At 40.9% G+C, this 51012-nt stretch overlaps 2 protein-coding genes across 3 annotated transcripts in view; one reads left to right on the top strand and one right to left on the bottom strand.

Moving 5' to 3' along the window:
* Nucleotides 1-3333: 3333 nt before the first annotated feature.
* On the top strand, nucleotides 3334-36739 carry CCDC81 (coiled-coil domain containing 81). The gene is made up of 15 exons (XM_006755874.2): nucleotides 3334-3580; nucleotides 6578-6639; nucleotides 7912-8065; nucleotides 13066-13322; nucleotides 15827-15906; nucleotides 17523-17644; nucleotides 19097-19220; nucleotides 22488-22581; nucleotides 22961-23107; nucleotides 23950-24054; nucleotides 27297-27469; nucleotides 28088-28166; nucleotides 28396-28616; nucleotides 34397-34522; nucleotides 36272-36739. Exons 1-15 carry the CDS (start codon nucleotides 3502-3504, stop codon nucleotides 36408-36410), a joined length of 1962 nt encoding a protein of 653 aa, XP_006755937.1. The 5' UTR covers nucleotides 3334-3501; the 3' UTR covers nucleotides 36411-36739.
* A 7050-nt stretch (nucleotides 36740-43789) lies between these two features.
* The window catches only part of ME3 (malic enzyme 3, NADP(+)-dependent, mitochondrial), a 181708-nt gene continuing 174485 nt past the window's right edge, over nucleotides 43790-51012 (bottom strand). For both annotated transcript variants that reach the window (XM_006755871.2, XM_006755872.2), the window contains exons 10-14: nucleotides 49344-49449; nucleotides 48598-48740; nucleotides 47900-48073; nucleotides 46544-46642; nucleotides 43790-44034 (exon numbers count right to left, since the gene is read on the bottom strand). In XM_006755871.2, the coding sequence (XP_006755934.1) occupies nucleotides 43873-44034; nucleotides 46544-46642; nucleotides 47900-48073; nucleotides 48598-48740; nucleotides 49344-49449 (684 nt within the window). In that variant the 3' untranslated portion in view covers nucleotides 43790-43872. The remainder of the gene's footprint in view (nucleotides 44035-46543; nucleotides 46643-47899; nucleotides 48074-48597; nucleotides 48741-49343; nucleotides 49450-51012) is intronic.

Raw genomic sequence — 51012 nt, 5'->3', positions numbered from 1 at the left:
CCATTCTGACAGGTGTAAGATGTTACCTCATTGTTGTTTTAATTTGCATTTCTCAAATAATCAGTGACTTTGAGCATGTTTTCATGTTTCTCTTGGCCTTCTGTATGGCCCTTTGTATGTCCTCTTTTAAAAGTTTTATATTTATATTTAGGTCCTTTGCCCATTTTTTAAATTGGATTGTTTGTCTTCTTTTTGTTAAGTTGTATGAGTTCATTATATACTTTGGATATTAATGCTTTATCAGATGTATCATTGCCAAATATGTTCTCCCATACAGTGGGCTCCCTTTTCATTTTATTGATGGTTTCTTTTGCTGTGTAGAAGCTTTTTGTTTTGATGTAGTCCCATTTGTTTATTTTCTCCTTAAAAGAGGAGAAAATGTCTGTTTAGTTTCCTTTGCCCTAGGAGATGTATCTGTAAACATATTGCTACAAGACATGTCTGAGATTTTGCTGCCCATGCTTTCTTTTAGGATTTTTATGGTTTCCAGACTTACATTTAGATTACTTTTATCTATTTTGAGTTTATTCTTGTGTATGATGTACCTTGGTGGTCTAGTTTTTTTTTGTATGTATCTGTCCAATTTTCCTACACCATTTATTGAAGAAACTGTCTTGATTCCATTGTATGTTTTTGCCTCCTTTGTCAAATATTACTTGAGTGTAATGGCTTGGATCAATTTCTGGGGTCTGTGTTCTGTTTCATTGTTCTTTATGCCTGCTCTTGTCTCAGTGCCAGGCTGTTCTGATTATGGTGGCTTTGTAGTATAACTTGATATCTGGTATCATGATTCCTCCAACTTTGTTCTTTTCTCTCAAGATTGCTGCAACTCTTGGGGGGTCTTTTTTAAGTCCATATAACATTTTGGAGTATTTGTTCTAGGTCTGTGAAATATGCTGTTGGTATTTTAATAGGGATTGCATTGAATCTGTAGATTGCCTTGGGCAGTATGGACATTTTAATGATGTTAATTCTATCAATCCAGGAACACAGTATATTCTTCCACTTGTTTATTTCTTACTCTATCTCTTCTTCCACTTGTTTATTTCTTCCTCTATCTCTTTTGTCCTTAGTTTTCTGAGTACAAGTCTTTTACCTCCTTGGTTAAATTTATTCCTAAGTATCTTAAATTTTTTGTTACATTGGTAAATGGGATTGTTTAGTTTCTCTTTTTGAGAATTAATTATTCGTATATTAAAAAGCCATTGATTTTTTTTGGTGTTTATTTTGTATCCTGCTATGTTGCAAAAGTCATTTTTTAAATGTAGTAGTTTTTTGGTGGAGTCTTTAGAGTTTTCTATGTACAATATCATGTCATCTGCAAATAATGAGTTTTACTTCCTCCTTTCCAATTTGTATGCCTTTTATTTCTTCTTTTTTTTCACTTTAATATATTTTTTATTGATTAAGATTTTTCATATGTGTCCTTGTCCCCACGTCCTGTCTTGTGATTTGTGAATATTGTACCAGCCTTACATCCCTTGAATAAATCCCACTTGATCATGATATTTTATCTTTTTCATATATTGCTGGATGTGATTTGCTAATATTTTGTTGAGGATTTTAGCATTTATGTTCATCAGGGATATTGGCCTATAATTCTCTTTCTTTGTAGTGTCTTTATCTGGTTTTGGAATTCGGATAATGCTGGCCTCATACAAAGACCTTGGAGGTGTTCCTTCCTCTTGGATTTTTGGGAATAGTTTGAAGAGTACAGGTGTTAGTTCTTTGAATGTTTGGTAAAACTTGCCTGTGAAGCCGTCTGGACCAGGGCTTTTGCTTGCTGGGAATTTTGTGATTACTGCTTCTATTTCCTCAGTTTTTATTGGCCTATTTAGATTTTCTGATTCTTTCTGATTCAGTTTTGGGAGGTTGTATTTTTTTTAGGAATTTGTCCATTTTGTCCACATTGTCCAGCTTGTTGCCATATAGTTGTTCATAGTATTTTCTTACAATCCTTTGTATTTCTGTGGTGTCAGTTATTACTTCACCACTTTTGTTTTTGATTTTATTTATTTGGGTCCTCTTTGTTTCTTGATGAGTTTGGCTAAAAGTTCATCAATCTTGTTTATTTTTTCAAAGAACCATCTCCTGGTTTCATTGATTTTTTTTTATATTGACTTTTTAGTCTCTCATTTATTTCTGCTCTAATCTTTATTTCCTTCCTTCTACTTATTCTGGGCTTTTCTTGATGTTCTCATTCTATTTTTTAAAAAATATATTTTTATTGATTTCAGAGAGGAAGGGAGAGGGAAAAAGAGAAACATCAGTGATGAGAGAGAATCAATGATTGGCTGCCTCCCCCTACGGGGGATTGGGCTGCAACGTAGGCATGTACACTTGAGCAGAATCAAGCCCAGGACCCTTCAGTCCTCAGGCCAACGCTCTATCCACTGAGCCAAGCTAGCTAGGGCTCGTTCTAATTCTTTAATTTGGTGACTACACAGCTAGGAATCCATGGAGGAGGGACGGTCTGCAGACATGCAGCCCACTGACCTTTCCACTGCATTAGGCTTTGGGAACATGGTTTTTGTTCATATTGCTTGGTAAGAATTTATTCTGTTTGTATGCCAGTATTTTGATTGGAGATGATCTTTTACAAAGTCAGGGAACTTATATTTAATTGTTGATATTAAGATCCATTTAAAGCATATATGTTATTCTATAATTTACACAGTGGGCACTTATCCCCTTTTATTATGACTATATATGAGCTACAGTATTCCTGCTACTTGGTATTATATTTAAAATACGGTTTTGAGTGCACAAACTGTTTTGAATTTGAAGTCAAATGACTAAAAAAAAGTCAACTCCCTCCTCAATCCTCCAGCACTCCTTTTCCTCGGAGGGGGGGCCCAGGAAAAACCCAAACTGGGAAACAAATTCCAGCTCAAATTGAAACCCTCAAACAGATCCGGAGATTCAAATGTCCATCACTACTAGGGCAAAAGGTAGTCCCTGATTTGTATAAGGTGATTACAAAAAGGACCAAGTTTCTTTGCTGCCCAGGGTAAGAGGGGAAGGAAACAACGTTAAAATACATTCCCAACCTCGCTATCTGGAGCTGCTGAAATCACTGGGACAACCTGGGGGCTCATTTTAGGGGGCGGGGCCAAGACCCGAGCAATGGAGCGACCCTTTGTTGCATCCTAGCAACGCGCCCCTCCCTCCCCTAGGTTGGCCCCGTCCCTCGCGGCTGAGGCTCTTGCCTCTCTGTGGTGCGGAGTGCTAGCAAGGCTTTGCGCGCGCTCATTCCGGTGCTTTTCAGCTCTGGTTTTCCCGCGGTGGAAGCCGCTCAAGGGAGAGCCAGGGCAGGGGGAGGGACAGCGAGGAGACATTTAAGAGAGAAAATTTTCAATATTTGGTAATTTGTATGTTTAAGGATTATCCAAAGGTCTGGGAAGAGAGGACTGGCGGGTGGGAAAACCACTTTTGTATAAGTTCCAGAAGGAAGACAAAAGACCAGTTGAGGACCCAGCAAGAGCCGGCTGAGGAGTGGAGATGCTGGACACCATCTTCCCTTGCCTGCAGGGCGCGGGCAAGAATGTGTTGCCCACACTGCCCTTGCTGAGCCAGGAGGGTAAGCGACTTGAAGTGGGGGCCCTGGGGCTAAACCTTTATCTGCTGGTTGGGGACCAAGTGGAAGACCTTCTCTATCCCCTAAAGTGGCCATGTCACCTTGGCCATGTCACCGGCTCAGGCCGGATGCCCAAAAACAATTGTAGTGACTGCCGTAATAAGGGACAGGGGCCAGTTAAGGCTTTTGATTGAATAAGACACTGTCTAGACAGCACTTAGCTCCAGGACTAGGGCAAAGTAAATGCTCAATAAATGTTAGCTTATAACATTACCACCCCACACCCGCTCCTCAAAGTTCATGCAAAAATACAGCTACTTTTGTTGTTGCCCTTGATATCTTGGGATTGTATTAAGGAAGTGAGCTGATCATAAGAAGAGCTGGGTGTTAGCATGAGGACCTAGCAGCTTTTCATAGAAAACGTACTAGGCTTGGTTGAAAGCATAGTTTCTCAGAAGAGTCACCCCAAAGCGACACTGAGATCATTCTGTAAGAGATAGGAGCCCTTGGGAAGAAAGGTGCTCCAGCAATGGAATTTGGGGTTACTATCAGTTCATTGTAACTTAGTGATGTTGGCTAGGCTTGAACCAAATCATTTGAGGAGACAAATAGATGAGTAGATACGTCTTCTTACTCTTTCCTCTGCTTCACTCCTATTTTTCCCTGTTAAAATAATTCTAAAAGAAGCATTAAATACTATGGTTTCAAAAATATTTGCCATATTTATAAATTTATAGATAATTTATTCACTCAATTGTTTATTTTTAAAATATATATATATATATTTGTATTGATTTCAGAGAGGAAGGGAAAGGGAGAGTAGAAATATCAATGATGAGAACCACATGGGCTGCCTCCTACCCGCCCCCTACTGGGGATCGAGCCCTTCAGTTCACAGACTGATGTTCTAGCCACTGAGCCAAACCAGCTAGGGCAGTGGTTCTCAACCTGTGGGTTGCGACCCCTTTGGGGGTCGAACGACCCTTTCACAGGGGTCACCTAAGACCATCGGAAAACACAGAGAGGAAGGGAGAGAGATAGTTAGAAACATCGATGAGAGAGAAACATCGATTAGCTGCCTCCTGCACATCTCCTACTGGGGATGTGCCCGCAACCCAGGTACATGCCCTTGACTGGAATCGAACCTGGGACCTTTCAGTCCGCAGGCCAACGCTCTATCCACTGAGCCAAACCGGTTTCGGCTCAAGTAATTTTTATAACATACTATGTGCTGGGTACTAGAGAACTGCTGATGAACAGAAACCTTGGAATTCATAATCTACTGGAGAAAGATGCATGTTAATCAAATATTCACAGAAATAAAAATATAAATTTATACTCAGCAAGTGGTAACCAGTGTCAGAGATGACAGGAGTCAGAGAGGTCATAATTAAACATGCCCATTGAGTTTGTTGACAAGGAGGCCATTTGTGACTTCAGCAAGAGCTTTATTGGTTGAATGACAGAAGCAAAAGTCAAATGACTACTTATTAACTTTCACGAATGCCCCGCCCAAATTTCGGCAAAACACATAAATTAACTTTTCATCATTGTATGTATGAAGTCCTGCTGCTTCTGTATGTTTCACCCGTTTATTGTTATGCAATTATAGTACTTAGGAGGACAGAGGTGAACTGGTGAAACTATTGGTGACTACACAGCTAGGAATCCATGCAGCCCACTGACCTTTCCACTGCATTAGGCTCTGGGAACATGGTTTTTGTTCAAATTGCTCAGTAATAATTTATTCTGTTTGCATGCCAGTATTTTAATTGAAGATGATCCTTTATAAAGTCAAGGAACTTTTAATTGTTGATATTAATGTCCATTTAAAGCATACTAGTATATGTTATTCTGTAATTTACACAGTGGCATTAGGAAAGTTGAGAACCACTGTTATAGAGTAAAGCAACAAGGGTGGACTGAAATATCAGTCAAGTCTTTTCACTAGGGTTTGGTTGCAGGCGATAGTGTTTCTCCTGAGCCTAATCAAATCATTTCCCTTTGGTGTAGATTGTTTTCCTGAAATTTGAGCTGCATATCAGGAGTCTAGGTGAAAGACTTAACAGTTTTGACCTAATAACATTAAAAAAAAATTTTTATTGATTTCAGAGAGGAAGGGAGAGGGAGAGAGAGAGATAGAAACATCAATGATGAGAGAGAATCATCCATCAGCTGTCTCTTGCATGCCCCGCCCCGGGGATCAAGCTGGCAACTGGGCTTGTGCCCTGACTGGGAATCAAAAGGTGACCTCCTGATTCATAGGTTGATGCCCAACCACTGATTCGTGCTGGCCGGCTTGACCTAATAACTTTGAAAGGCCTCTATGAGACTGGATATGAAGATTCTGTATTATTAATGAATTGATGTTTTTGGTCATGATATTTTTAATTTAGTGTACAGTTGGGACTGGGTGAAAGACCTTACTTCTTAGAAGCTGGCAGTAGACTTCTTTTGTCTATGGGTGGGGGGAGGAGTGGGGAAAACAATAGTATGGGAAGAATAAAGGAAATACCTAATTATAGTATACTGTGTATCCATGATGCAGATCGAAGGCGGCATCTTGACATATTGGGACGGCACCTTTGGCTTTATTCCTGTGTTACAGAATGGTATAAGAATGAATGTTCACATGAATCAGATGGCACAGAGTCGACACTCAATTGTTTGTTGAATGGGTCAATAAGAAAAGGGTAGATTGTACTGGGTTAATTTTATCACGTCAATAGAAATATGTGACAGAGTTCCCTTCATTCTGGAAAGATTTTCTTTAAAATTTCATTATACTTATTATATTTCTAATTACATTTTTGGAACTTTAAAGGGTTAGTTACCTGGAAAATTAATTTTGGGAAATAACCTTGTTTTCTGTCAATTTGAAATTAATTGGGAATCATGGTTATTTGATCTGCATTTAATATTTACATTTTTTTTATTAGCACTAAGGTACTACCACATGGGTACTTAAATAAATTATTTTTGGTTTCTTTTGAATTACAGATGTCTCTACTATTTGGGAGCATGTATCAGAATTTGTGGAATGGCAGCTATCCCTACACAAGGTAGGAGTCCAAAGAATCTTTCCACCTTAGTCCCATGTAATTTTGCTGGGAGCAGGATAGCAGACTTTAGAGCCACTTAGTTTAACTTTTGGTCTTGTGATTTTATGATGCTCACACTTGGGACTTGTGAATATTTGAAAGTTCTGCTCTTCTAGGATACACAGTATATCACTAATCAGCCTGTGTGTGTGGAGAGCAACTAAATGAATTCTGCTTATCTGTGATCTGATAGTTCCTGGCTTAGATCTAGAAGGATATAATAATGCTTCGTGTCTTTCCTCCTCATAGGGATTGGATTTTAATTGCAATATAAGAAGACAGGGACTGAACTCAACTTGCTAAAAATGAGAAACTTTTCTCAGGGCTGGACTAATTCTTCCTGACAGATATTTGGGGAGTTTGGAGGGAGCTTCGAGATTGTGGAACTTTTATACCCTATGTGACAGCCCTTGGGCTGAATTCATCCTTCAACCTAATTTTGTTTGGTCTAATAATTTGAATTAGTCATTGCCACTTACAATTGGGAGAGTGTATATAAAATTTTGGATTTTTTTTTTCTCAAAAAATCAGATTTAACAATACCAGTTTTTCATTTGTGTGTGTGACAGTTGGCTGGAGCTGGCTATGGGCTTTCCCCTTTCGATGGGGCATGCTCTGTCTGTCCACCACATTCTCTGACTGCATAACTTCACTCACTCACTTGCATCTTGTCTTGGCTCCTGAGTTTGTAAACCTCGAAGTATGATATTTCCAGAGAGACAGAGACCTAGTTTAAGAACCAGAGGTTGCCACACTGCACCATATGCCTTGGGCACTGGGTTGTCTGATTTTAAGGATGGGATATAACATTTCAAAGAAGGGACGGGAAAGCAGAAATTCTCAGGATCCCTTAAATTCTCTCCTTCCAATGACAAATGATTAAAATTTAAAATGTCCCACAGTTTAGGACAAGAATAATCTTAGATATACTAGTAGATTAAGAGCAGTTGTAGCACATGCAAGTTTTCTTAGTCCTCACAGCCTCTGAATGATAAGGAGATGAGGGATCTGATGTCAGAAAGGCATCATGGGTTGATGTATTACATTTTATACTAAACTTATTTAAAGACATAGAGTCATAAAATGCTGTAGCTGTAAAGGATTGTAGGATCATTGAATTTTTAAGGGCTAAGGTTAATTCTATTCATTTTTTAAAGTAACAATACTATAGATTATATTTCTTCACTCCTTCAGTAAATTGTTGCTATGTTTTTTCCTTTTTTTTTTTTTCAGGGTGTTCAGATTCCAGGACTTGGAACTTTCACTTTCATGAGACAAAAATTTGATGTGGGAAACAAGTTTATTCTGTTTGAGAGGCCCGTATTTATCATGGCGAAGAAGTTAGTAGAGCTCCATGGACTAAAACAAAACAAAGAATATACTCCTGGTAAATATATTTAATATTTAAGATTTTTCCAGAGGGTGACTAACCTGGGGATGAAAATGAAAGGGCAAAAATGTGGTCAGGTGGGGTTCACTTTTCACATGGTCCTTTTGGCAGAGGGGAGGGGCTAAGGTAGAAACATAATTTCTAGTCTTCCTGCAGGCCCTTATATTTTTTTATTTTTTATTTTTTTTATTAATCCTCACCGAGGATATTTTTCCATTGATTTTTATGGGGAGTGGAAGGCAGGGGAAGAGACAGAGAGGAACATCAATGTGAGGAAGACACATCAATTGGTTGCCTCCTACACGTGCCCCAGACCAAGGCTGGATGGAGCCTGCAACTGAGGTACATGCCCTTGACTGGAATTGAACCCGGGACCTTTCAGTCCGTGGGCCAACACTCTAGCCACTGAGCCAAACTGGCTGGGGCCCGCAGGCCCTTTTAAGTAGCTTAAGAGGCAGGCTTGAGAAGACCTGATGTGACATCAAAGCAAATCTTTACAAAAGCCACATTTGTGCTGTACAGACTTTATTCATATTTCAGACCCTAAGAAATTCTAGGTGCTTTTAAAGTAGAGAAAGTTAGGTAGGGTCTCTGTTCGGGAGAATTACAGTCAGTATAGGTTGTGAAAAAGATCAGTAATTGTGTCTATCATATACATAATCAAAATTATTAAAATTCAAAAGTTAGAAGGATATTAATTCCATAAAGAGTTAATATAGTGGGCTCTCTCTGGAGTATGCCGGTTCTTCTCTTCTCTCTCAGATGTGCATCTTTACTTTTCTCTCCTAAACTCTAAGGGTCCCTGCAAGACTTGCACCTGGGGGAGCAATGGGCAGCGGCACCTTGTCCCAAGCTAGCCCCCTGGACCTGTCTTTAAGGCTCCCTTTTCTCTGACTTCTCAGTGAGCCAACAGTAGTCGATCCTGGGCTCACTTCTCTCACTGTGACCTTCACTTCCCAGTGAGCCAACCAACAGTAGCCCTGCCTTGGCTCACTTCTTTAACTTGTCTAGAGAGTCAGAGCCGAGCACCACCTAGGCCCTCTCCTGTTGCTTCTTCTACCCTAAGCCCTTTGTTTCACTGTCCCCAGCTTTATTAAACATATTCTCAACATCACCTGGGAAAAAAAAGAGTTAATGAATACCTTGTATACTTCTCACATCCTAAAGTCTCCTTCCCTTCCTCCTTCCCTCCCTTCCTCCTTCCCTCCCTCCTTCCCTCCCTCCTTTTTTCCCTCCTTCCTCCCTCTCTTCCTCCTTTCCTTCCTTCCTTCCTTCCTTTCTCTCTTTCTTCCATTCTTTCTTCCTTCTGCTAATATTTACTGAGGGCCAACTATGTGTCAGGCCTGGTTCCAGGTGCTTGAGATTAGTGGTAAACAAGACAGACATGATGCCTGTCCCAGAATGCTTGCTTACATGCCAGCTTCAGGGGGTGGGCTTTGTGACACTGGCCCTGGTCACTTAGAGACCTTTGGGGGTCTCTCCCTGATTTCTGGATCTATTTCTTTTGACCTTTCTTATGATCCCCTCTGCATCAGATTCATATACAGATGAAGAGAGACAGTCTACCTGCAGCGTCAGCAGGTGAAACACTGAAACTTAACTTTATGTTAAGTTTCCTGAAAAATTTCAGAGTAACTTTCCACCAAAAAATTATATATTGAAAAAATACAAACTATACTTAGAATTCATTATGCACATATTCAGTATGATGTTTGACAGACTTTTCAGCCATTTTTACCTACAGTTTTATGACAGAAGAAATATCCTAATTCATCAGAAGCCTACAAAATGAAAATAAAAATAAAGTCTCCTCCCCACCCCCCAAAAACCTGTGTCTTAGAATTGGAGTTTATTTTCTGTCTTATCTTGTAATGCAGTCCACAAAAGTAGTTTAGGTCTATAATTATTTTCACAAGGTTGAGGAAATTTCAGAATTAAATATATATGACTGAATTAGTTCATAAGAACAATTCTGTCCGCAGTTTATCTTTTGGGTTATGATTCTTCATCATTAATTAGCTGGGTTTCTAATAAAACATTATTGATTCTTAAGGATGATTAATACATGGTCAATGCTTTGAGTAACTCAGAATCTAGCATTGGAGATGGATATATAAGCAAATAATGCAAAATAGTTACTAGTAAGTGCTACAAAAGCAGTGTTGATCAGAACTGGATCTGATGCTAGGATTGGCTAACTCTGCTTGGGAAGGTTTAGGAAGATGACATGTGAGGGAGGTCTTAAAGGATGACAGGACTTTACTGATAGAGAAGCTGTGGAAGATATTTCAGGAACAATATGGACAATTCAAGAATAAAAGGAAAAGTGAATCCTGTTAAGGGTGCCTGTGTGACCAGGGCAAATGATTGTGGAAGCAAGTGGAGGGAGGTAAAACAAAAGTGGTCGCTAGGGTTCAAATTGTGAGGGGCCCTAAATGGTGTGATAAGGACTTTGGAATTCATCCTGTAGGCACCGAGTAGCCATTGAAAGTGTTTGAGCAGGGGATTTTCTGTACTGGTCCAGTTGTTAGTTTAAGAAGATGGATCTTTTAATTAATAGTTCAGTAAAATATGGTAAAAGCCTGAGTGAAGGCAGTGGCAGTCAAGGGGAAGATGAGGGAATCTATTCACGAGACATTTCAGGTATGGAACTGATGGGATTTGGTTACAGATTGGAGTATTGGGTAGTAAGAGAAAGGAAGGTATTTAAGATGACTCAGATTTCTTGGAGAATAGATTAATATTCATGCCATTAACTGCCATAGGGAGTGAAGGAGAAAAGGCAGATAGTGGTGGCAAGTATAATACTGAGTTTGCTTTTGGACATGTTGAAATTGAGATTTTTGTAGGGATATTTAGGTAGAAATGATTCCCGAGTTCAGGAGAGGGGTGGAGACTAGAGATCAACATTTGGATAAGTTTACCCAGGAGAGAATATAAAGAAGAGGAGATAGCAAAGGACAAAATCCTGTAAAGTAGACAAACCCCCATCTTATAAGAAATAGAAGAGGAAAAAAGCCAGCAAAGGAGACCCAGAAAGAGGAAACTGGAGAATCAAGAATGGCACCATGGATACTAGAAAAGAGAGGGCTTGGTTAACAGATGTTAAAGAGAGGTCATGACAATAAGATCTGCAGTCTATCCATTGGCTTGTTCATCATGAGGTGATAGTGCCCTTACTGAGACAAGTCCACCGGAGGACTGATTGCAGAGAGGCACTGGGTAAATGGGAGGGGGCAATCTAGAGGCAGGCAATATAGCTTTCTCTTTTAAGATATTTATTTTTTAAAATGAAATGGCGGGAGATGGTATAGAATTACCATTACATTGTGCAGGAGTCAGTGGGCTAATATAGGGAAACTTTTAAAAAATAATATATTTTTATTGATTTCAGAGAGGAAGGGAAAGGGAGAGAAAGATAGAAACATCAATGATGAGCGTGAAACATCAATGGGCTGCCTTCTGCATGCTCCCTACTGGGAACTGAGCCCACAACCTGGGCATGTGCCCTGACTGGGAATCGAATCATGACCTTCTGGTTCATAGGTTGACACTCAACCACTGAGCCACGCAGGCTGGGCTAGGGAAGCTTGTTAATCATTATCTAGCAGTATGGGGATAATGCTTGCTGAATGATTGTTTAGAATGTTGTCATCTTTTTAAAATATGTTTTTCTAATTGATTTTAGAGAGAGGGGAAGGGAGAGGAGAGAGAAAAACATTGATGTGAGAGAGAAACATTGATCGGCTGCCTCCTATGCATGCACTCCAACCAAGTATTGAGCCCCAAACCTGGACATGTGCCCTGATCAAGAATTGAACTGGTCAGTGACCTTTCGGTACACAGGACAACACTCAACCAACTGAGCCACACTGGCCAGAGCTAATGTCATCTCCTCTTTACCCCGTTCCTTTATCAGTGGACCTTTTCTGTTTATCATGTTGATCATTGCTATTTACCCCTTCCTGACTTGTGGACCTTGCATAACTCTATATCTGTTCTAGTTGAAAGGACCCTGCTCTTCCTTCCAGCTAGGTATAGTCATATTCCTTTGCAATGTCATTTGTGGGACTCTATTAGAGAGGAAAAGCTTTCTTCAAGTTATCCTCTGATAAGACCCAATTTCATTTGAAAGGTAACTTCTAGTGAAGATGACTATCTTTCAAAATGCTTCATGTTTATAGATATTTACAGTCATTAAAAAATTATATGATAGCCAAAACTGGTTTGGCTCAGTGGATAGAGCGTCGGCCTGCGGACTGAAAGGTCCCGGGTTCAATTCCGGTCAAGGGCATGGACCTGGGTTGCGGGCACATCCCTGGTGGGAGATGTGCAGGAGGCAGCTGATCGATGTTCCTCTCTCATCGATGTTTCTGACTCTCTATCTCTCTCCCTTCCTCTCTGTAAAAAATCAATAAAATATATTTTAAAAAATTATATGATAACTGGAGGAGAGAGAAATATTGCTGCAGCATGTTCTAAAAGATAAGGGGGCTGAAAAATTCAGAAACTGTCTGATGAAGAGAAGCATTTATTACTATGTCAAGCCGTCTCACCAGCTGAGCCCTTTCGCCAATTCGGGGTGGGTGCTATTAGTTTCAGCTGCTCACTCCATTTGCTCTGGGACACGACCTGGGACGCGTCTGCCTATATCGCCGCCATCTTCCAGGAAGCCTATTACTATGTCTCTAAGAAAAAATCTAAATTGTGTCTAGAATATTATTTAGAAAGCTAATTGTTTTTATTTTGAGCAACCCCCCCACACACACACACTACATTTTTAGGGAAATTGTATTGATTTGTACTGATTAATATCTATTAATAACCAGTTGTTAGTTGTAGGAATAGTGTTACATTGGGTACAACTAAAGGCTTCATAGTGACAATTTTATTTTCAAGTATTGAGAATCAGATGATTATATGTAAGTGTATATAGTATGCCCTTGTTGTAATTTCCACTTCCTTTCCCCCACCCCAACTGTCTTTTTCTCTTCTAGGTGACATCCCAGTTATTCCACTAAATTTTATCATGATATCCCTGGCGGGTTCATTTAACAGGGATACAGTGGAAGGATGTGTGAAGGAGACGTTGCTTTTTCTATCACGATCCATTTCAATCAAACAAAATGTGGAGTTTACATTCAAAGGAATCGGAGTCCTCATGATCAAAAACGGCAGAGTGAAGATGAGATTTTTGAAGGAATTCCTTTGTAAAATGGATGGAAGTGGGACTTTGGCAAAAGCCCTAGCAAATGTAAATTAATATTTTCCTTCTCCTAATCCCTTCCCCTCTTCCTACCCCCTCATAGGTCATTAAGGAAAATTCAGGCTGACTGTACTTTAAAAAGCAGTTACCTCACGTGCAAAACAGTGCTTATTTATAGATGATAACGTTGACAAAAAGGGTAGAAGGGTAAAGGAACTTTAAACCAAGTTTTGAGTACATACCATTGGAAAAATATAGGTAGTAATAGAAACTCTTATAATTCTGAACGCTTTATAGTACCTTGTAGCTTATAAAGTTCTTTCCCATGTATTATTTCATTTGCATCTCGAAATGTTATAAAACCAGCATTATCATCATCTGATTTTACAAATGAGAAAAATGGGAGCTCAAAGAGGTTGCTTGGGAAGCCTGACGGCAGGGTGCTGGTAAGTGGTAGAACTGAAATTCAAGTCCAGACTTTCTAATCACTTTTTTTTCCTTTCTTTCTGGTTATACTATTCTACAACAAAAAAATCTACATAAAATCTATAACAAAATCTAATCAAGTCATGGAGGTGGATCTTTAGTTTTTAATTTTCCATGTTGTAGAAGAAATTTTTTAGTTGATCACTGTTCACTATGGTGACCATTGTTCACCATGAGGCAGCTGGTGTGGCCTTCATGGAAAGTTGTACATAGAGTTTAAGGAGGCAATGAAAGAGTCATTCTGCAGGACTCATTGAATACTTAGTGTGCTTTAGGGGCCCCTCTGTGAACTAACATAGTTGGTGTGAATGAATTGGATGATCACAAATGTTATAAAATCCTGTGTCCCTCTAGAGAGCAAAAGCCTGACTTTTAAATGAAAAATCTATAAAATGAAAGGCTATCAATATGGTCTAAATTTGCCCTCTACTTTCTCCTCTCCTGGAGCTCTGGGGTGTGGATTTAGGTGATGGCATTGTGCATTATTTTTTTAAAAAATATATTTTATTGATTTTTTACAGAGAGGAAGGGAGAGAGATAGAGAGTTAGAAACATCGATGGGAGAGAAACATCGATCAGCTGCCTCCTGCACATCTCCTACTGGGGATGTGTCCGCAACCCAGGTACATGCCCTTGACCGGAATCGAACCTGGGACCCTTCAGTCCGCAGGCCGACGCTCTATCCACTGAGCCAAACCGGTTTCGGCGGCATTGTGCATTATGTGTCTTTAGTGTCTTTCCCACAATCTGGCTTCCATACAGGATTGTTAAGAGGGATGCTGGGCCTGTGGGTGGGAGTGGAAACATATACAGCTGTAACCCTCTCTTTTCCATAAAAATGCGAGGCAAGGTCTGCAAAATCAGAAGCAAGGCCAAAGCACTGGCCCATCTTGAACCTTCAGGGATTCTGCAGAACTTTGTGGTTTCGATAGACGTTTTCAAAGGGAGGGATAATGTTGTAATTGGCCTGCTGCACGCGAAGACACGATTTTTAAGGGACATTTTCTAAAGAACTAGAAATTAGAGATGTCTGAGAAAAGGGTTTGGAGGCCACCGCAGATGGGGAACTGCTGCCTGTATCATCCTCAAGGACAGAGCACGGTGAAGGATCTGAGAAGTCTGGACAGAAAGAAGCTACTTTACCTGTCTGAACATACTTAATCATGGAACTTTAGGTTAATCCAATACTTGTTAACATCTCTAAAACACACTTTGGGAAATTGCTGTAAAGTGGCAAGATCCTTTCTCCCCCTCCCCCAAACGTTCCTTGCTTATCCTGAGTGCTCTCCTGCCCGTAATTCCCCTGGAAGCAGCTGTCTGCTTGCTTTCGGTCAGGGATGCTGCTTTTGCTCAAAACATTTTTAAAACCTTTTCCTGGGAATTCCCTTTGGAGCCTTTTGTGAGTTATATCATTAATCCAAAGAGAATAATTGCATATATTACTCTATATTAGTATATGTGATAATGTGATGCTTTTATAATGTACTGATAATTATAATAGCTGCTGTTTCTTGTGTGCATACTATGTGCTGGCCACTTTCATAAAGTGCCCATAAAAATCCTATAAATTAGACCCTATTATTATCCACAGATACCTGGGGTCTAAAAGGCTACATAGTGGTTAGCAGTGTAGGGATTTGAATATGAGTCCACCTGAATCCAAACCCTTCATTTAAAATCCAGAGCCCGATTTTAGAATGACCTGGATCAAGAGTGAATTCATCAGTTTGCTCATTTCCCTGACAGTTTTAATAAGTCAGCTATCCTCTTAAAGATGGGTCAAAGAAGCTGTCAATTCCAAAGGCAATTTCCAAAGAGGAAGTGGTTTGAGAAAAGGCAGCACCATTGGGACTGTTGTGTGACATTGTTTTGTGATTACCCAGGAAGATAATTTTGATAACTGAGATCCTTCCTCATTGGATTTTAAGCTCCAGACTTTGAGTACTAAATAAAAATAATAATAGAGATGATCATAGTAGCCTTGCCTCTGAGATGCCCTGTAGCTTTGCTTTGTCTGTGTCCTGGACCATAACTCAGGTGTAAGCCCTCTCTGCCCTTTCTTGCAGAGGCCTGGCACTGTGGACTCAGTGTTGTCTAGCAGAGAGTCCTTCAGGAAGCTGCCTAACAATGTGCTTGCATTTCCAAGGTGAGTGTTTTGGTCCACAAACTCCTCCAGGCACCAGCAATCCTTGCTGCTCTGTTGACCTAACTGGGTAGTGTTTCTCAACCTTTTGTAGCTCATGCTCCTTTTAGTAATAACCTTACCCCAGTGTTACTGGTGGCTGCTGCTGACAATGATTAAAATCATGATGATGATAATGAATAAGACATCATCTATGAAGCCCTTACTGGATTCCAGGTAGTATTAAGCACTTTCTAAATATTAATGTACTTAATCTTCACTACAACCCTTTCATATATATTATTATAATTTTATCCATTTTATGAGTGCAAAATTTTAATTTTTAAATTAATCTTTATTATTGAAAGTATTACAGATGTCCCCCCTTTTCCTATTGACCCCCTCCATCCTAGTTTTAATTTTTTAAACAAGTGTAGCAACATGGTGCAATGCTGAGAACACTGAAGTAAGTAAGAGACTTGGGTTTTATTTCCATTTTGGTTACACTCACTTGTATGCTCTTAATCATGTTCTTAATTTCTGTGCCATAAACTACTATGCATTTCAGGTGGAGGAAGTTTGGGGAACAACAACCAGCTCCCAAGAATATTATTTTCTTATGACTTGTTGAGTCTGGGGCATCTTCTGTGTGTTGGTTTGGAACAGCTTTCTCTTGGAAGGACTGTATGACACATATCTCAGCAAAATCAGTGTGAAGGTGCAGAACAGGCCATAGAGAATAGTTGGTCCAACCCCATCATCTTCCAGATGAGATGGCCACACAACTAATTAGGGGCCATGCCAGGAATAAAACTATGGCTCCTGACTGTTCCAGTGGTCTTCCCATTGCACCATGTTGCCTTAATCATTAAAAATCAATCAATGGGTTCAAAATAATTTTATGATTATATTTTGGAAGGCAAATTTGGGTGTCCCCTTGGACATATTTTCCAGGAGGGAAATAATTTCAGCGAGGCAAGGAAAATTAGAACTTCTAGAAATGGACACAAGGACTCAAATACTCAAAACAATTGCAGGTGTTTTACTGACTTGATGTTTGGCCCCTGATTTTACTGGAAGTTCCCTATCCCCCACACCCAAACTTTAATCCAACACTGTACCTGAGACCAAAGAAAATCTTTAACTACACACATGAACTGAACAGACCCCTTCTCCCATTGTGCCATTGCAAGTCCCTCTGTTTTGCCTGAGGAAAGGGTGGAGAAGTGGGGAGGAGAAAGAATAAGGGATATAATGGTTATTTCTGGGCATACTCTGCCTACCAGGCTCTGAACACTTGCCTTCAGGCTTTTACTATAGCATCCCTATGGCATCTTGTTACAGAACTGGAAAAGACAGAAAATTCAAACTAAAACCAAAATAAAAACTTAAATTTAGGCCTTCAAAGCATTTTCTATAAGAGCAGCTTTGAGTCCTCAGTATAGAATTGGAAGGTTTTGGTCAGCTCCCAGACTTAGCCTCAAAGAGTCAGTTTATACTCAGCAAAGCAAATCACTCACCCCCTTGAGACATGGACTTATGACAGAATCAGCAAGCTAGTTGGGTTGCTTCTCAGAATTGAGAGTTCACACAGTCATTTATTCGGGTCCAGAAGGACAAACATCTTGGCTTGTTCCTAGGATTGAGCTCAAGGAGATGGAGAACAAAACACCTATGGAGACCATTGTGGAAGAAGGTGAGAAGTATAAACCAAGGAAGTACAAGTTAAACAACTGGACAGACAAAGTAGAAGATGTCAGAGGTACGCCAATGGTATAATCTGTCACTCTTCACTGCTTAATGAGCCCACCCATATTGCTTAGAACTCCTTTACCCAAAGCAAATAAAGTTAGATTCACGAATAATCACTGTATTCTTCTCTCAAACACCAATTCCCTGAATCTGTATCTTAGTTTACTACTTTTATGACTCTTAGGTACTTAGATTGTGATCTCTTTGCTGGCTCCCCATTGCTTAAAGAGGTCAAAACTCAGATGACTTGTATGAATGCTTATAAGCCTAACCAATGGACACAAACACCAGGGGTGGTGAGGGCATGAGTGGGGGGGCGGGAAGGGGGAGGCAATGGGGTAATAAGGACCCATATGTAATACCTTAATCAATACAGAAAAAAATGTGAAAAAAAACAACTCAGATGCCTACAGGGTCTGGGCAGGTAACACACATGGATAAAGTGGGATGGTTATAACATGATAGGGAGACATGTTAGCATAAATAATAATTTTTATGAAAAATGGTATGTGTATATCTTTGATACCTGGCTTATAGAAGATAGTGGATTCTCATATCTGGGTCTTCATTTAATCTGTTGTGATAACATTGTTTTGGTTGAAGCATATGAAAGAAAACTAGAAAACTTCAAAGACTTTTCAAAAGGGTCTTAGGGATCCCCAGGGGTTGCCAGACTATAGAGGACTGTTCCTCTATCAGATTGTTGATTTGTGTAAATGTGAGCCAAGTGGTATCACATTTTCTGATATTTTAAGAGAAGCAGAGATCCTGAAATCGATTGACTTTAAATATTAACAGCTAATTTACATTGATACAAAAAAGGATGATTGGACCAAACAAAACATATCAATGAGTAAACATTGGCTTGGACATGTTGGTTTTGTAATGTGGCCTATGGGATTACATATAGACTTTTAGTCTAAAATTCACATGTTTCATATTCTTAGACTCATACGTCACTGCTCCCTACAGATTCCTTCTTTGAGCAAAATTGTCTATTCATGTTCTTCTAACATGTCTTGCCCTCCCTTCCCTGACCTCATGCATTTGTTCACTTTTTTTCCTCCTGCCTTGAATGTCCTTCCTTTTCTTTCTTTAAAAAAATATATATTCTTATTGATTTCAGAGAGGAAAGGAGAATGAGAGTGAGATAGTAACATCAATGATGATGAAAGCAAAAATATATACAGGGTGGGGAAAAATAGGTTTATAGTTGTTCATATGGAAAATAAGACAATAGTTAATAATACAAAAATAAACTCTGTTTCACAACTACAAACATACTTTTGCCTTACCCTGTATTTTTAAACCACACTAGGGCAAGGGACAATAATTTAAAGGGGTAAGAAAATATATCTCATGTGAAAATTTTCCCTGGTAAAATTTTGAGTTTAAAAATTTGTGTTAAGTACAAATCACCTATTTAAAGTTGAAAGGACACTTACTTTCATTTATTCTACAGATATCTTATCACCCAAGAAATGTCCAGACAGAAAAGCTTTCTCCTCTGGCAAAGCAAAAGGCCTCAACTTGCCAAAAAAGTTTGAGCAGAGTGGGGATAGGGAGAAGAGTATGAGCTCTGAAAGGTAATGCATTGGTATTTTTTCTCTTACACTTTACTAAATTTAGTTGTGTGTTTTTATTGTTTTTGTTTTGTTCATTGATTTCAGAAAGGAAGGGAGAGGGTGAGAGAGAAATATAGATGAGAGAGAATCATTGATTAGCTGCCTCCTGCACTGGGGATCCAGGCCACAACCCAGGCATGGGCCCTGACCAGGATGCGAACCGTGACCTCCTGGTTCATGGGTCTATGCTCAGTCACTGAGCCACATTGACCAGGCTAAATATAGTTTTGAGTAATTTCTTGATGTAGGGAGTTTAAGTAAGTGTTCATTCATTCCTTCATCCAGTATTCTTGAGTACAGCTTATGTACTAGGTGACAGGGATAGTAGGGACAATCAGAGCTCATGATCTAGTGGGGAAGACAGATATACATAGAACAACAAATTCAGTAGGTAAAATGCTATGACACAGGTGGAAACAAAATAGCACAGAAGGGGAACATCTAACTTTTCTTGTGGATTTGGGAAAACTTCCCTTTTTGTTTTCTGAGTGCTTGGATATTATGACGTGACACAGTTTTATAAGTGAGACCAAATTGGAAAGCAGTTTTGCCATACATGCTGACACTCAATAATTATGTTCTTTGAGTGAATGTATTGCAAGTTATGATGGCTGTGTCTTTTTCTTGTTATGTTATGTCAAAAAATTTCTACTTTCTTCTCCCTTTGAGTAGGATACATTTCAAGACCACAAATCAGTCAACCATACGCAAGTATTTATTGAGTACTTTTATGTGCCTTGTACTGTGCTGTCAACTTTCAATTTATTACTGTATCAGCTGTTACGAGTGCAGTGTATACTTTTTGGGTTACTAAAGTCCTGTTCAAAACTCTAAGCATGCCTGTTTTGGATAACTTCACTGTTATTAAATATAATTGAGAGTTGAATGTCTAGTACTTGGTAATTTAGTTCAATCCAACACACATTGAGCACCATCTTGTGCCAGGAAGTTTTTAGACACTGAATATACAAAGCTATACGACATATAAAAGACATAAACCTGCTTTAATAAAATATGTAGTCTTGTAGGAGGACTGACACTAAAGAAATAATGCATGTGATGAAAGTAACAAAAAAAAATACAAAGGCTACAAAGAGGGGAAAGTAATGGTTAGTAAAGGTTTCCTATAGAAATTGACCAACAAATGTTTTTTGTGCTGATTAGTAAAATAATACATTTTTATCACAAAAATTTTGAAAGAATGAGAAAAGAAAGAGATATAAAAATTACCAATAATCCCAGTGTATTCTTCATTTTAACTCATGTATAATATATACATATATTTATATTTGCAACATATATACATATTTTAAATAAAACTGAGATTGTCTGAACCTTTGTTATACTTAACAATAAGTGGTGAGGATCCCTATGGCTTTAAATATTACAAAACATGAACAAATGATTGCACATCATCTCATTGATTAAACCTTTTGTTTAACCAGTCTCTTATTGAATAATTTAGATGAGTTTCAATTTTTTAAATGATGTTGTGATAAATATAATTACACATAATTCCTTGCACACACCTGAGGATAAAAACTTTAAAGTGAAATTTCAGAGAGAAGGAAAGAGACCATTTTTTTTATGCCTTTGTTGCACTTACTAATTATCCTCAAAAAGATTGTACCCAATTGCCTTCCTAGTAGCAATAACATGAGGGACTGCTGTCTTCTCTACAGCTTTGCTAATACTGGACATTATACCCTTAGTGGCTTCCCATTCTCACCCAGGGCAAAAGCCCAAGGCATTACTATGGCCTGTGAGGTCCTGCCTGATCTCTGACCTCTCTATAGCTGCACTGAACACAGGCATGCTCCCACTATAAGGACTTTGCACACATTTGCTCTGCCTAGAATGCCCTCTTCATCAGACATCTGCATTACTTTTTTAAAAAATATATTTTATTGATTCTTTACAAAGAGGAAGGGAGTGGGATAGAGGGTTAGAAACATCGATGAGAGAGAAACATCGATCATCTGCCTCCTGCACACTCCCCACTGGGGATGTGCCCACAACCAAGGTACATGCCCTTGACCGGAATCGAACCTGGGACCCCTGAGTCCCCAGGCCGACGCTCTATCCACTGAGCCAAACCAGTTAGGGCATCTGCATTACTTTTTAAAAATATATTTTTAGTGCTCGCTTCAACAGCACATATACTAAAATTGGAATGATCCAAATAAGATTAACATGGCTCCTGCACAAGGATGACAAATATATATATGTGTGTGTGTGTGTGTGTGTGTGTATGTATGTATACATGCATACACATATATTGATTTCAGAGAGGAAGGGAGAGGGAGAGAGATAGAAACATCAGTGATGAGAGAGCTTGCCAATCGGCTGCCTTCCCCCACCCTCACATGCCCCTATGGGCGGTTGAGCCCACAACCCAAGCGTGTACCCCGACTGGGAATTGAACTGTGACCTCCCAGTTCATAGGCTGATGCTCAACCACTGAGACACACATTATTTTTCCCTCATTTCCTTCAGGTATTTACTCAATTTTATCCTTGGTGAGAACTTTCCAGGCCATTCTAGTTATGGTTTAATACTCCATTCTTCCAGCACAATGTGGCACTTATCACCATAAAAAATACTATATAGTTGCCCTGGCCAGGTAGTTCAATTGATTTGAGCGTTGTCCCAATATGCCAAGGTTACAGGTGCGATCCTCAGTCTGGGCACATATAAGAATCAACCAATGAATGCATAAGTAAGTGGTACAACAAATTGATGTTTCGCTCTCTCCCTCCCTTCCTCTCTCTCTCTCTAAATAAACATTAAAATACTATATAGTTCACTTATTTTTCTTGTTTATTTGCTATCTGCCTGTCCCCATTAGAATGTTAATTCCACAGGGATCTTGTGTGTGTGTTTTCTTCACTGCATCTTCCATGCCAAGAACAATGTACACAGAAAGCACTCAATACATTTTTTTGTAGAATGAATAACTTTTATCCTCATTTTGCAGAATTGGTAACTGAGATTTTATAAGACTACCAGCTTGGCTAATGCCAGTCAGCTTGTAAGCAAAGAATTTGGTCAAGTCCACGTTTATTTGACACAAAACATAGGCTCTTAACCTCTATAGATACAGATGCTTTAAAGAAAACCACTGAGATATTTACTCTGTCTTTTATATTTACACTTGCCTCTAAAATTATCATTGCTCTCGATGTCGCACTGTGTTAAACATGGATTAATGTTGTGTTGTTTTTATAGCTTATCATCTTCAAGGTGTTGGAAAAATGACAATGAAATGAAACCTAAAACTCCTCCCGCCAGTGCTTGCCACGATCATAATAAGGCAGGACAGGTACAGAGTTTCAAACAAAACCTCCTTCTGACTTCTGTTTCTCAGTGAGAGCTCCGGGAATCACCCTTTAACATGTGGATATGGCTCCTGTAGTTAGGACTCCAAATTGGACTGTCTGTCATCAATCTATCTACTAGTCAATCAACTAGTTAGAAATAGGGCTGGGAAACCTCTTACTAATTCTCAGTTGCTATTAAATGAGAGTTGAGTAAATCCTCTTGAATATTTGTGGGGCCCACTCTGCAAATCTCATTTTGCTAATTACCATTAACATATCCTTTTATAACGTCTGCTTTTTGGTACACCTAACCTTTGGAGAGCTTGTGAGGGCAAAAAAGTAAAAGGTAAACTTAATTTGTCCTAAAACTTGGTATTGCAGGAGTTGTGTTACGTATGTTTGCAACGAGCACAACAAAACTCCCCATTGTACTACAGTGAGGAGAGGAGGAGGAGAGAGATAGAAGAGGAGCAACTCATACAGCAGTATCAAATGTTGAAAGATCAAGATACTTTCTTCAAGCACCAGGTAATTCAATGCCTTGATGAAAGTGTGTTTAACATGGGACAGTAGACCATGATTATAAAAAGGAATTTAAAATGTCCTATCACATGCCTGTAATGGAACACATTTAATCACTTACGTACTGCAGGACTGCAACTTAGGTTTGTGTCCAAGTTTTCACTAATAATAAAGAACACTGGGATGAATATTCAAGCAGCTCATTTCTACCCCTTCCCCCATAAAGCCTGAGTTTTAAAGGTGGAATTCCTGGACTTATATGGCTTTATTGTTCATTTCTGGTAAAGTATAATCCTGGTCAATGCTTCCTTCAAATTCATGGCCTATGTCAAGAAGCAAAGACAGAATGCTACCTGTGCAGGTGCACTGTCAATAACTGGTCTGTGGTCACCAATAATTGACCCTTTCCTGCATTTGTGATATAAGGTAAGGAACCTTCCATTCCTTCTTATGTACCCTATAGAGGTGTTGCCTGAAGCCCAAGAACAGGGAATAAAAACTTTCCCCAACCATTGTCTCCAAAAGGCAGGTTTCTACCTTGGTTGGATTATTATTATTATTTATATATATTTTTATTGATTTCAGAGAAGATGGGAGAGGGAGAGAGAGAGAGAAATATCAATGATGAGAAAGAATCATTGATTGCTGCCTCCTATACACCCCACATTGGGTATCGAACCTGCAACCTGGGCATGTGCCCCTGACTAGGAATCAAATGGTGACCTTCTGGTTCATAGGTTGATGTTCAACCAATGAGCCACATGGGCCGGGCTTGGGTGGATTATTTTAATGTAGTTGAATTAATTTTTAAAGGCTATATTTTAATGTGTTTTTTCCCTCCTCTAAAGATGAGAAGTCTGGCTAATAGAGAACAGAATCAAAAAAATGCTGCCTATAATCTTGGAGTTGCTGAAGCTGTGCGAATCCACAAGAACGAGAAACCGGGATTTCATGTAAGGGTCTTTTTAGAATTTCTATTGTGAATACCTGCCCCCACTGTGAATTTTGGGTTCTGTTGTTAACAAAGAATGTCCGGCCTATAGAAAAGTTTCATAAGAGTTTATTTGAGTCTGCCGAACCGGTTTGGCTCAGTGGATAGAGCGTCCGCCTGCGGACTCAGGGGTCCCAGGTTCGATTCTGGTCAAGGGCATGTACCTTGGTTGCGGGCACATCCCCACTGGGGGGTGTGCAGGAGGCAGCTGATCGATCTCTCTCATGGATGTTTCTGGCTCTCTATCCCTCTCCCTTCTTCTCTGTAAAAAATCAATAAAATATATATATAAAAAAAAGAGTTTATTTGAGTCAAAAATTTGAGGATATACCCAGGAGCAAAATCTGAAAGGATTGAGAAAATGCTCTGGAGAATTGCAATTTTGTAGCTTATTTTACACTTTAGAATAAAAGGAGAGAGAACCTAAAGAAAGTTACATGAAATCCATTGGTAGTAAATTAAGGGGACATGGAAAAAAGCAAAGTGGGGATATTTCTGGGATTAAATAAAAAAGCAAAAGAGAAAAACACATACTTCTTAGATTTGAGGGTAAAGGAGAGTTAATAATTAGCACAGCACGTAGAGATGACGTGTGGGGAACACGATAACAATGTGGGGTTTGATGGTCTTGTGCTGTTGGTTGTGCCTTTGAAGAATAGGAAAAGAAAATTACTCTGACATTTCCTAGATGCATAAGAACAATAGAGTTCACAAGGTAAAGGGTGACCTTTGCTAAGGAAGCTATAGGCCTGGGATATGACCACCTGCTACATGACCTGCCCAGGTGGAAATGTATAGTCAGAGCATCTTGTGTGGTTACTTTTGGTCACCGAGTCTGTAAGACCTGCCAGGTGGCTCCCCTGAGCATGTCAGGTTTAGTTTATGGCCACCTTTTCTTTCACACCGTATTGCAGGCTGTGCTGGTTTTTAACTGGCAGACAGGAAAAGTGGGCTGTGCCTCCACAGTGTTCACATTCAGCATACAGTCCTTATTTGTCACGACAGTGCTTATTAATGATAGAAATTGTCAACCAGGAGCTGGGGTGGGTCGTAGGGGACAGTCTACTAAAGTCCTGCCCCAGGAACAGCTGATTGAAAAGGAGAACCAGCATTACCTGAGGGCTTGCTAGAAATGCAGAATCTAGGGTCCCACCCTAGACCTCCAGAATGGGAATCTGCATTTGAATAAGATCCTTAGGTCATCTGTGGGTGCATTAAAGTTTGAGAAGCCCTGTTTCAAATGGAGGTGAGCCACCTGCTTTGTCACTGATTTTAATATTTTCAATCATTATATGTCTACCTTTATTTCTGCCTGAATCTTTCTTCTTTCACTCACTATCTAAGTGGTAGACTGACTCTCTAGACATCAATCTAATAAAATACATATTTTTTGTTCATTGTCAAACATTTATTAATGCATTTCTATGTGCTTGCCACTTTGCTGGTGGCTAAGAATACAAAGATGAATAAGACAAGGTTCCCTTTGAAAGAGGTCTGAAGAAGATAGTGGGAGAGACAGATTTAAAGAGTCAAGAGTGTGGTATGCCAAATGCTATGATAATCGTAGAATATGACACTATGTGGGCAAAGAGGAGAGTCACTTAACCTAGACCAGAGATCTGGGAAGATCTCCTAGCCTATCAGAGTTAGGAAAAGACCTGAATAGAAGAAGAAACTTCCAGGCAGGGATGGCGGGGAGGGAAGGAGGTAGAGCACTGTGCTTTTGAGACTTAGGCATGATCTTTCTATCCTCTTAGATATAAGTTGCGCATTATATGTATTACTGCCCACTTGGTATCTCCTATTTGATATATTTGTAGACATCTTATACTTAAAAAGACCAAAACAAAATTTTTGATTCCCTTTCTCATCCTGTTCTCTCAGCTTTCCCATTTTAGTAAGTGGCATCACCAGGCAGACAGTTGCACACCCAGATTCCAGATTCCGCCTTCTCTGTCTCCCACACCCAACCATCTGCAAGTCCAGTTGCCTTTGCCCCCAACATGGATCTAGCACAGTGATGGCGAACCTATGACACGTGTGTCAGAGGTGACACACGAACTCATTTTTTTGGTTGATTTTTCTTTGTTAAATGGCATTTAAATATATAAAATAAATATCAAAAATATAAGTCTTTGTTTTACTGTGGTTGCAAGTGTCAAAAAATTTCTATATATCACACAGCACCATAGTTAAGTTAGGGTTTTTCAAAATGCTGACACGCCGAGCTCAAAAGGTTCGCCATCACTGATCTAGCATCTCTCCATCTTCAATGTTACCACCCTAGTCCAAGCCACATTATAAGGCCGAACTTCTGCAACACCCTCCCTAATTAGGCTTGCCTTTCTACAATCTATTGTCCACACAGCAGCCTCTCCGAATGATGAATCAAAACATATCTAATGGCTTCCCATTGAATTAAAATAAAATTTAAACTTACCTTGACCTGTCAGGTCCTATCCTGTTCTTTGAGCTCATCTAGTTCTATTTTCCCTTGCTCACTATGCCTCTGCCACATGGACTTTTTCTGCTTATTAAACATGCCTAGCTTGTTTTCATAGTGTCTTTGCATTCGCTGCTCCTACTGTATGGGACACGGGTCTCCTCATCTCCACCAAAAAGTGTTCCCTAATAACCAACCAATTTAATCCTATTCCCACTCAGCCACTTGCCATGATAAGGGCTTCATAGCACTTACCACAACCGGGTAAGTATTGTCTACTGATTCACTGTCTGTCTCCTGCTCCAGGGTGCCAGCTCAATGATAGCAGGGTGGTTTGTGCGTCTCAGTTCTTGGTCACTGTTGAACCATTAGTGTTTAGAACAGCCAGACCCAGAGCAAGGATGCAGTTCTCCTGATTCCTGCAGTTCACCTCTTCACTGTCCTTGCTCATGCTTCTGCATTCTCATAATTCCTTCTTATTTCCTTCTCTGTGTTGTATGCACTCGCTCTGGACCTACTCCATGAAGTCCTGTTTTATCTCAGACACTGGGCTTTGGTCTGTGCTGCTAGATTTATCCTTGAGTATATTCGTATTATTCTGTGCGTTACCTCAACACTAGCTGGTCAATGTGTTGAGGATTTATAAATATTATAAATTAATAACTACTTCCTGATTTATTTTAGCTTTCTGAATTATTACCTTTATTCTTTGTTGCTCTTTGGTATTCTAGAATAAATAAATTGCTTCTCTTTCATTCTAGAGATCCTGCCTATTTGATAAACGGCCATTCAGTCCTGAGATAAAGGCTTTAAAGGAAAAGGAACATATCCAAGGCCTCCTGAAACAAATTAATACTAGACGGGAAAAGGAAATAAAGCAAAGAGAAAACAAAGAGTTGATGGAACGCCTAGAACAAGTGCAACTCACAGAGGAGTGAGTCTAGCTAGATGAGCTCAGGAAAACAGAGCCGGAATTTTTAAAAAATATATTTTTATTGTTTTCAGAGAGGAAGGGAGAGGGAGAGAAAGATAGAAACATCGATGGTGAAAATCATTGGTCGGTTGCCTCCTGCACACCCCCTACTGGGGGTTGAGCCTGAAACCCAGGCATGTGCCCTGACTGGGAATCAAACTGTAACCTCCTGGTTCAACCACTGAGCCATGTAGGCCAGGCAAGATCACTTTTCTTAGAAAGGAATCTTACGATGAATCATTTTATAGATGATAGAGACACTTTTTGCTTTCCTATCTAGATTTTTTTAATGTACGGGGTGAGGAGCACTGCCTGCCCCCGTAGTAGTGCATTTGTATAATATGATCAGCACCTGCTTATTATCCCTGTCCTGTCTGTCCAAGACATTTTCCACTAGGCTATGGATTCTAATGACTGTTTTTTTCCTTAAAATGAACGCTCCTTACAGGAACGCTCACTTTTTACTCACCAGGCTCTTGTTCCTAATAGTTATTAGACATGTTTTGATGATGCTAATCTGTATTACTAAATACTCAGTAACAAACTTTGCCCCCACCTTCCCTTATTCTAAACTGCCAGACTTGCTGCCCTACGAGCCAAATATATACAAGACAAGAAGGAAGAAAAGGAGTCTTACAAGAGGGCTTTGGATGCACAGGTAGGGGAACAGTTATTAATTTAAGGATTGTACAGTGCTTCCGTAGCATTCTAAAATATGTCTAAATACTGTGATGTTATGAGTCCCCTTATGTGTTATCCATTTGGTGGTTTTGGGGCCCCCATTCCTTCCTGAAGGAATTGGTGTGTTACTCCTGTGCTGAAGCCTCGTGCATGAAGTTTCTTCCCTGGTATAACTGTAATCTGCATTATGTGTGTCCCTGTTTCAGATAAAGAACAGACTCCCCCGGCTGCCTATATCTGAGCCCGACTCTTTTGAGCCCATCTTTGGCAGGGATGAGTCTGAGCTGATGGTAGAAACGCGAAAGCGAGAACAGAATTTCATGAGACAGCAGCAGGAGGCAGCTGCTAGCCACAAGAGGAAAGCCATCCTGAACCATCTGGTGGACCAAAAGCAGGATTTGCTGATGCTGCAGAAGATACAACAACAGTAAGAGACCCCAGATCATTCTTCGTCTTCCTCCTCTCTACTTCCTCTCCCCTATCTTCCTTTCTCTCTCTTTCTCTTTCTCATACAACAGCAGAAAAGCAGTAAGAATAGTGATCACACTGAGGAGATACTATGTGCAAAATATTGTCCTAAGTTTATTGCATGCTTCATCCTCACAATTCACCCTATAAAGAAAAGTTATCAAATTTTAAAAAAACACTCTAAACTCTCTTGATCCTATTTCTCTCTCCAGTTACCTCTTGATATTTTTCTTTCTCTTTCCTGTACAACTTCTTGAAAGACTTGTCCACATCAGCACTGCCATTGGAAATACAATGGGAGCCACAAATGTGCTGTTGTGCTCAAATAGACTCAGGCATGAAACTCGGGCCCCTTCTCAACCTCTGATAAACCCCTTCCTTCAAAGACTGTGCGTGTAGTAGCTGTACTGATGATTGCGGGGGAGGGGGTGGGGAGGGTGACAGGGTAGTCAGAAAAGGACTTCATGCCATAGCAATGCAAGTACCTTTAATTCAAACACCAGACACCTAGTTCTTTAAAAGCCCTGATTTAGGCAACCTGCCAGTGGGGAGTTTTATAAAATCATCAAAGAGCTCAGGAGTTCCAAAAGGACTTTTCTTCAAAGGAATCTCCTCTTTTTAGAAGGTGGTTGTACTTAAAAAATAAAAAAGTTACTTTATTAACATTTTATAAATGGTCAGTGGGATGGTGTGAAGAAGTGTTAATGTTCTACACCAGGGAGGTGCACACATGAAAATATGAGGAAGAAGGAGTATATTAGAAGGAGTATATTGTGATAAGGGTGGGGTTGCGTTATTAGGAGAGAGGGAGGTAGGAGTAGTTAAATGCTTGGCTTTTAGAGTCAAGTCACATGTGGGATAGTCTTGCATCTTCCCAGGGCAATATATATTTGTATGTCTCTATTTGCTAAAATATTGAACTAGTCTTATATTTCTTGAAAACTAGCTGTTGCCTCAAACCCCACAAGTGCACCCCTGCTGCTCAGGCTGTCCAGCCCCTCCCTGGGATTCCCCTCCTCCACCCCCCATGAAAGACCACTTCCAGTCCATTCTGATTGATCGATGTGGCTCTGCCATTTTCCTGGTGGCATATTGGGCATGTTACACACATCTGAGGCACTGGGTTCCTTATCGGTTGTTAGGGATAATACCTGTATCTTCCTCCAAGGTGGTTGAGGGTTAAATGAAATGCTTCTTGTAAAGAGGTTCTGTTTTGTAGCAAACAGCCTCCTGCTGTCCCATGGTGGCTCCGCCTTCCCATGCTGCTGTCCCAGCCAGCTCTGGCCCTTTGCATCTGTTGTCGAGGTTATTGGAGCTTCCTCCTCTGCTGCTAGCCCTCAGCTGCTCTGGTTGGTCTCCTAAACTTGGATTTAGGAGGAAAAGCTGTATGACCTGAGCCAAACGACAAATGAGGTCTTTGAGCTCCTTTCCTCCTGCAAAAGGACAACCCCACTTGCCCTCCTGTCCTGTCTATGAGATTATGTATGTGGAGGATGTTGGAAACTGCAAGGCTCTGAACAAATATGAGCTGTGGTCTGTATTTGATTATCTCTATGACCACAAAGTCATAGACCCATTTTCTGTGTGGGCCGGACCCTTGTTTTCCGGTTCTATATCCTTTAGTGGTTATTCCAGATTCTCCTACTCCTCTCATCTTTCCTAACTCCTCGCCCTCTGGGCCGCCTTTTGTGTGGCAAATAGAAGGTCATTTTCTTTCAGAGGGAATAGCTTTAACCTGTGCAATCCAAACAGGTTTGCTAAAGTATTGTTTTACTTAAAAAAAACTTTTCTGTTTTTGTTTTTAAAGAAATGTAATAATTTATGCTGATTAAAATGTTTATTGGTGGAGAGATTAAAATAAAAATGAATAATCTCCCCTGACCAAGTAGTCAGTGTTAAGGTTAATATGTAAACTTTTATATTTTCTCCTATTCTTTACAAATATATTAAAACAATGCACATATATTTTCCCCTTCATTGTTGTAAATGAAAATAAGACCTATGAGCTCTTATACATTACTGCCCAACCTATCTTGAACTTTCTAATGTGTCATTAATTTACATTTATGTCAGTACATATATATGAAATTCATTCTTCTAATTTAATAATAATAATATCTATAATATAGATTACTATAATTTAACTTTTGCACCATTAATGAACATTCACTTTGCTTCCAGATATTTTGCTGTAACAAATTTGCATTAAAATTTTTTTAAAATATATTTTATTGATTTTTTTTTTTACAGAGAGGAAGGGAGAGAGATAGTTAGAAACATCTATGAGAGAGAAACATCGATCAGCTGCCTCCTGCACATCTCCTACTGGAGATGTGCCCGCAACCCAGGTACATGCCCTTGACCGGAATCGAACCTGGGACCTTTCAGTCCGCAGGCCGACGCCCTATCCACTGAGCCAAACAGGTTTTGGCTAAAAAATTTTTTTAAAATCCTCACATGAGGATATTTTTTCCATTGATTTTTAGAGAGAGTGGAAAAGAGGGAGGAGGGGGAAAAAGAGAGAAACATCAATGTGAGAGAGACACATCAATTGGTTGCCTCCCACATGGTTCCCAACCGGGCTGGTGATTGAACCTGCAACTGAGGTACGTGCCCTTGACTGGGAATTGAACCTGAGACCCTTTAGTCCACAGGCTGATGCTCTAACCACTGAGCATCGGCCAGGGCTGCATTAAACATTTTAAATATATACTGGTTTTACATATAATTTATACTTTTAAAAAATTTCTATTGGATAAATTCCTAAAACTGAAGTTGCTAGATCAAGCATATGGAACATTTTAAATATTACCAGGTGCTGACAGTTTGTTTTCTATAAAGTTACCCTAGTTCGTTTCTACCAGCAGTCTTGTTGCCTCCCCTCTAACCCTACTTCATTCTCTTACTTTCTAGGCATTTAAATTAAACTGACTTTTTAATCTATATTTTCAAGGATAATATAAAAATGGCCATAAAGCATATGAAAAGATGCTCATCATCATTAGTTATAAGGGAAATGCAAATGAAAACCACAATGAGATAGGTGCTCATTAACAAATGGTTTCTATATTCTGTGAAATGTGTGTGGTAAGCTTTATTCAACCACCAGCTGTCATCATTTGCTCTGTTTGAAATAGAGGTCACTTAGTATTTAATTATATTTTGCCTTTCCAAGATAAGAGATAGTTCATGATTTATTGAATATTTACTTATGTGAACCTGAGATACAGTGATTCTCCACTCCAGTGAGTAAAGATGACAAGGTAGGAAGGTGAGATTTAAAATGTGTTTTATTTTATTTTTTTAAGACACATTTTTTGTTGACTTCATAGAGGAAGAGAGAAATAGAAACATTAATGATGAGAGAGAATCATTGATCGGCTGCCTCCTGCACGCTCCCTATGGGGGACTGAGCCTGTAACCTGGGCATGTGCCCTGACTGGGAATTGAACCAGTAACCTCTTGCTTCATGGGTTGACACTCCATCCACTGAGCCACACCAGCCAGGGCTGAACACAGGATCTTGAAGAGATATTTACACACTCATGCTGATGTCAGCATTATTCACAATAGCTGAGCAATGGGAGCAACCCACATGTTCACCCACAGATGAGTAGATAAACAAAATGTGGTATATACATACAATGGAATATTATTCAGCTTTACAAAGGAAGGAAATTCTGACACATGCTATAATATGGTAAACCTTGAGGACATTATGCGAAGTGAAATAAGTCAGTCACAAAAAGACAAATACTATATGACTTCAGTGTATGGTATTCAGAGAAGTCAGATTCACCAAACACAGTAGAAGGTGGTTGCCAGGGGTCAGAGGGAGGGAGAAATGGGGAGTAGTTTAATGAGTTTAGAGTTTATCTTTACAAGGTGAAAAGAGATCTGGATATTGATTATACAATGATGTTAATATACTTAACATCATATATCTGTACACTTAGAAGTGGCCAAGAGGCTCAATTTTATGTTATGTGTTTTTGACTACAATGAAAAAAACTATAAAAAGAAAAAAAGGTTAATAAATTATGTATAATAGGTACCATTCAGTCATTGAGCTCTCAGTATGTGATAGGCATTGATACTTTCTGTGTATTATTTCATTTAATCTTTATAATGACTGCTATGCTTGTTAGAGGAAAATGCTCTTAGAAATGAATGAGCACAGCACATTATTGCTTTTTATTGGTGGGTCCTGACACCTAGTGGTGGTTGCTACCTATAACAAAGCCCTTCAGAGATGGCTAAATCAATTGTCACATACCAGAGTGAAGTCTATTGAGAGCTGATGGTAAGAGTTTGAGCTGGGCAAGAAATAGGCACATATAAAGAATTTGGTCTAAGGTGATTCATGACAAGCAATGACTATGCATTTGGAGACCAGTCATAGAAGCACTTAACATTAGGAATATTGGAACATTGTTCTTGAAGGAGACATTATACAGCAGTCACTTTGAAAATATGACCTTCATCAAACACTCCTTTTTTGTGTGTTTTACCTTCTTTACAATATTAGATATTGTCTCGATCTCATTTTCTTTTGCCTAGTCACTTCTGTCTCTTTTCTCCTTTGCACACCTGGCTACTTTGTCTTGTAAAATGCCTGCAGCAACTGGGAAGCTGATTACTGACATCTGAGAGGCTGGAATAAAGGGAAAGAAGCACACAGTATTGGAAATCCATTTGAGATGATTCTTCAGAGCAGTTAAATTAGCCTCAAATTGGGGGGGAACAAGAAGAGATAAACCAAAGAATTTATATACTTAATAGTGACCCGGTGCACAGATTTGTGTACATTGAAAGGAAATTAATTAGAAGGTGGCCAGCGGGGCAGGGCTGGGCAAGATGGACCAGACACACTCTGGAGCCAACCTCTCGTGGTCCCTCCCTAGCATCTACAGAGTGAGCGGGGTCGCTCTGGCAGGTGGGGTCCCTCGGCCTGGCCTGCGGTAATCGGGCCGAAACCGGCTCTCCGACATTCCCCGAGGGGTCCTGGAGTGCGAGAGGGCACTCTGCAAAGTTGCTGTGGTACAGGGTGTAGAACACAAACACAAGTGTGCAGTAAACCAGATTCGGGGCCAATAGTGCCCCAGCAACAACATAACCCACAGCAAAGGTGGAATTGCCCAGTGAGGAATCAGGCTCCTTCCTCTCTGGTTCCGGGGTGCATCACCTGAAAAACACTGTAGCTCGGCAGCTTCTACATTGAGCATCTGCCCTCTGGTGGTCAGTGTGCATCATAGTGACTGGTTGGACAGTTGGACACCTAGCATATTAGCCTCTTATATATATAGATATGCATAGCCCATGGACTTGGGCAATAGGATAGTAAAGACCTGGAGGAGTGGGTAGGGGCTGGGAGGCAGGGGAGTAAAGGAGGGGGAGTGGGAGATATCTGTAATACTACCAATACTAAAAATATATTTTAAAAATTAGCCTCAAAGGAAATTAATAGCTTTCAAGGCTGAATTTGCTAATTGGAAAAAGGTTTCAATCCTGCTAACTTAAATAGGATTGAAGATGAAGGGTCCTAAACCCATACATTATTTGAGAGGTAGGAGTTTCACTGTGGTATTTTTGTACAGTGTTCATATCTTTTGGTACATTTCAAAGAAACAAAACAGAAGGTTTTTGTTTAATTTACCATAAAAGGAATGGGGCTCATGAGGTTGGTGTATATGCTCTCCCTGATATTGTGAACAGAATCAGACTATTCGCTCTCCCCAGGCACTTGGCGGATAGAAATGCTGAGCTAGAGAGAGTAAACAAGATGAACCAAAGCTTACTGGAGGACTGGAAGCAGAATGCTGAGATGAAGAGGCAACGGGACTGGGAGGAGAAGGCTTTTGAGCGGTAATATCTGACTGGAACCAGAAGTTGTGGGTTTGCAAAGAAAATCCCTTCTACTCCTCGTTTACTTTCCTCTAATTGTGGGATGGCCAATAGATTTCAAGAGCCAACTCCAGTTGATCAGTAGTGACTGCCTAGTGAACTTTATGGGGAAAAGAATTCTGGGTTCAGTGAGAAAAATGGCTTCAATGAATTAGAAACATCTGCTATGAATATGGGATTGGAGAATATTGTGCTGTGTGTTATGTAGTTGCCATCTCTGCCCTAACCTTTGCCTCTGTACAGGGTGGCTCTATTTTCTTTTTTTGTGGAGGGTAGGGAGGCATGGGGGGAGGAGGATGGGAATTGTCTTTGGAAATAACTAGTTGGAAATAGGGAGACTGAGTTTCCATCAGGACACATCCAAGGCTTACAGAATGGTCATCAAAGAGCAGAGTCAAGGGGTTGTGGGCAAGATTAACAACTGGAAAAAATGAGAAACCCGGTATGGAACCAACCAAAAACATCTTCTTGGAATGTATCATTGTATTCCTGTACCTCTCTGCAGCTACCTTTTTACATTCTAGAGTTAGGGAATCAAGCTTGGTTTTGAAAATTTAGCACTCACTTTGCAGAGGCAGCTAATATGTTCTTATTTGCGAGATGGGAAAGTAAACACCTCCCTGACGTTGCTAACCCAAGAGTTTTGGGGTTCAAATAAGGAGGTGGAGAAGTACTACTCTTAAAAATTAAAACACTTTACAAATGTAAGGTGTGACTTCATAGAATGCTAAAAACTTGAAAAAAACAGGCCAAGCCTATACAATCAAATGCTATAAAAATTTGAACATACCCAAATAATATTTTAAATTGCCAATTATCAACTAATTGTTATCATGGGCAAAATCTGTCATAATGGATCTTGATCTGTAACTCTCCTTTTCATTTTTTTAAAAAAATATATTTTATTGATTTTTCACAGAGAGGAAGGGAGAGAGATAGAAAGTTAGAAACATCGATGAGAGAGAAACATCGATAAGCTGACTCCTGCACATTTCCCACTGGGGATGTGCCCGCAACCCAGGTACATGCCCTTGACCGGAATCGAACCCGGGGCCCTTGAGTCCGCAGGCCGACGCTCTATCCACTGAGCCAAACCAGTTTCGGCTAGATTTTCTTTTAAGGCACTTTTTTGGGCCTGTCTTTGTAATGTGCAAAACCCATATTTTGTGACAATGAAAGTCTGAGGGATGGACATGGAAAATAGGTTCCCAGGGGGAAGTGGAGTTGTTTGATTGGTTGGAAGAGGAAGGAAAAGGGGAGTTGGAGATTTCAAGCCATTTTCTCAGTGTTGGGGGCAAGCAGATAAAGGCAGTGAGATTAAGCACAGGGGTATTTGAGTTGGATTTTGGAAGCATGCTTGGCCAAACATGGTGACCAAGGATAGAGGAGACACAGAAATGACCTTGAGTAGCAGGATAACACAGCTGCTCCAAGGGCATGGCAGAGCAGACCTGTGTCCCGAAGACCTAGGCCAGGTGTGGGCAGGGCCTCCAGCAGGCAGCAGGCAGGAAGAAGGAGCTGGTTGGTTTGAAAGAGAAAACAAAGCCAAAGCAGGTGGGAGGTGACAGGTGCGTGGTACGCTCCTGGAGGGCAGGGGCCAGGGGTGACTTTCCTTTTGTATCCCTTCCACTGCCCTGGCTTCCTAGCGAGGCCCCCAGCAAGGACTCTGGGGATGCCTGCTCATGGCTGCCTTTCCTCACCTCTCCTCAGGGCCTCGGACAAGCTCTTCCTCCTGGACCAGTGTGACAAGTACCGGCGCTGCAAACAGTGCCAGCGCAGCACCTCCAACGAGGGCCACAGCCACCAGTGGCCGCTGAAGCACCTGCAGGGCTCCAGGCTGTTTGTGTGAAACTCAAGAGTTTGGACCTGCACTTCCTGGTCAAAGTTCTTTTTTTTTTTTTAATGTCTGAAAAATTGTACGGTTTCAGTGCTTTCGGGTAGCTTGCATTTTAACCGCTTACCGAATTCACAAAGACAGGGTCCCCCCTCCTGTCTTCCTCCCAGCCCCATAGAACCCTGCTGCCATTGGAGGGGGGATGGCACCCAGCTTTATTCTGGCTGTGGGGGTTCCGCTGACTCAGCCCCGCCACTCCCTCTGTGACTTTGTGTAAAACATGGTATCTTTCCTTCATATGTAATGAATAATTTAGTCATAATAAATATTTTCTACATGCCTGACTGTGTCTAGCAATTCATATTGGTAAACTTAAAAATAATTGTCTTTATTGATTTTTAGAAAGAGAGGGAGGCAGAGAAAGAAAAGAGAGGGAGAGAGAGAGACAGAGAGGGAGAGAGAGAGAGAGAGAGAGAGAGAGAGAGAGAGAGAGTGGGAGAGAAGCACCAATCAGCCCGATGGGGAACTGAACTGGCAAGCTTTTGGTGTACAGGACAATGGTTAACCAACTGAGCCACACTGGCCAAGGCTTAATAAACATTTTTAAAAGGTAGAGATGCTTTGTAGCTAAAACAATTTTAATTATAAAATTTCTGAAAATCTTATAGTTTTTTGCCATATCTGTTAGAAGCTGCTTATTAACTATTATTTTTATTTGAAGTGTGATATTTTTCCTTGTCTTTCTAACCAAAAAAGTGGGTTTCTACCAATGAATTGATTAGACATTTTACATGCTTTTTGAACTGTGTTAAGATAATATTTGGGTACTTGATACTTTATTTTATTATATAACTAGATGCCTGGTGCACAAATTCATACACCATTGGGGTCCCTCAGCCTGCCCTGCGGGATCGGGCCGAAACCGGCTCTCCAACATCTCCTGAGGGGTCCTGGATTGAGAGAGGGCGCAGGCCAGGCTGAGGGACCCCACCTGTGCACTATTGGGGCTGGGGAGAGACAAGGGAAATTGGCCAGCCAGGGAGGGGTTGTAGGAGGGAGGGCTCCAGGGCATGTCTGTCCTGTTTCACTCAGTCCTGATTGGCTGGACTCAAGCAGCAAGCTAACCTACCGGTCGGAGTGTGTGCCCTGGTGGTCAGTGCACGTCATAGTGAGTGGTTGAGCAGCCTTAGCATATCATTAGCATATTATGCTTTGATTGGTTGAATGGCCGATTGAACACTTAGCTTATTAAGCTTTTATTATATAGGATTGCTAAAATGGTGATATGTTTAATGTTAGTTTAAATATATTCATTCTGTCTGAAAATACAGTTCTGCAGGAGAAATAATTTGTCATTGTTCACCATTCACCAGCTGGTATAAGAGCTTAAGCATCGAAATAAATAATGAAATTCAGGAGAGAGACTTAATTTAAGTAAGATGGTATAGTTGTGTCAATTAGTAAAAGTAGAAGCAAAGGCATTACTAAAGACAAGGAAAATCATTATTTAAAGTTTCAATTCACCAGGAAGTTATAACAGTTCCAAACTTCATGCATCAAACAACATTGGTCCAAAATATATAAAGCAAATATGGACAGAACTACAAGGAAAATTGATAAGTTTACCACAGTTGTGGGAAATTTTACTGTCCTTTCAGAAATCTGTAAGAATAAAGATTTGAACAAAACAATTAACAAGCTTGATCCCATGAACACATAAGGGGCATTGCATCCAACAGCGAAGATCCATATATTTTTCAAAGTACATGAAATATTTTATTGAATTTGACTATAATAGACAAACATAAAAATTTCAGTAAGTTTAAAAATATCTGAATAATACAAACACTTTTCTGACTACAGTTAAGCTGGGAAAAAAGTTAATATCCATGCATTTGGAATTTTAAAAAATCTATGTTTAGAGATTTCTATTTCTAGATAGGATGAAGTAGGTCATGGAAGCCCAGCACCCACCCTGTAACAACCAGAAAAATATGGAGAAAAATCTTAAATCATATGTTTAAAGATGTGGGAACTGTGAAAGCAACGAAGACTAGGTGAATAGGAATTCCAGAGGAAGGAGCTGAAGTAAGTGGCCATTTTGGTCGCTGGCAGCATTTACTATTCTGGTCTGGGATTAAAAAACAGGCTTCATCTTTGTAGAGGGTCTCTACTGAGGAAAAGAGAAACCCAGCAAGGCTTTTGGTGGTCGTGTGTGTGTGGGTGCAACAGACTGGAACATTGAGAAGCCTGGCCCGTTTCCTCCATATGTTGCTGGTTGAGTTCTTCAGAAAACAAGATACTGAACCTGAGATTTGCATTTGGGGGTTTACTGGGGAGTCCTCTCAGCAATGCCTGTGAGAGAGCTAGAGTACCAGCATGCGGTAGAAGAAGTTGAGTGGAGATACATGTAGTTTTGCAGCAATGGCTTCAGCCAGTCTTGCAGGGAGCTCTGAAACTGGGATGGCCATTTAGAGATGTCCCCAATTGAGGTAAGGGGGCTGAGCCTCTGGACTTGAATCAAGTGGTCATTGGATGCAGGCTGTCTCCTGGGGATGAGGACGGAACCTTGGGTGAAGCATTTTCCTTTAGTCAAGTGTAATTCTCGGGGAGGGAGGATGCACCTGTGAACCTTCAGCTGCTGATACTCCTGACAGCTGGTGTAAGGAGTGTTTCAGAGCAGAAGAGCGACCCGGGAGGTGCAACCACAGCACCCACCATTCTAAACGACACTTGCTGAATTCTGAGGCTGAGAGAGGCTGGGGAGTTAGAATGCAGACTTAAAAGACAGACGAAATCTCCCTTAATCTCATTGTGCTTAAGAGACAAAGTCCTGCCAGAAATAGAGGTTACAATCTTCAACAACACTTACTTTGTCTTTAAAAAAAAATTATAGCCTTTCTGGTGAATGTGAAGTGGTATTCCATTGTGGTTTTAATTTTCATAAGACTAACCATGTCTCCTAGTCTATTGCTTGTCCTCCCTCCACCCCTGTTTATTTTTCCCCATTACCATTTTTATCCCTCCTATACCCTCCTTTACCTTCACCCATCCCCTACCTCCCATAATCACCACAGTGTTGTCCATATCCATGAGTTCTCTCCCCCCACCCCCCCTGCTCAATCCCTCCACTCTCCCAGCATCCTCCCCCTCAGCTGTCAGCCTATTCTCTATCTTAAGTCTGTGCCTATTTTGGATGTTAGTTCAGTTTGTTAATTAGATTCAATATATGAATGAAATCATATGATATTTGTCTTTCTTTGACTTATTTCACTTCGAATAATGTTCTCTAGGTCCATACATGCTGTCACAAAGGGTAAATTTTTCTTATTTATTTATTCATTTACGGCTGCGTAGTGTTCCATTGTGTATTCAGCTGTTTCATCCACTCATTTACTGATGTACTTACTCTTGGGCTGCTTCCAGATCTTGGCTAATGTAAATAGCACTGCAATGAACAAAGAAGTGCATGTATTTTTTCATATTTGTGTTTCATGTTTCTTCAGATAAATTTCCAGAAGTGGAATTGCTGAGTCATAAGGCAGTTCCATTTTTAATTTTTTGAGGTATTTCCATACTGCTTTCCACAGTGGCTGCACCAATCTGCATTCCAACCAACAGTACATGAGGGTTCCCTTTTCTCCACATCCTCACCAGCATTTGCTGTTTGCTGATTTATTGATGATTGCCATTCTGACAGGTGTGAGGTAATATCTCATTGTGGTTTTAATTTGCATCTCTCTGATGATTAGTGATGTTGAGCATCTTTTCATGTGTCTATTGGCCATCTGTATGCCCTCTTTGAAGAAGTGTCTATTCAGGTCCTTTGTTCACTTTTTAATTGGATTGTTTTTTGGTGTTGATTTTTATAAGTTCTTTCTAATGTTGGACATTAATCCCTCATCAGATTTATCAGAGAATATGTTTTCCCATTTAGTGGGTTATTTTTTTCATTTTGTTGATAGTTTCCTTTGCTGTGTAATAACTTTTTAGTATGATTTAGTCCTATTGTTTATTTTTTTCTTTTGTTGCCCTTACCTGAAGAGATATATCAGAAAAAAAATATTGCTATGAGAAATGTCTGAGATTTTACTGCCTGTGTTTTTCATGTGTTTTTTTGTGTGTGTGGTTTTGTGTCTAGCATTTAAGTATTTAATCCATTTTTAGTTTATCCTGTGTGTAGTGTAAGAAGGTGGTGTAGTTTAATTTTTTTGCATGTATCTGTCCAATTTTCTCAACTTATTTAGGGCTTTTGTTTGTTAGGAATTTTTTGATTACTGCTTCAATTTCACTAATTGCAGTCTGTCTATTTAGATCCTCTGATTCTTCTTGATTCAGTTTTGGAAGGTTGTATGTTTCTTGGAAGGTATCCATTTTGTCCAGATTGTCCAACTTACTGGCATATAGTTGTTCATAATATATTTATATATTTACAATCCTTTGTATTTCTTTGGTGTCAGTTTTATTTTTCCTCTTTCATTTTGATTTTAATTATTTGGGTTCTCTCATTTTCTTAATGAGTCTGGTTAAAGGTTTGCCAATCTTGTTTATCCTTTCAAAGAATCAACTCTTGATTTCATTGATCTTTTGTATTTTTCTTTTTAGACTATTATTTCTGCTCTGATCTTTATTATTACTTTCCTTCTACACACTTTGGGCTTTGTTGTTCTTTTTTTAAGTTCATTGAAATATAAAGTTAGGTTGTTTATTTGAGCTTTTTCTTGTTTCTTGAGATAGGCCTGTAATGCTATGAATTTCCCTCTTAGGATTGCTTTCCCTGTGTTCCACAGATTTTGAGTTGTTGTATTCTCATTTTCATTTGTTTCAAGGTATCTTTTAATTTATTCTTTGACCTTCCTGTTCCCCATTCATTGCTTAGTAACATGTTATTTAGTCTCCAAGTCTTTGTGTGTTTTTAAGTTTTTTTTTCTTGTGATTGATTTCAAGTTTCATAGCATTATGGTCAGGGAAGACACTTGATATGATTTCAATCTTTTTAAATTTATTGAGACTTGTTCTGTGACCTAACATGTGGTCTATCCTAGAAAATGTTTCAGGTGCACTGGAAAAGAATATATATTCTGCGGCTTTTTTTTTCTTATTGGTGTGTTTCAAAGTGAAAAAGTTTTAAAATTTGATGAAGTAAAGTTTATCAATTTTTCTTTCATGAATCATGCTTTTAATCAGTCACTAAAATTTTTTGTTATATTTTCTTTTGAAATTTTATGGTTTTTAGCTCTTACATTTAGGTCTGTGATCAATTTTGAGTTAATTTTTTGTGTATGGTATAAGGTAAATGTCTAAACTCATTTTTTCTTCTTTCTTTCTTTTATTTTTTATTTTATTTTATTTTTTGCATGTGAATATCCAGTTGTTTCAGCTTCATTTGTTGAAAAGACCATTTTTTACCTCATTGAATTATTTTGGTAGCTTTGTTGAGAAATCAAAGTATCATCAATGTAAGGACTTATTTGTAAATTTTCCATTTTGTTCTATTGATCTACATGACACACAGTATTGATCATTGTAGTTTTATAGTAGGTTTTCAAATTGGCTAGTGTACTTTGTTCTTTTTTTAAGAACTAGCAATTCTAGGTCCTTTGCATTTTCATATAAATTTTAGGATCAGCCTATCAATTTCTACAAAAAATCCTACAGGGATTTTGGTAGTTACTGGGTTGAATTTATAATTTGGAGAGAATTGCAGCCTTGACAATATTGAGTCTTCAAATTCATGAATATAGTACACTCTTCATTTATTTAGATCTTCTTTAAGTTCTATGAGCAATGTTTTGTAGTTTTCAGTGTATAAGGCTTGCACTCTTAAATTTTAAAGTATTTTTTGGATGCTATTGTGAATAGAATTTTGTTTGCTGCTAGTATATAGAAATTCAATTGATTTTTGTATATTGACCTTGCATCCTATGAACTTTCTAAACTCATTTATTGGAGGGGGATGAGAGAGGGAAAAAAGAGAGAAAGCTTGGGAGAGGGAGAGAAGTGCTATTCTATTCTTTGGCATCTTCTACACATAGGGATGGGCAGTGGTAGGTCCCTAATCATGGTTTATTGTTTTCTTTGTTCTACAATGAAGTTAGAGGTTGGAAATTACCATCCCAATAGGTTTTAGCAATTTAGAGTCTCTGATTGCAAGGGCTTCAGGCTTGTCCCGCCTCCATGGTAGACTCTGATGAACATGAGGAAGTGAAGGCTATAGTTGAACTTAGTTTAAGAAACACACAGGACAGACTGACCATTCTAAAAGAAAACTGCTTGGTTTGCTGAATTATTTAAGAGTATGAAGGGTGGAAGAGAGAGTGTTCCAAAGCCAGGAAAATGAAATCAAGTCTTTCCCAGAACTCCCCATGGTGCTCCTCCCTCAGTACTTCACTTCCTTCTGCCTCCTTGGCTTGCTGACCCTCCGCACCCACATTTCTCTGGTTTTCCTTTTAGTAATAACCAAAAAGGAATGCGTATTACTCAGCAACTTACAGGGCAATGATCATTTCTGACTAGTTAGTGAACTGCCTCCAGCCAGTCAGCCTCCGCATCCATTGGCGACTCGAAGGGTGTGTATTCCTCCAACTGAGATTGAACTCCCTGATGGGTGGGTCACACTTTCTGGCCAGTGGCTGTCCCCACCATCCTTCATTCTTGGAACTTAGTGCAAACACTGCTCCTTCTAAAGCCTTTTCTTCTGCTCTCATAGGAAGTATCCTCTCCCTTCTTTGAGCACCCTCGACCATTACCTGCACTTCTTTCATGGACTTACCACTTTATGCTTTGCAGCAAAATGAATTGTGTCCATATCTCATTTCTTTCACTAGATTTTGAACTCTGAAAGGCTCAAGGATATGGTAATGACAGTTAGCAAAATGAGATTTGCAGAGTGGGCCCCACAAGTATTCAAGAGGATTTATTGAACTCATTTGATCAAAAGTATCCATAGCAACTCAAAATTAGCAAGAGATTTCCCAGCCTTCTTTCTAACTAGTCAATTTCGATGAGTAGGTAGATTGATCACAGTCCAATTTGGGGTCCTGAGTAACATGTGAACCATATCCACATGTTAAAGAGTGATTCCCAGACCTCTCATGGAGAAATGGAAGTCAGAAGAAGATTCTGATTGAGTTTTTTTTGTTTGAAGACACATACCTGTCCTGCCTTATTGTGATCTTGGAAAGCAAAGTTCTAGCAGGATTCTGGCTTTCCCACCAGGGCTAGCCAATATAGCCATTAATAGACAAGGAAGTTTTTTGGAAAGAGATCAGAGGAAGGTTATAGAAAAGTGAACTCAGGGCCTGTAGGGACGAGGCTCTCATTTACTATTTACTGTATGCCCGGGCATCTCCCCTCACACCACAAAGTTCAAAGGAAAAACACAGTGACAAGGATGGCCATTTAGGAATCCATTTATATTATCAGTGTTATTTTACTCTGGGCTTCATCCAGCCCCACACCAGTCTCTGGGACCGCATCAGACTGTCTGAACATTCATGGCTTCCTTGGGCCACATGTAGGTGTCCAGTGTAAAGGAGTCATAGTCTGGAGTGTAGACCAGGGATCTTATAAAAGCCTCCTTGTCCTTGGGCTCCGGGTAGTAGGAGGCCAAATTGTGTTTGTACGCGAAGTCAAGAACCTACGGAAAAAGATGTTTGGCTGAGGAACTGGATCGAAGGAGAAACCTGCCTAAGGACCCTTCTTTGGGGGTCTGTGGAAGGGAATATACCCTAACGGACCAGGTGTGTGTGTGTGCTGCTCATGAGCCGGGACCCATGGAGCCACTGGAGAGGAAAGATGTTGAGCTTTCTGTCCAAACCATTAAGCTGGTTTGGCTCAGTGGCTAGACAGTGTCAGTCTGCAGACTGAAGGGTCCCGAATTCAATTCTAGTCAAGGGCACAGGCCCAGGTTGTGGGCTTGGTCTCCAGTGTGGGGCAGGCAGGAAGCAGCTGATCAATGATTCTCTTATCAGAGATGTTTCTATCTTTCTCTTCCTCTCCCTTCCTCTCTGAAATCAATATCTATCGATCTATCTATCAATCTATCTATCTATCTATCTATCTTAGAGACCCGGTGGACAAAAATTTGTGCACTCGGGGGGGCGGGGTCCTCAGCCCTCCTGGCCTGTGCCCTCTTGCAGTCTGGGGCCCCTGGGGGGATGACCACCTGCTGGCTTAGGCCTGGTCCCTGGGGGATTGGGCCTAAGCTGGCAGTCAGACATCCCTCTGGCAGCCCAACAACCCTCGGGGGATGTCCACTTGCCACTTGAAGATTTAACTTGCCCTAGGAGTCCATTGGCAGTTCCTATAGCTGAAAAAAAGAGAACTGAAGCAGAGATGCTAGGCTTATATTTAGAAAATAAAAAAGGAACTATTAATGCATTCTTTTCCCCAGTAGCATTCATCTCTCTAGGAAGTCCTGCATAAAAAAAAGGGGGTTGGAACACCACTATGTTTTATGAAGTGATACTATGATTTCTTGAAGGGTACTTAACTGTCATGCAGTTGGAAGCCTGTAAGGTCTATTAACTAAAGAAGTTCAAAAATTGCCACTTTGAACTTCTTTAGTTAACATAAGTTCAGTGTATAATTTTATCCTGTTTAGAATTTTGCTTTCCATTTTTTGATTCAGTGCAGTGGGTTGAACATAACTGATTTTAAAATCTTCAGCTTTTCATGGTTCTAATCCTACTTGTTAAAAGTATTCCATTAGGAATTTTAAAGAAATGAGAACAATTGATCCATAGAAATAATTTTTACAGAAATTGTTTTTGTGCTTATAAAATAACATAAAGTCATTTCCCAATTTTGACACTATGAATTTGCTAAAAATTACTGTAGTTTAAAAATAAAAAATCATTTTACCATAAAATAGCAAATTATTCTGGTTCAATAAACAAACTTATTTTACTAAAGCGATAGGTGAAGGTATGGTCAATTTGCATGTTTGTCTCTCTCTTTTTTTTTAAGAAGTCTTACACTAAAGTCTGCCTCTGCTTTTAAATGCCCAAGGGCCTTCAGCAGTGACATTATCCTTGTGAAGCCTCAGTTTCCTCATCTGGAAAGTGGAGGTAAAATGACACCACTTCTCTAGAGTGGTGTCAGGGTAAAGTTAGGTAACAGGTACAAGTGTTCAGTACCTGATACTACTCCCTCCAAATGGGGTGAATTGGAAGAACAGCCGGGGCATTGTTCTCTGGGTTTTATACTTGGCTTCAGAAGAGCATTGTTAATCCAAATATCCCCAAAGGAAGACACTGGACATGGGACAGCTGGACTCTGAGTTGGAATGTTGGTCATGAGGGTAGATTCTGGATCCTGCACTGGACAAGTCATGGGGAGTGACACTATTGTGCAATGCATTTTCTGAAATTATTTTTAAAACTGATTATAGAAAATGTAAAGTATATATACTAATAGAAGTAATAGTATAATAATCCTCATGTATTCATCATCTAGATTCAACAGTTATCAATGTTGGGTCAGTGTTCATTGCACCATGTTCTGATTCTTTGAAAACCTATCATCTCTGCATGGTCTCTAGGGTGAAACTTTTCCTTGAAATGTTCCATGAACCTGATCAGCCCATGGCCACTCATTCTGAGAGAAAGGAAAGGAATGAACACCTACTCTGGCCAGGAAGGCACTGAGTGTGGAATTCTGTTTTAAAATTTTCCAGAACTCTGGGAGAGAGGAATTACTGGCGCCTTTGGAAAAAAGAGGAAACTGAGATTCAGGGAAGTGACGTGATTGGCCCCAGGTGACTCTGCTGCTGATTGGAAGAGCTGGGACCCCACTGCTTGAGCTCTTTCCATGACGCTATGCAAGTTGACCTTTCTGTATAAATGGGTACTTATGATTCATTAAAAAAAATTCCACCCACATTCCGGTCCACAAAACTACGGACTTTGATGGTCTTTCTGCCTGGTGTTTGAGTGGAAAGTCAGGATCATTCCCAGAACTGGCCTGAGTGGGTGTTGGGGGTAGGGCTGGAGCTGCAGGCAGGAGTTTGTCACTCAGCCTCTGGGCTTTGTGCAGTGCAGCCCGAGGAGCTTGGGTTGTCGCCACACCCCCTCAGTCCTTCTGAAGTCACAGAGACAGTGGATGAGCCTCACTACCCATATCGTAGGGAATAGGGTTCTCCTTACTTTGATGGCGATTCTCAGAGACACGTCTCGGATGGTATTGAGTGGTGGGTACAGTCTCCCCTGGGACAGATGATGTTCAGAGACCTCGTGGGCAATTTTCTGGGGAGAGAGAACCAAGAGGAAGAAGCTCAGTTTCCGCCTTCCCAGAACAAGCCCAACCCATCACACCGAAGACTCCTCTCCCAGGTCACACAGGAAGGCTCTAGCAACCATGTTTCTGCACAATGGGGGGATTTGCTTTCAGGCCAACTTCAAGCGCGACCTGACTATTTCCAACCAGTGGGAGTTTCAAACAGTCCTTCCCACAGCCACAGGACACACCACCACCACTGACTGTAGCAATGAGAAGAAACACAAACACAGAATACGGGAGACAGAACCACAGCACAGAGCTGTAGCTAGTGTTCCCATAGTTTAGGGGAGGCTGGAAACCCTAGGAGACATCTCTGCATGGCTACACAGAGCTGAACTCAAAGACCAAGACATAGGAAGAAGAAACCTGGTGGTAACTGGTGGGACGCAGGAATGGGGCCAAGCAGGGCTGCATTTGGTCTCTCTCCAGTGCCATGGGGAGGGGGTGTGAGTGGATTTGGAGATCAGGTAGAGTCTTTGGAGCTTGTGGGCACAAACAGAGACATTTCTATGCCTCAGAGTCAGGTTAAATGTGAAGTGCCCAACATTTAGGAAGCACTTGATAAATAATAACTGTAACTGTAATGATCAGTGAGCATTATTATGAAGGATGCTATCATTCTTAAATAATTCTTTCATTGTTTTCACTGTGTCTAGTAAAGATTGCTTCTGGGAGCTTTTCTAGAGAGATACCTGGAGCAGGGGCATCCCATGCCTCTAGATCTGTGCTACTCAGAGCAGGCAAACCAGGCATGCAGCCCATCCCCTTCCTTACAGACAGCTGCCCTAGTGGGGCTTATTCTGCCAGCAGTTTCCCCAGTGACATGGCCCAGACCCGGGGCTGGAAGAACCCATCGCCTATCGTGGTTCACAGGCCCACAGTTTCAGACGTCTTAGGTGGCATCTCCTCTGTACTAGGCATCTAGACGGCCACTGCTGGGTGTCAGGGAGCAGTACAAGGTATGTCTCCTTACTGCCAGCGCCCCCTGTTGGCACCCCTCCCATTGACTATTTCCTTTCCCCCCATTAAAAACCCTGCGTGTGTTTTGAGAGAAGTTCAAGCCTCACAGTGGTTTTGAGTGAAGCTTGAGGTCCAGGCCCTTTGGCATCCATTGCCAGGGCTGGCAGCAGGTAAGCAGAAGAGACCAGAGGAGGAATCTTTGGGGGCCCCGTGTAAGACCTGGGGTAGACCACAGGTCCTGTGGGGAGGATTGAGAGTGATACCTCCGCTGTCAGGAGGAAGATCTCATCTGGGATGTGCCGGATCCCGCCGGCGATGACTCCCAGCGCCACTCCAGGGAACACGTAGGCGTTGTTTCCCTGGCCTGGAATGAAGGTCCTGCCGTCTTCCAGAGTCACGTTCTCAAAAGGACTTCCGCTGGCAAAGATCCCTCGGCCCTGGAGGCAGGAAGAAAGTCAGAGACGAACTGGAGATGGGTTTCGGGCAGCAGTGGTGGCCTAGTCTTACGTCTCAGTGCTGGACCTTCCTTCGTCCTCTCCCCAGTGCTCAGCATCGTGCCGAGCACACGGCACTCATTCATGACCTTAGCCCCACTGTTACCTGGTAGCCAAGAAGCTGCTGAGAGGTGGAAGTGTACCTTTTTCACCTGTCACCTCCTGGGAGGGCCAACCCAGGACGTGACAGTTACGCATGTGACCTTGCGTTCTGGTCAAAGCTCTGTGTTATTAGAAGAACCGTGAGCAGTGTAGCTCAATGGGAAGAGCTTGGGCTTTGGAGTCAGACCTGAGTTTGAGGGTCAGCTTCAGCTCCTTATTGGCTCTGTGCCCTTGGGCAAGTTACTTCACCTTTCTGAACCTCAGTTTGCTCATCAGCAATGTGGGGACTTTTTTCACCCTCAGAGGGTTACTCATAGTTATTGCTACTATGTCCTCTCAGCCTGGGGAGGGAAGGACTTGCTGACCTCGGTGACCTGGTAGCACTTCTCAGCTGTGCACTCGGCCTTGCTGGTGGGGTTGCTCAGGGCAAAGATGATAGGGCGCTCGTGGAAGGAGGCCATGTCCCTCAGAATCTGCTCCGTGAAGGCTCCTGCGATGGCAGCAACACCTACAGGGGAAAAGGTGGGTAGTGGGGATGCCTCCTCTGTATAGACAGCCCATTCCCCTCCTGGTGGTAGGGTGGGGGAACGAGGTGCAACATGAAAGACTCATGAGTCTTGGGGATGGCATCTGACACAGGGGTGGGGGGAGCAGAGAGAACAGGGTCCTTCTGGGTGAGCTGGCTGAGACCTCCTGTTGATCCCTGAGGACCACTGGTCTCCTTCAGGTCCACACCCAGGTAGGGTGCACCTGTGAAGGCATTTCTGGACCTTGTCCTTTGTTGTAGGCTACTCCTGCCGTACAGGGGGGATGCCAGGGTCCCCGCCTGAGAGAAGGAATGCTCATTTCATCCTGGTTAGAGAGACCAGCTCTGCGCTCTTCCACAGTACTGTACAACCGCATCTTTAAGCCCCTTGATGCCTTGATGCCTTGGTTCTATGGTGTTTATACAGTAGTCACTCAATAAAAGTCTTGGTATTGAATTAGACATGGGATAGGGGAAAGAGCTGTGTTTCCATGGGCCACTTATGCCTCTTTGCTGAGCCTCAGTCTCTACCTGCAATCAAGAGGGTCAGCTGGGCTGGGCAGTGAGCGGCCTCCCTCCTCCTACCTATGATGGCCGTGGGCTTCACCAGCCTCACCACCTCCTCCAGGGACTTCACTTCAGGATGGTCCTGGGCAAACATCTCCTTCTCATGGTTTAGGTGGCTTCTTCCCTGCAGGAAAAGGAAGAACTCGAAGCAGCTGTAGTGAGGACCTCTAGGGAGGGGCACGGATGCATTTGGAGACTTGGAGCATTTCCCACTGAGCCCTGTGCTTTGGTCTGAGCCATCAGGAGCCTTGGGACCTGCCCTCTTTTCAGAGTCCAGAGTGCTAACCATTACACGATGGGGCCGGGACCTGCCCTCTTGATCAGATTTCCTGGCAGAACTGAAGGTAGAACTTAAGGATTTTTAGTGTGTGTGTGTGTGTGTGTGTGTGTGGCTGCCTGGGCCAGAACAGAGAGGCTCTCAGGAAATGCGTGAGTCTAACCAAAACTCCTGGCCCCAAGGCATCCAGCACCCAGGTCCAATTGACAGATGGGGCCTGAGGGAATGAATCTGCATGCATTTTATGAGCCATTAACCTCCATGTGAACAATACCAGGCCAAGGTCCAGAACAGGCTTACAATGGCTGGCTACACCAGACCAGCCAGATTGCTTCCCTTTCACCTAACAGGAGTGGGTGGGTGACAGGCCGGTAAATGGGTACAAACGTTATGGCTGGCTACACCAGACCAGCCAGATTGCTTCCCTTTCACCTAACAGGAGTCGGTGGGTGACAGGCTGGTAAATTGGTACAAATGTTTCTGATGACTCATTTGGGTTGCTCTCCTCATGAAGAGTGAAGAGATCAGCTTGAGAGATCTTTTAATAGGGGTGGCTCAATGGGGTTAGCAAAATGATGTTGAAAGATGGGCAAGAGGGAAGTGTGGCAGCCTCTACCTGTGCCTAGATTATGCTTTGGAATGACCTGGGGTGGGAGGAGGTGTCTCCAGGCCTCAGTTCTTTCCAGCAGTAACCTGGCTCTATATGGAACAATAGGAAGGTCAGTTTATACTAAGGGGTCTCTGCTATTCTTGGTTGGTGGTCCCACATACTTTCCCTGTTCCTATCTCTGTGTTTTTTTTAAATCTCTCACTGACATTCTATGTTAGTGACATTCTGGGAATAAAAACGTGGAACTCTTGAGTGAAGTCCCAAGGGAGGAGGTCATCTGATTGTGCCCCTCGCCACATCCCAGTCAGAAGCTGGACTGTCTCTCTCCCATTCACTCTTTCACTCATATGTCAAACATTAGTTATGCACCTACCATATGCCAGACTTTGACATAAGACTACAGAGACTAGTGGGGAGACAGAGTAGTAAAGGGGCAACTGCCCTATAATGTGGTAAGTGCAATTTATGGGGAGAGGGCTAAATGATTATAGATGTAGTAAATTGAGACCTAGACATAAGACTACAGAGACTAGTGGGGAGACAGACTAGTAAAGGGGCAGTAACTGCCCTATAATGTGCTAAGTGCAATTTATGGGGAGGGGGCTAAATGAGTATAGATGTAGTAAATTGAGATCTGGATGCTCAGAGGAAGTTTCTTGGAGGAGGTAACATTTGAGCTAAACCAGCAGGTTAAGGAGGAAATGGATGGGACGTGTGGAATTGAGAGTGGATGTGAGGGAAAAGAGAAGGGCATTTCAAGCAGAGGAACAAAATGTGCAAATATGTGGAAAGAGCGTGTG

This window comes from Myotis davidii, unplaced genomic scaffold (genome assembly GCF_000327345.1).
Source record: "Myotis davidii unplaced genomic scaffold, ASM32734v1 scaffold430, whole genome shotgun sequence".
Classification (NCBI taxonomy): Eukaryota; Metazoa; Chordata; class Mammalia; order Chiroptera; family Vespertilionidae; genus Myotis; species Myotis davidii.
Note: the sequence above shows the minus strand (reverse complement) of the source record. Positions and strands in the feature narration are given on the sequence as shown.

Coding starts and splice junctions, on each gene's coding strand:
- CCDC81 (XM_006755874.2), top strand. CDS start 3,502: ATGCTGGACACCATCTTCCCTTGCCTGCAGGGCGCGGGCAAGAATGTG. Junction 13,323..15,826: donor TGGCAAAAGCCCTAGCAAAT/GTAAATTAATAT, acceptor CCTTTCTTGCAG/AGGCCTGGCACTGTGGACTC. Junction 22,582..22,960: donor ATCATAATAAGGCAGGACAG/GTACAGAGTTTC, acceptor TTGGTATTGCAG/GAGTTGTGTTACGTATGTTT.